General features: G+C 44.3%; 1 protein-coding gene across 1 annotated transcript; it reads right to left on the bottom strand.

Annotated features, from left to right (window-relative positions):
* Window positions 1-17157: 17157 nt before the first annotated feature.
* Window positions 17158-45751, bottom strand: LOC311237259 (apolipoprotein B-100-like; the record flags this gene model as incomplete). The annotated part of the gene is given in 26 exon segments (XM_084325065.1): window positions 17158-17217; window positions 21498-21722; window positions 21899-24846; window positions 25011-25138; window positions 25652-25767; window positions 25986-26164; window positions 26281-26480; window positions 26665-26732; window positions 26734-26921; window positions 27042-27163; window positions 27268-27450; window positions 27569-27774; window positions 27889-28059; window positions 28196-28399; window positions 28510-28686; window positions 31003-31138; window positions 31279-31490; window positions 32169-32315; window positions 32436-32550; window positions 32669-33113; window positions 33703-33788; window positions 34139-34263; window positions 39122-39449; window positions 42106-42245; window positions 42684-42796; window positions 45697-45751. Coding segments are annotated over 26 exon segments (7077 nt in total).
* Between the last annotated feature and the right edge of the window lie 26338 nt (window positions 45752-72089).

The following is a 72089-nucleotide window of genomic DNA, read 5'->3' as shown; positions in this document are numbered from 1 at the left end:
GTCTTTAATGATTCTCTTAGCCTTGCCCTTGCAACGCTTGTAGTAAATGTTCTGGAGGGTGGGGAGCCCCCCTCCAATTGTGCGTTCGGCTGAACGTGTCACTCTTTGTAGTCTGCTTTGGTCTTGTGCAGTGCTATTCCCAAACCAGGAGGTGATGTTGCCGGTCAAGATGCTCTCTATTGTACATGAGTAGAAGTTCTTAAGGATCTTCTGGCTGACTTGGAACTTCCTTAGGCGCCTGAGGAAGTAGAGGCGTTGTCGTGCCTTCTTCACAACACTGTTAATGTGTGTGGTCCATGTCAAGTCCTCGGATATGTAGGCTCCGAGGTACTTAAAGCTGTTGACTCTCTCAACCGGTGCCCCGTCGATGCTGAGGGGGCTGTAGTCCTTGACCCCCGACCTCCTGAAGTCCACAATCATCTCCTTTGTTTTGCATATGCAAGAGCAAGAGCAAGAGCATATGTATTGTATTGTATTTATTATGTGTATATCTTTTAATCTACATTTATTTTGATTTAAGTACTGGACAGTCATTATTGTTATTATGTCGGTCATAGTCCTGTGATTTATTGTGGATTTATACTGTTAATGTATTGTGTGTCTAGTTTTATGTTAAAAAAGGGAAAATAAAAAACATTTGTTAAAAAAAAGAAAAAAACATTTGGTCAACGACCGGCCCACTACTAGGCTGGGACAGCGGCCCATTGGTACTGACTGACACTGGGCTGGCCCAATCACGCTCCCACCCCCTTTACTTCTTATCCCGTTTTACTACTTTCTTACTTATTTCTTTTTGTGATTCTACATAATTGTTTACACTGCCTGTGTTGTTTTTTACCTGTACCCCCCCCCCCCTCCCCCCATGCTGCTATGATGCCTGAATTTCCCCAAGGGGATCAATAAAGGAATATCTTATCTTATCTTATATCTTACTAAGCACCCCCCCCGCCAGTCGTGCAGGTACATGACTGAGAGGGGGCTGTGGTACATGACTGAGAGGGGGCTGTGGTACATGACTGAGATGGGGCTGTGGTACATGACTGAGAGGGGGCTGTGGTACATGACTGAGATGGGGCTGTGGTACATGACTGAGATGGGGCTGTGGTACATGACTAAGAGGGGGCTGTGGTACATGACTGAGAGGGGGCTGTGGTACATGACTGAGAGGGGGCTGTGGTACATGACTGAGAGGGGGCTGTGGTACATGACTGAGAGGGGGCTGTGGTACATGACTGAGAGGGGGCTGTGGTACATGACTGAGAGGGGGCTGTGGTACATGACTGAGAGGGGGCTGTGGTACATTACTGAGAGGGGGCTGTGGTACATGACTGAGAGGGGGGCTGTGGTACATGACTGAGAGGGGGCTGGTACATGACAGAGGGGGCTGTGGTACATGACTGAGAGGGGGCTGGTATACATGACTGAGAGGGGGCTGGTACATGACTGAGAGGGGGCTGGTACATGACAGAGGGGGCTGTGGTACATGACTGAGAGGGGGCTGTGGTACATGACTGAGAGGGGGCTGGTACATGACTGAGATGGGGCTGTGGTACATGACTGAGATGGGGCTGTGGTACATGACTGAAAGGGGGCTGTGGTACATGACTGAGAGGGGGCTGTGGTACATGACTGAGAGGGGGCTGGTACATGACTGAGAGGGGGCTGGTATACATGACTGAGAGGGGGCTGGTACATGACTGAGAGGGGGCTGGTATACAGGACTGAGAGGGGGCTGTGGTACATGACTGAGAGGGGGCTGGTATACAGGACTGAGAGGGGACTGGTATACAGGACTGAGAGGGGGCTGGTATACATGACTGAGAGGAGGCTGGTACATGACTGAGAGGGGGCTGGTACATGACTGAGAGGGGGCTGGCTGGTACATGACTAGAGGAGGCTGGCTGGTACATGACTGAGAGGGGGCTGGTACATGACTGAGAGGGGGCTGGTACCATGTATTATAATAATAACTTTATAATAACTTTATTTGTATAGCACTTTTCATACAGAGGTTGCAGTTCAAAGTGCTTCACAACAGTAAAAAATTCAGTCATGAGCGAGCATAGCAAGGTATGGTAAATCACAGTGTTTCACATTAGGATCTAGCATCCTAATAGGCTCTCTATTTACAGTTTCATTCAGTAATACAAATAATAAAATAGTTTAAAATAATTAAGTAAAAAAATTGTCTAAAAATTATAAAATAGAACGGACATACAACAACAGTAAAAAATACAGGCATAAGCGAGCATAAAAAATTAAAAATGTAAATACAAAGAGATAGAGAGGTAGCAAGGTTAGGCAAATCACAGTTCTTCAGCAATACAAATAATAAAATAGAATAGATTAGATAGAGTAAAAAAGTGCGGTTTGATTCAGTTTAAAATAGGCTAAAGATAATAAGATAGAACGGACTTCAGGAGGTCGGGGGTCAAGGACTACAGCCCCCTCAGCATCGACGGGGCACCGGTTGAGAGAGTCAACAGCTTTAAGTACCTCGGAGCCTACATATCCGAGGACTTGACATGGACCACACACATTGACAGTGTTGTGAAGAAGGCACGACAACGCCTCTACTTCCTCAGGCGCCTAAGGAAGTTCCAAGTCAGTCAGAAGATCCTTAAGAACTTCTACTCATGTACAATAGAGAGCATCTTGACCGGCAACATCACCTCCTGGTTTGGGAATAGCACTGCACAAGACCGAAGCAGACTACAAAGAGTGACACGTTCAGCCGAACGCACAATTGGCCCTCCAGAACATTTACAACAAGCGTTGCAAGGGCAAGGCTAAGAGAATCATTAAAGACTCCAGTCACCCGAACAACTGCCTCTTTGAACTGCTGCGGTCAGGCAAGCGATACCGGAGTCTCAAGGCGAGCACAGAAAGACTCAGAAGAAGCTTCTATCCCCAGGCCATCAGGCTGCTAAACGAACAATGAAGGAACACTACACAACAACAACCACCATAGATCCTCCCCTACACAACAACAACCACCAAACGCACATAGCACACACATCCACACGCACACACTCACTTTAAACAAACACACTGTAGCACCCACTCCACACACTTTATAGCACACACCCACTTTAAACAAACACACTGTAGCACCCACTCCCCACACTTTATATTTATTGATGAAGGATTGCACTACAACTCGTACACCTTACTGTAAATTGTACCTAAATTGTACCTCATCCCATTTCTGCTTTGCACTATATAGTACTGTACATTAGTACACTGCATAGTATTGTATATTATATGGTAACTCAGAACATTGTACATATGTCTATACCGAACACTGTGACCTCATTTTCTTCTTCTAAACTACATGCTATACTATGTTATTTGATGTTATTTGATACTATCTTGTCTAGCACAGTCTCTGGAGCGTAACAGTAAGAAGCATTTTGTATGAAAGTATTCTGTACTTCTGTATGACAACTATTAAAGAAACTTGAAACTTGAAACTTGGACAGTAAAAAGTGTGATAAGATTGTTAACAACAGAGCAGTGTATCGCTCTTAGTACTTTGAGTTTCCATCGCTTTTTTTTTTTTTTTTTTTTTTTTTTTTACTTTTTCTCAAATTTTTCTATTTTTTCTCCCATCCCAATTTCGTATCATCCAATTCAACCCTCCCCTGTCACAAACGCTGTTTCTTGCCTCCCACAAGCCGGCTGCAATGTGGACTAAGTCATACATAGCACAAGTCCCCTCCGGTACTTGAGGTAACAGCAGTCGCATCTTTTCACCTGCACAGCGCGATCTCTCAGTGGCGAGGAGTAACGCGTGGGAGGCTCACGCTGCCCACGACACTTCCTGATTCTAGTGCGCAGGCGCACCAACGACCTGTAGGAGTCGCTGTCCACAACGCCCGATCCCCACCCATCAGTTTCCCACCCCCTAATACGGCCAATGTGTATTAGTACGGACGACCAGCTAAACTGAAAGCAATGTGGAGCGCTGGGCTCGAACAGGCGAGCCCAGCGTCTCCAGTATTCGTGGCGAGCGCCTTGCCCACTACGCCACGTAGCCGCCCGAGTTTCCATCGCTCTTAACATAATACATCAGATATGATGATGAAAATGGCCCAGTTAGGAGAATCAACCTTGGCTAGGCAGTGATGTTCACGATGTACCTAACTGGAATGTTAAACAACTTTGCATAGAACCGACATATGAATTTCATTGGAAGTGTATGAAAGTAGGTAGGGTAAGAATATAGCAGAAACCCAGAAACCCGGCGCCAGAACCCATTTAACGGGGGGGCATATGGTAATTTCGGGGGGGCATACATTCCCTAAATAAAATATAGGCTTCACAAATTTCCCGCAAACCAACACACATTTCAAAACAAACCCTTCCTGACATAGAGCGACACGAGCGAGCGAGCGAGAAAAAGTTATTAAAATGTATTTGTTTCAATCCTGACCTGCCGGCTGCCGCGAGCGACAGTGAACTGAGCAGCGATGTCGTTCACCCCTCAAATATTCGCTCACTGTGTCTCTAGTTGAGCGATTACGCGGCAGAGTCCCGCCCCTAAACACTTTTTATTGGTTGAGAATCGCAGGCTGCTTTGCCCCCGTGTGCTTCCAACCCAGGTAACACACACACAGACACACTCGGACATGCGCTGCGTCATATCAGGACAGTGTCGTGCGCGATTTCGTCTCCAATTCGCTCGCTCTTTCTTTCTCACGTCACAAACACACTCGCGTCTCGCGCACACACACACACAAATTAAACAGTATGAAATATAATAATTGCCCATGACGTTTGGAGGGGCACAGTGCGCCATCTGGGGGGGCATGGCCCGCGAATGCCCCCCCATGGCGCCGACACTGAGGTAGGGTAAGAATATAGCACGGTATGGTAAATTACAGTGTTTCACATTAGGATCTAGCATCCCAATAGGCTCTCTATTTACAGTTTGATTCAGTAATAAAAAATAGTCTAAAAATTATAAAATAGAACGGACATACAACAGGGTATTTAACATACAACAGAACAGTGTTTCACATTAGGATCTAGCATCCCAATAGGCTCTCCGTTTACAGTTTGATTCAGTAATACAAATAATAAAAATAGTTTTAAATGATTCAGTTTAAAAATAGTCATCAGTAAGAAGTAAAAAGTGTGATAACCGACACATGAATTTGATAGGCAGTGTATAAAAGTAGGCAGGGTAAGAATAGTGCAGGTAAGTACAATTTGTGTCAGGATAACCCTGAAGTTTCTATAATAATATTTCCCCTTGCCACTGGGTGGTAGCAGATATCTATCTTCAAATATTTGCCTGCATTACCCCACAGTGAAATGCCTGAGCAAAGAGATAGGTTTTAAGCTGTCTTTTAAAGATGTCTAGCGAGTTGGCTTCTCTGATGTTTTGGGGTAGTTTGTTCCACAGGTTTGGGGCATAGTTGATAAAGGCTGCATTACCGATCCTCTTTTGACTGTTTCTGGGCGCCTCTAGTAGTCCAGCAGCTGATGATCGCAGTGTTCTTGCTGGTGTGTAATTTATTAGAGTGTTGGCGATGTAGCTAGGTCCCTGTCCATTTAGAGCTTTGTATGTAAGTAGTCAAAGTCAATTCTAAATGTTACAGGAAGCCAGTGTAAAGCAGCTAAGACTGGACTAATATGCTCTCTCCTTTTGGTTCTAGTTAGCAGTCGGGCTGCAGAGTTTTGGATTAGCTGAAGCCTCTCTGTGGTTTTCTTAGGGAGACCTGTGAAAAGTGCATTACAGTAGTCTAACCGGCTAGATATGAATGCATGAATTCGCTTCTCAGCATCGTTCTGATTAATAAATGGTCGTACTTTTGCTATATTTCTGAGATGGAAGAACGATGTTTTCGTCACTTTGCTAATATGAGAATTGAAGTTCAGTTCTGAATCTATGATAACCCCGAGACTAGTGACCTCAGATTTTATCCAAGGTCACTAGTCCTCCCAGGTTCTTTATTAATGTTTCTTTTTTAGTTTTGGGGCCGATGATTAGAATTTCAGTTTTGTTCTCGTTTAGTTTCAGGAAGTTCTTACTCATCCATTTATTTATTGCCAGTAAGCAGTCTGTAATGGAGCTAATCGCTGTATCATTTGGTTCAGCAGATATGTACAGTTGTGTATCATCTGCATAGCTATGGAAATCTACATTATGTTCTCTGATGATATCACCCAGCGGTAACATGTAAAGGGAGAAGAGTAAAGGACCTAAGCAACTCCCTTGTGCAACTCCATAGTTGTTGTCTCATATATTAGACATGTGATCTCCTAGTTTAACATAGAATTTCCTCCCTCTGATGTATGTTTTAAACCAGCCTAGCACATGTTCTGAGAAACCGACATGGTTTTCAAGACGATCGATTAGAATATCGTGATCGATTGTATCAAATGCTGCACTGAGATCTAGCAGGATAAGGATGGAGATCTTATTCTCGTCAGAGTTTAGCCTGAGGTCACTGATTATTTTGGTGAGGGCAGTTTCAGTGCTATGATATTTTCTGAATCCCGACTGAAATTCTTCTAAGATGTTGTTTTCTTCAAGAAAGGAATTTATTTGAACTGAAACTATCTTTTCAAGTACTTTACTAATCAATGGTAGGTTGGATATTGGACGATAATTTGCCATTTCATTACTATCCAAGTTCGTTTTTTTAGTAATGGCTTTACAACTGCTGTTTTAAAGGCATCTGGGAAAATACCAGTTCTAAGGGAAGTGTTTATCTAGCACAGGGCTTAAACACTATTAAACACCCGTTTGAAGAAAGCTGTAGGTATAGGCTCAATGTCTGAGGTGGAGGAGTTACATTCTGAGACAGTTTTGCAGAGTACATCTAATGTGATGCATGTGAATCTTCTCATGGTTACATTGCGCGGTTTGCTGCAATCAGCTTTATTTCCATCATGAGTAATGCTGGCCCTGATAAAGGTTATTTTGTTGTTAAAGAATAGTGCAAGTTCTTCACACTTAACCGTTGATGACTGAGGGGGTGTAGGGGCAGTGTTGAGTAGTACATTAATAGTGGAAAAAAGGATTCTGGAGTTTCCAGCATTTTCTGTAATGATTTTAGAGAAGTAGTCTTTCCTTGCTAAGCGGATGGTTTTATTATAAGCAGTTAAAGCATCTTTGTATATATCACAGCATATGGTGGTTTTTGTTTTTCTCCATTTTCGCTCCGCTGCACGACATTTCCTTTTTTCTTTGTTGACCGTATTATAGTTCAACCAGGGCGAGGTTCTGTTTTTTTTCTTTTTCGTTTTTAGTGGGGCGACAGAATTTAATATAGATGACAGTGCATCATTGAGATTTTCTACCATTTCATTTAGAGAGCTGTCATGATTGTGTGGTTCATGTAGTCTGATAAGATCAATGAACTTTGATTCAGCCTTGTCGTTTAGGAGCCTCTTTTGAACTATGATTTCTTTTTTTGTTTTAGTAAGGGTTATTTGAGTATAAAAAAATATACAGTGATGGTCGGAGAGAGGTAATTCAGTTATTGAGATATTTTTTATGCTTAGTATTGTGCATCATTGTAGGTCAAACCATTAAAAAGTTAATTTCCACAGCAGCCATTTTGGATTTTGGTCCCTCACAAATTTCCCCCGCCTTTTTTAAAAATACACCCCGGCTAAATTTGTTTATTAACCCTCCTAGATGACAAATCCATTGAGAAACGAAGTGCCACAGATGACCCAACTACTAGGTCCATATCGTATCATCATAATATTATTTAAGAAATCATTAGGATAAGGGTTCCCTTGATAAAGATGCACGAAAAGGCTGTATAATATACAACACCTGTAGCTCAACTGCAAAAACTGCTTTTTTGATTTGATTAGATTTGTATTTAGAAATAAAAAACGCATCATAAAAACAAATTATCTTGACCAATTTGTATTCCTGAGGATATCACCTAAAAGCATTCATTAAAACACTTATTTCCAAGGTGGTCCTCGATGGAAGACATAAAAACACAGCACATATACTGTAGCCTACTCAACTGCACATTTTTGCTCAACTGCAAAAATGTATGCCTACTTATGTATTAGCCTACAGGGAAAAACACATTCACAACGGGCAGCAAAGTTTATTTTCAGCCAAGTATGGTAATAAGGTAACTATTAGGATATATATGGTATGGATTACTTACTCTTATAACGTATTACTATCTGTGGTAGCTCTAGTCTCCACCTACACAAATTGTTTTTGTGCCGTCCATTGATCATGCACCTTCACATGGTAGGCACATTAACTGTAGGTCAAACTCGACAAACAAACAAGCACACCATTGATTTAATTGCCATATAAATCACATACAAAGATCTAACTATTACTCCTCTCTGAACATGAATATAAAACAAGAAGGTGATCTATTAACTGTGTAAACATTATGCAATATTCATCATTGATATTTGAGTACTTGAAATCTGTATGAACTGAGTAGTTAGTATCAAATGAAATAAGATGGAACAGCTCCATGCATTCATTGAATAAACAACTATTTGCTCATTACCAGTATGGTATTGTTTAAATTGTACAGCTTTTTGCACATCTTTGTCAGGGAATTCCAACCATTCTGGACCTGAATGTACCAGTTAATTGTAATCATCTCTCTCTCCATCGTGAGCCTGCTATGATGCAGATGTTTTTACATCACCACCCAAAACAAGATTCAGCCAAGAGTGAGTGAGTACACTGGTCCACTTGCACTGGTACACTTGTCCATGGCACTTACTACCCAGCTTTGTAGTGGTTTGGGGGAATAGTACAGTAGGTACGCTGACTTAAGGGGACCGCAAGGATGGTGTACTGGTGGGTGGTGTCCGACCGATTATGGTGGGCCGGTCTGGGCCAAAAATGCCAGGGCCGATTTTTGATCCCAGTCCAGCCCCAGTGGCAGCCGGTGGGTACTTCGCCACTAGGGGCGCTATACCAAACATTTTGCAAACATGTACAGTACAGTACCACGCAACAGACTCATGGCAAGACGTGAGCGATTCGACTCACGCTCACGGCAATGAATCGGCTCTTATGAACGAGTCGCTCAGCTGTTACTACAACAACACACAACCAGTCAAATAAAGTATAGTCTAGACTCTAATTCACAACTTGAAATACAATATATAAATAGAAAAGTTAGAAACAAAACTCGCTCCGTCTCCAAACACAGGCAGATCTCTCCCTCTCTCCTTCTCTCTCTCACACACAGCGCGACGTGGAATCGATTCGTTACACAATCAGACCTATTATATACCAAGAATAACTTCAGTATGAGTACAGGGCTGTACACATATTTTGCATATTGTTAAACGAGCCAAGGCTAGCTATTAAACTATCGATATGAATCGAAAATCTGGGACCCTGATGTAAACAAGACAAACGTCTTTCTCTGGTCTGCATCCCCTTAACAATTGTGTGTATTGAGCCGTACTGTATTGTACCCATTCTGCAATCTGTTAATAAAGTTCTCATTCATTCATTCATTCAAACATAGACGATATTGAACAAGCCATAATCCACGTATTTTCAATCCGAGAGAGCTGCAGTAGTTAAATCAATGAGCCATCGACACAGTCAGTGTGGTAACGTTATTATTGCATCCAAGATTGATACACGGCTGCAGACCCGGCGCCATGGGCGGGCATTGGGGGGCCTGGCCCGCCCACTGAGTCAGCTGTGCCCACCCTGAGAAAAAAAAAAAAAAAAAAAAAAAACATTTTTTTTTCTCAGGGTGGGCACAGCTGACTCAGTGGGCGGGCCAGGCCCCCCAATGCCCGCCCATGGCGCCGGGTCTGCCACCAGTTAAGATATTCTGGAAAAACATTTTTTTTTTTTTTTTTTTTTTTTCCAATCAAAGTCGACTATCCAAATGCTTAGTCGGGGACTAAGCCAAGTCTGTGTATAGTGGGTGGGAGGGGTTTTCCCTGATGGCCTGGAGCTTAACAAGGCTCCTCCTCTCCGCCACCCTCGCTAGGGCGTCCAGCTACACCCTAACCACGCTACTGGCCTTCCTGACCATCTTATCCAGCCTGTCTGTGTCCCCTGCTCTCAGTCCGCTGCCCCAGCAGGTCTGTTATATATATCCGTTCAGTCTGTTTTTGTATAAGTGAATGTTCTTAAGATAGAGAAATTAGATTTTTCAATTGCCTCTCTGCTGTTTAGTTCAGCACCGTGGGCAGCGCCAAGCAAGCCACAGCGCCATTGTCCCAACTGAAACGTATAAAAGGGAACCTGTGTTGAAAAACCATTGTGCCCCCCCGAGAACATTTTATGCCCCCCCACTAATTTGTTTCTGCAGCCTGGTCTGCACGGCTGGCTAGGCAGTTGGTAGTCATAGTCTTGTGTTATAAAATAAATAAACAATCAGCAATGTCTCGCTTCATGAATGGCCAGCAGTAGCCTAACAGTACTGCTCCTAAAAAAAACTATTTACAAACGTTAACGTTAACCACAGAGAGAGAGAGAGAGAGAGAGAGAGAGAGAGAGAGAGAGAGATAGAGAGAGAGAGAGAGAGAGAGACTCACTGTTTAGTTGAAACGTCCAGGGCAGGAGAGCTTGATAAACGTGTATAATCCACTGATGATGTATTCCAGACCACTGTCCACTGTAGTCTGTCTCCAGACTGCATCCGCCATATAGCTTGTTAGCCAAGTGTTAGCTCGTTAGCACAACACAAGTACATTCCTTTGTCCATTTCCGCTCGAACAGACTGCAAACTACCTGGCGTTCTATCGCCATGCTCTAAGACAAACTCTAACCTTAACCAACTTTGAAAGAGTGCCTAAGCTTAACAGTCTAAAGAACTTGCAGTCACGGCACGCTCGTCTAAGACAAACAGCTGCCTGCATCATTCTCACAACAACACAACTATCTCCACCGACCAACCTAGGAATAACCTAGAATTGGAACATTAGAAATTGGATTCGGCCAATCAGAGATCGTCTCTGTGAAATTCTGCTACGGAAAAAAATACTGGCGTCGGCCAATCAGAGAGCGTCTCCGCGAAATGCGGCTACAGATATTCTTGACGCTACTGGCTAGACCGCTTCAAATCGCGCCCGGATTCCAACATAATAGTCATATTTCAACGCACAACGCGTTATGCACTGATTGGCTGTGACGGATACAGCGATCAAACTGTGACCCGCACTCAGAGCGCTATCGCGTATAGCCCGGGCCGAGAAATACGAAAAAATTATATAAAAAAAAAAAAAACGTGATGTCACTTCCTGCTCTGGAAAACGAGTGTTTTTTAATTGCGATAATAACGTTATATTGTGCATTGGAAATACAAACATACTTAAAATGAGTAAATATTATTCATTTTAAACATGTTTATATTATTTATAGGGCTATAAAACAAAAAACAAAAAGATACTTTTTCTTGTTCTACTCTCATATAACCAGGCAGGGCCTGAAGGGGGGGCGGCGCCCTTGCGCCCCTAGTGGCGAGCCGCCACTGTCCAGCCCTGGTTACTCCTCGCCACTGAGAGTCCACGCTGTCTGGTGAAAAGATGAGACAGGCTGCCTCCTCGTGTACCGGAGGGGACACGTGATGCAAGGCTTCTATCCTCACTACAGCCGACCAGTGGGAGGCATAGTCTAGCAACGTTCAAGACAGGGGAGGGGAGAATTGAAGGGGGGAATTGGCGATACAAAATTGGGATGGGAGAAAAATAGAAAATAAGGAGAAAAAGTGCATAAAAAAAAGAAGCTGTAGAGTCTGTCTTGTCCAGTGAAACACCTTCGTCCTGTAATAAAGTTGATGTCTTAGTACAGAAGCTGTAGAGTCTGTCTTGTCCAGTGAAACACCATCGTCCTGTAATAAAGTTGATGTCTTAGTACAGAAGCTGTAGAATCTGTCTTGTCCAGTGAAACACCATCGTCCTGTAATAAAGTTGATGTCTTAGTACATAAGCTGTAGAGTCTGTCTTGTCCAGTGAAACACCATCATCCTGTAATAAAGTTGATGTCTTAGTACAGAAGCTGTAGAGTCTGTCTTGTCCAGTGAAACACCATCGTCCTGTAATAAAGTTGATGTCTTAGTACAGAAGCTGTAGAGTCTCTGTCTTGTCCAGTGAAACACCATCGTCCTGTAATAAAGTTGATGTCTTAGTACAGAGGCTGTAAAGAGTGTCTTGTCCAGTGAAACACCATCGTCCTGTAATAAAGTTGATGTCTTAGTACAGAAGCTGTAGAGTCTATCTTGTCCAGTGAAACACCATCGTCCTGTAATAAAGTTGATGTCTTAGTACAGAAGCTGTAGAGTCTGTCTTGTCCAGTGAAACACCATCGTCCTGTAATAAAGTTGATGTCTTAGTACAGAAGCTGTAGAGTCTGTCTTGTCCAGTGAAACACCATTGTTAAGACAATGTCTACATTTATGTTTGTTTTATATTATATATTATTTATATTATATATATACAATGTGGGAAGGGTTCATTTTTCCTAATACATTCTAGGGGTATGATTTGTGACAAGATGGCCGCCAACCCTGAGCTGCTGTGATGAGAGTTGATTGCTGCAGGGGGTAATGAGCAGCAATGCAATTCAGGTGTGAATGCCTGGGAGCTTTTCCGATACACGAGCGAAAGAGACAAGATTTCCGGTGCTGAGACGGAAGTTTTGCGGAGATGGCCGCACGTCCTGGTGGGAGGGGGAGAGGAGGAGCGGCGACCAAGGAAGCGCCGGCAGGACAGAAACGTTTCGCGTGGACCGAAAGTGATGTGAAACAAATGCGGAGATGGGGTGGGAGTGCAGAGTCCCTTTGGGATGCGACGTGTGGAGAGGGAAGTGAGGTGACGGGGAATTCGGCCAAGAAAAGGAGAAGGATAGTGACAGTATGGGGTGTAGTGAGGGAGAGGAGAGCGGGGGAGAAGGGTGGACGACGGTGGAGAAGAAGAGTGGGGTAAGTGAGGGGAAGGGGAGTAAGAGGAAGAAAGAGAGGGGTGATAGCTTGAGTGGGTCAGAGGATGAGGGCAGAGGGAAGGATTTTGTAGAAGGGTTGAATGTAGTGGTGCGATTTGAGGGAGGAGGTGGAGTTGGGGACATAGGGCCGAGTGTGTTGTCTGACCTCATTGAACTGGAGTTAGGAAGGGTAAGGTACGCAAGGGTGTTGGACGATGGGAACTTGTTTATAGGATGTGTAAGTGTAGTGCAGGTAGAGAAGGCAAGGGAGCTAGAGAGCATTGGACAGGTGAATATCAGTAGAGTAGTGATAGTAGGGGGGAAAAGGGATGGTCGGTGCAAGGGGGTGATTAGTGGTATTCAAATTAGGGTTAGTGAAGAACAGCTGTTGGGAGGGTTGAGGAGGGATGATCGTAATGGGAAGGTTAAGAGTGTAGAAAGGATGAAGAGAGGGGCAGAGAAGGAGGTGACAGGGACGGTAGTCATTCAGTTTGAGGGTGAGGTTAGTCCGAAAGTGGTATTTTTAGGGTATATGGCATATAGGGTTAGGGAGTTTGTGCCGAAACCGTTGAGGTGTTACAGGTGCCAGGAGTTTGGACATGTAGCTAAGTTGTGTAGGAAGGGGCAGAGGTGTGGTAGATGTAGTGGGGAGCATAAGTATGGGGAGTGTGAACAGGGAGTGGAGCCGAGGTGTTGTAGTTGTGGTGGGAAGCATAGTGTAGCGTATTGGGGTTGTGAGGCGGTGAAACGAGAGGTAGTGGTCCAGCAGGTGAGAAGGGAAGGTAGGATTTCATATGCAGAGGCAGCTAGGAAGGTAGGACAGGGACAGCAGGACAAGGGAAAGGGGTTTAGAGAGGGGCAGTTGGCAGTGAGGATAGTGCAGGAGGATCAGGGACAGCAAGAGAGGGAACTGGGTTTTAGGAAAGGGCAGCTGACAGTAGAGGAGGTACAGGAGGGTGTGGAGGGAGAAGTTGGATATAGTGGCCTTTGTGGCAGGAGTAGTGAATACGACAGCGACGGTTAGCAGTAGGACAGAGAGGACTAGGTTGATAGTGCTAGCAGCAGTGGGACACTTGGGTATGGAGGGGTTGACGGTGGAGGATGTTATAAGGGAGTTAAAGAGGGTGGCTGATCTGGTAGAGTTAGAGAAGGGGGGTGTGAGTGAGCGGGTGGTTCAGAGCCAGGCCACGGGAGGTGAAGCATGTATCGTGGAGGGGGACTCAGTCAGGGGGAAGCAGCGTTAGCTGCACTTCAGGATGGAGAACGCAGAAGGGGCAGTATGGGAGGTGAAGGGGGCCAGAAGATGGCGGTATTGTACAGTTACGATCGTGTCAAACTAAAGGAAGTGGCGGTAATGCACCCTGTAGGATGTGCCAACTGCCAATAAATCAGACAAAGAAGAAGAAGAAGAAGGTGTGAATGCCATCTTGGGGTGGAATAGGCAGAGGAAAAAATTCTGTGCAGTGGAAGGACTAGTTTCCTTCAGTGGGAGAAGAATGCCCATTTAGAATTAGAAAAGAGGGAACCAAGTGAAAGAATCACTCCAGAGACGCCATTGGTATGTATGTTTGTAGTTGTGTAATTGTCAATTTAAATCACTATAAATTGTACATGTGGAGGGCTGGGTTGGTGGCAATTTTGTGGGAATCATTCCAATTAATGAATGTTTGGGTGTACTGTGTAACTAGATAGGAGGGGATGCCTTTTGGCAAGTTGTTTTGTTTACTTTGGGTTGGATCTGGTCCATTGTGATCAAGTAACAATTGTTTGGTTAAATGTAATTCAAACTAATTGATTTGGTCTGTAAAATAGCCAAAGAATGTATAAAATGTAATTTGGTTAAATTGAAATTCAAACTAATTGATTTGGTCTGTAAAATAGCCAAAGAATGTTTAAAATGTAGTTTGGTTAAATTGAAATTCAAACTAATTGATTTGGTCTGTAAAATAGCCAAATAATGTATAAAATATAATTTGGTTAAATTGAAATTCAAACTAATTGATTTGGTCTGTAAAATAGCCAAAGAATGTATAAAATGTAGTTTGGTTAAATTGAAATTCAAACTAAATTGTTTTGGTCTGTAAAATAGCCAAATGATGTATAAAATATAATTTGGTTAAATTGAAATTCAAACTAATTGATTTGGTCTGTAAAATAGCCAAAGAATATATAAATGTGTTTGGAGGGAAGAAATAATCATATACTGAAAATACTACAATTGAAGTGTATTTGATTATTTGGCATGCACTTGTTATTTGTGGAGTGGCTAATTTTTGTGTTTTTCTTTAAAGGTTTTCAACCTACTTCTGATGATGCAACAAATGATGATGTGTTGGACCAAAAAGTCATTAAAAACTGCAATATTGAAGTCGAGTAGTCCCAGCGTCCTCTGTTGAGGTTCAAGCCGTTTTCAAGTTTGGGCAGCACTGGTACCAAGGGGAAAGAAAAACCACATAACTTGACTTGGCGAGTTGCACTCCACTCTAAACCGGATGTGGCGCTCTGTGCATCGGGGAAAATGCTCCGGCAGAGATATCTTGTAACGTGGATCAAGATACACACTCGAGTGCATGGGATCGCTTTCGAGACGCAATAATCAATATGCTTTCTGCGTTTATTGCGTCATACAAATGGAAAATGGATCTAGCAGATCAACATCAAAGAATTGGAGAAAAAAAATCTCCAGACGCATCGGCCACAGGTAAGAGGAATCTAACGTTAATTCCAGCTCGATTGTCCATTTATTTCATTGCAATCTATCCGATCAACATGTCGTACTAAAGAAAGCCGTTAGTGACAATCAAGGAATCATAAACGACCCCCCCCCCTTTCCTTCACGCATGATGGAGCATAATGTATAGCGATCATATGCATTTTTTTAATATAGCGTGTATAGGAACGAAATGCCAATCGGATTATGTATAATACGCGTCGGGGCCTATAACTTGCATTCTAGGAATTACTGCTATACACTCTAAAAACATACTTATATTCACGATGGTACTAACACGACAATGTATGAATGGAAAAATATAACGTTCCCACATCGGGAACGATAGATACCCGATGTTGAATGGGCCATAGTAATGTCGATATAGCTATAATATTTTAAAAGTTATAGCGCTGCAAAGAAGGTGAGCGACTCCATAGGGTTATAGCACTGGCAGAGAGTGGTATAAGATGGGCATACTGTGTGGTGCAGAATGTGTTAACAGTTAAGTTTGTATCCTATTTCAAATATACAGTTTACTACTATTACTACTACGAATAGTAAGTAAGTTTAGTTCATTGATGTAGTGATATTTGATGTCAATATCTTATGTATCTGTGCACCTATTGTCTGATGCAAGCTGTAGCCAGGGCGTCTCTCAGTCTGTGTCGCTCTCTAGCTTGAGTGACCTGCTGACCTCGTGGCTGTCTCCTTCCACACACACCCATTAACACACACACAGGGCCCCCTGTACACCCTGAGTGGGTTATCGTCTGTGGCTCCCTCCTCACACACACACACACGCGCCTCACACACACACACACACACACATACACATGTCTCCCTCACACGCACACAAACTCACGTACACACACATAGTTCGCGCACTTACAAACACATACACACAGTTACACACCAACTGTTATGAGAACTGTCATGAATATCACGAACCATTAGATGGATGTTAACCAGATGGCCCCCTTAGAAAACATCCATTAACTTTTGCACTTAGACACACACACCACACAGACTAGCACACACACACCACACACACACATACATACACACACAAACATATACACACACACACCCCTCCCCTTCTCTCTCCGTCCAAGAGGGTATAAATGTCATGTAATGTGATGTATTCTTTCTTCTACTGGTGTGCGAGAGGATGAGCCCATGGGCTGCAGGAGGAGGGTGGCTGTTCTCTTCTCTGTGAAATAAAAGCTCTGTTTGAAATACTCTGTCGTTCTGTGAATCTTTGGTCGGTTGGTCCATCAACCATATCAATTCAAGAACTCACGAGGGACAGGTTATCGTCCATTCACCTTACCACACAGTGCTGTGGCAGTGGTTAGAGTCCACTGGTCTCTGGGTCACAGCGCTCTGCAGTGCTTAGAGTCCACTGGTCTCTGGGTCACAGCGCTCTGCAGTGCTTAGAGTCCACTGGTCTCTGGGTCACAGCGCTCTGCAGTGCTTAGAGTCCACTGGTCTCTGGGTCACAGCGCTCTGCAGTGGTTAGAGTCCACTGGTCTCTGGGTCACAGCGCTCTGCAGTGGTTAGAGTCCACTGGTCTCTGGGTCACAGCGCTCTTAGTGGCCTGTGTCCGTCAATAGAATAGAATAGAAATACTTTAACTCATTCCGGGCCAACAGCGCCCTCTGCTGATGGCCCTTCCGTCCCAACGCTATATCCAATGGAGAATAGGACTTATTTGCGAGTGCATAAAACATATCAAATATAATAGCAATAGATCTAAATAACAGTGATCGTCAATGAGTTGCTTCCAGTCAACATGTACGAAACAGATTGTTTTTTCATCGGTACATTTCCGTTTTATACCGTTTTGAATACGAGTATAGTTTTGGAGATTTCTAGTAATTCCAGAGAAAGACACGATAATAGCAATTTAGTGGAATACACAAAACACGTTGTAATTTTTCGGCTGATTCATGAATCGTTTTCAAATAAACGCTAGATTATTGATAGTATATGTCCTCATGTACTAAGAGAAGCGGGGTCTGAAAAATCGCTTCTCCGTACTTTGGTCGGTGCAAACCTCACACACACACACACGCTCCAATGGCGGTGATAGGAACATCTGATTACCCCAAGATTCGTAACATAAAGGCCTTACCTCACATCTGATGTCATGCAAAAAGATTAATCCAATTCCTGATTGCCATTCCAAATATCGATTGCGTCCATTGATCCAACGTTATAGTCCAAAACACAATGATCCACGATGCTCCCAGTGGGGGGACTCAATGCAATAGTATCCAGCTGCATGCCCGAGAAGTAAAACCTGGACCGGACTTATTTTTTTGATGCACAGTCCCATCCAATCCAATGATGTGCAATACCATCCGGGAGATGATAGGCGGCGGTATTTGCCCTTTTGTGAGCTCAGACCCAGATTTGATTCCCAACGATAACATCAGGTTGGATGGATGAAAATGAATAATAAAATAATAATAATAAATAACGATTAGTTTCAAGTTTCTTTAATAGTTGTCATACAGAAGTACAGAATACTTTCATACAAAATGCTTCTTACTGTTACGCTCCAGAGACTGTGCTAGACAAGATAGTATCAAATAACATAGTATAGCATGTAAATTAGAAGTAGAAAATGAGGTCACAGTGTTCAGTATAGACATATGTACAATGTTCGATGCAGTTTACAACAGATTACAACCCGACTATACTCGTGATTGGCACGGAAGCAATGGCGAGTTCACCAGACTATACTCATGGTTGGCCCGGAATGAGTTAATACTGAAGCATATTTCCCATGTAAACTAGTCTAGACATATACATTGGTAATCGCGATTGCAATGCGATCACTTGGAATTATTCTTTTTGGAATACCTTCTGGCTAAGGTAAGGTATATTCTATGTCTATTTTACCGAACCTGAAACATGTTTTTGTAACAATCACAGTTTTGTGTTTTACCGTACGTAAAACATGCTCGACAAACACGATCACAGCTTTGAGTTAAAACGACCCCCCCCCCCCCTTGATGATTTCGTGAAGACACATATGTACATGGTATATACCTTTTGATTTGGGAGTATTTGGGGCTTCAGGGGATCAACCAGAACGATTTGGGCTTATTGCATAATGTGTCATATCTCGCGATCTATGGAAAAATACTGGATTATTCCGGAAATGGGGCGATGTTTAGCGTATAACAAACTACAGTGTGTAGAAATGAGCTGATTAGTCAGTAATGGACTATGAACAATGCCTCTAAAATGAGCCATACTATTGTCTCCATAGCTATAATACAGAACACACAATGGGTCTACAAACATCACTAAAACGGTCATTAACACTTTGATTGCCCAACCAGAGTTTTCTCGGGTTTACCCCCCGCGGGTTGAAGGCCCATCACGAGAATATTATTTTTTTCTCTTTTTATTTTTTTATTAGCGATCTGAATTCATATTTCATCAACCGAGTCTACCGTTGGAAATTCAGCCACTCCAGGCGCTCAGATGTGAAAAAAGCGCCCCCTATCGTCTCCCAGATGGTAATTCACCCTTTTGGATTGAACTCAATGAAAATGAATGAGAAAAAAAATCCCTGACTCCACATTTTACTTCTCACTCACGCAGCCGGGGTCGATCAGCTCCACTAGTGAGCCTCAGAGCAGCGGGGATTATGTGTTTTTACAGTATACACAGTGAATCAATAAAAGGATATTTTTTCGAATGGCGATCAGGAATTGGAATAATCCATTTGGATACCATCTGATCTCAGGTAAGGAATCTATGTTACCAGTCTTAGGATAATCAGACTCGTTTTCACTGAGATATAAGCTTTTATGTGATTATGTGATATGGCTGATTGACTATACGAGCGGTCAGGAAATAGGAGAATCGATTTTCAGCTTGCGGCCAGAGCGTGCATGTGTACACATATACTATCGATAATCTAGCGTTTATTTGAAAACGATTCATAAATAGGCCGAAAAATTACAACGTTCTAGAATATTCCAGTAAAGGGCAATTATCATGGAATGTTCATTTTTCCATGAAAACCAGTGCTTTTCAAAATGCTAGAAAACGGAAATGAAGCGATAAAAAAACAATCTGCTACGACAATGTTGACTGGAAAATGAGTCTTTGATAAGCGACGGGCAGATAAAGGGAAATTCACCCGAACCTCCACTTATAATGTAAATTAGCACTGGGTTCTTTTAATTGACTGTCGGCGAGATGAGCAGAGATGAGACAGGAGTCAGATGGCTAAACTGCCAGGCGTTTAAGGCACACAGGAAGAATACATCACAATCCGGACCACCTGCATATACTCTCCGCTCAGGGAACAGACAATTGCAGAATGGCCACGATAATAGACAGACACAACCTTTTATACATTTGTAGTTGCACACACCTCTTCCTGGTTTGATGATTGATAGCTGTCGAGTTATAGTTGAGGACAAAGAGAATACGTGCGGAAAGAGAAGGTACGAGGGAGGGGGATTCCAGTACGTGTCTCTCCGTAGAGGTGGGGGCTAAAGATAATGGGCCTCTGGGGTCCCCCGCTCTGGGCGGTTGTGTGTCTGTGTGTATATGAGTGTATGTGTGTTTGTGTGTGTGTGTGTGCTTGTGTGTTAATGGGTGGCGGTGAGTAGGGCTACCTCAGCGGCATTGGTTAACTAGTTTACCGGTCTGACCCAGCACTTGGTCAAGGGTCACCGGGTCCTGAAGAGTTCAGGGCCTTACTTTTAGGCATCCATCTAATAGTTTGTGATTTTCATGACACCTCATGACACCTGGAGCCGAGAGTTTGAGGTCATAAATCTATGTGTGTGTATCTGTGTGTATGTATGTGTGTAAGTGTGTGGGAAAGGAGCCTAGAGCCACGGCCACGAGGTCAGCAGGTCACTCAAACCGCAGTGCAAGAGTGTGTGTGGAAAAGGGACTGGGGACAATGAGAGACACAGACACACAGGGTGCCTTCAGATTACCATTAAATCTATCACCTTACAAAAGGGTATGACAGGAGTTTGATGGTTTATTCTATCACAGATTAGACACATAATTTAAAACATAGATTAGGCGATATTAACGTTAACATTGAAGTGGTGCTGGGCATTCAAGGGGGTAAAAAGGAATTAAGCTTGTTAACGCTGGCACCATTTAGTAAAGATGGTGAAAACTGATGGCAGAAAAAAAATGTGTCTTCATTGATGCTTTCATCAATTGTATTTTAAATAGAATAAGACACAAAGGGACCACAGTAGGATGGCAGTCTACTGTGAAATAATAAACAAAATTATTAATTTTCAAAAACAGTTATGGAAACAAGCATTACAGATACACACTTGACTTTTGTTAGTACAAGATGTTTTTTTTGCATGATGAAAAACAATAATTTAGGCTCAATATGTGTAGTTAAACACAGACACAAATGTAATCGCTCCAAAAATACTAAATGATAGCATATTACTGTGTCGACCGGGGACGTTTTATGAGTATCAGCTCCTTTCTGTCATTCATTTCTATGCTACAGACGCGACAGGCGAGCTCCTTTTCCCAGCGCTGCGCCTCGCGTTTTAGCGCTCTTGGCGGCTGGCGTTTTTGTGGCGGAGCACTCCCAGCGCATAAAGTTGAAACTAGTTCAACTTTTGAAGAGGAGAGCTGCTTATCAAGGTAACTTTTTTCGACCGACCAATCAACATCGAGCAAGTGGCCGAGCCGCGGCAGTCGCGAGACTCAGGAATACGCTCTGAGCTTTTTTTTTTTGCTTTTCAAAGCGGTCTGTCTTGAAAAAAACGTCCCCGGTGGACACAAAGCCTTATACAGCTATTCAGTTGGATTTGCAATGAATGGAAAAGGAATGACAATGTCCATCTGTCTGTCACTCACTCTCACAAAATACTCAGCATCTTTGGTGACCTCCTTCAGGAACTTGTATGTCTTGGCAATGGGATCAGACACAATCTCCTGGAAGGATTCTGCTGACACGACATTAGGCACCCTCTCCTTCAGTCCCAGCATCATCTCATAAGGGAGCTCTGTATTCCAGGTTGCATGAATGCTCAGCACAGACATCCTCACGGCCAAGATATCAACGTTATTTGTAGGCTCGGACTATGTTAAAGAAGGAAAAAGGGAAAATATTCAGATAAATAAAGACCATACCGGAGTTTATGTTGACATGATCAGCTTAATTGAACTCACAAAAACAAATGATTAGTAATCAATTCATTTAAATCAATTAATTAAATATTCATTCATATATATGATATAACATATATGAGTCTTACCGGGTAGCAGCCATAGAGTCTTCCTTTCACTTGGACTGGGTGCTTAGTCTGTACTTGGAATCCAAGGAGTCCAGTGGATGGGGAGGACACAGAGACAATGAGTCCTTCCTGTGGGTTTACAAACATCTCCTGGTCGACCTCCATAGTCAGCATAGGCAGCTGGAATGGAAGGACAAGCTTGATGTTCCACTTGTTCTTGGTGTCAAACGTAAGCTCAGAGGGTGTGACCAAAGCAATGACAGAGTTGGAGAGAGTTCCCTCGATCCTTCCTACCAGTTCGGCAGTAGTCTTACCGGAAGCCTGAACTGAAAGGCCGTAGTCACCGTTCAAAGTCACCGTTCCCTGGTGGTCGATGCTGAACGCGGTGTGTACAGCTTTGATCTTCTCAGAGACGGACACACGATTCATCTTGGGCACAGCAATGTGAGCACTGGCGTCCAGAGTGTGTGCCAAGAGATCAACCGTAGATATGGCACGTGAGTTGAGGTTCACTGTGAACTCGGGTGTGAGAGGAGTAGTGGTGGTGTTCTGCAGCTCAGCAGTGGTCCTGAGAGTGTAGTCAGGTGAAACAATTCTGAACTCTCCGTGGAGTTTTCCGAAACAGGAAATCTGGCTTATTTCAGATAATTTCTCTTTCAGCTCCAAGGTGAATGTTTCATAATCAAAAGACCTAATTTTCTGGAACAATCCTTCAAAGTATACACCGATGTCATCAACCATTTGTGGGAAGTCAAAGGTATACAGCTCATTCACCAGATCCTTCACAGGGGCAATACGTTGGTTAAGCAGATCTGGGATGTCAATTGACTTCAGAGCGGCGATTGCAGCCTGAATCTTTTCCCTGACTTGGTAGTGCCTCATAATTTCAACTATTTCAATCTCATAGTTGGACCGAAGCTCTTCAATCTTGGAATGGATTACATTGAACTTGTCAGTAAAGTTAAAGCTCTTCATCCACCCCATGATACTGTCCACGACTGTTCTCAGCATGTTAACAATCTTAGCGTGGACCACAAATGGAGGGGGTAACATGGTGGTGATGTAACTTTCCATTGAGTTAAGAAAAAGTTCAAAGTAGTAGCCTCTGATGTCATACTTGAAATTAATATCCCTCAGCGTCTGAATGCTGTCTTCCATCAGCCTCATGATTACATCTTTCATTTCTTCAAGTGTGGGCAGATGCTCAACGAATGGAATCTGGAAGAAATCGCTATTCTTGTCATACTTCACAGATCCAGAGATGGAGTAGTCTTGGTTCTCACCAACGCTGTTCAACATATTGGTGGAGGCAGCTCCTATCACCTCTAGTCCCATTTTCTCTGCATTGTTGTAGGCATTCATTTCCTGATCGTAAGTGTGGTCGTTCAGCTTGGATGTCATCTTCAGTGTTACACTCTGCTCTTGTGGGGTCAACAGGCTGTTGAACTTGTTGTCAATATGGATCTTAACGGAGTCTCCATTTTCCAATTCATGAGTGGTTGAAGCCATGCATTCAAATGACTGTGTGAAAGCCAGGGGTTCTGCCTTCAGAAGGAACTTGCTGTACAGTTCACCACTCTGCTCTCCATACAGATGCACTGTTCCATTTGAGTTGAAAAGAGCATCGATATTTAGTGTGAAGGGCTCAGCAACCGTTGTGACAGTGCTGTCAAGACGAAGAGATGGCGAGTTGAAGTTAGCCACACTGTTGAACTTCATGTTCAGACCAGCAATCTCCATGTCTGTGGTATGAGCCATTTGAGTTCCCAGGAGTTTACCATTGGTGTTACACTTTGCTGTGAAGGTCATGTCAGCGAATGTGATTTCAAAGGCGTGCTTAAACTCCTCCCCAGAGAAGATCCCCACTGATGTTCCGGTCAGATCCATCTTGTAGGGCTCTGCATTATACTGGGCTTCATTCACAAAGTTGACATCCATGATCTTCAGGTCACTGTTCATGACAACTGCGGCAGTGAAATGTCCCAAATCAGCTGTGATGTCATGCTTGTAGTAGTTGTCATAAAGGACGTTGTCAGTCTTGGATCGGACGGCCAGGGATCGAAGAGTGAGAGTCAGGGAGTGTGTGCTGTCAGTCTTCAAATCATCATCGAAAGATCCAACCAGGTTGTTGGAGAAGGTCAAGCCATCTTCATTTAATATGAGGCTCACCCTGTTCCTGGTGTTGCTACCTAAGAGGTTGCCCTTGAACACACTGTTCAGATAGGCCTCAGATGTTGCAAGCTTCCCCTCAGCATTGACTTCAGCTGTGTTCTCCCCAATGGCTCCCTTAGTGGTGATGGCCATGGTAGATCCAGAGGCGTCAAACCCTCCATGGAAGACATTCTCAAAGGTCATTGGACTCCTCTGTGCAGTTGTGGTACATCTGGTACTAAGGCCATCCTCATTCAGGGTCAGTGTTGCTTTGTGAGAGGCACGGCTTTCAAATATGTTTAGGGAGGCATCAGCGTTAATCTCCACGCCAGAGGGGTTCACGGACCCAGACAGCAAACAGTAGGCACGGTTCTCAGTATCATCGTCCATGTTGGTGTTGGACTCAATCAGAAGCTGCTCATCAGCATACCCTGCCTTGATCTTGTTCAAAAACTCCAGGGTTGGAGATTTCAGCCTCAGTGTGGACTCGGTTCTTGCTTCTTTCTTTACTGGCTCAACAGCAAATGTATGCGAGAAGGAGGTGCTAACAGTTGCATGGCCAATGGTTACACTTCCCTCCATGTTTGTATCTCCAGTGAGCATGTCTGAGTCCAGGGAGCACTGGGAGGTGATGTCCATGGATGTTTGCACACCCAGAGGGCAGGTGGCCTGGAAATTACAGCTACCAGTTAACATGACTTTGTCTAAGATAGCAATGGTTTCCGTTAAACTAAAGCTTGTGTCCATGAGCTTGTGCTTCAGGTTTCCATTGATGCCAACCTTCAGAGTATCTGGTGTGTCACTAAACTCTGCAGTTCCTGTAAAACAAGATACACAAGGCAAATTAGTAAAATTATGAAACACTGCATATTATATTGTTTACATATTGACATTATATATTTATATTGATATAGTTAAACACCAGCATTATAGAGTCATTATATAATTCCTCTGATATAGGTAATGAGAAAGATAAATGTACCCTCAGATGTGAAGGAGAGGAGTTCGATAGGACTGTCAGCCATTACTTTGAACTTGGCTAGTTCGTAGCTAGGAGAGTCCTCAGTGTTGCTGCTGGCAGAGATCAGGCCTTGCCAGTTGTAATAGTTGCTGTTGAACTTGGCAGACACTTCAACCATTTCCAAATTTTGGTACATGTGTGGTACTGGACAACAATACTGGCATTTCAATGTGCTCTCACTAGTTGAAAGAAAGAAAGACAGACAGACAGACAGACAGACAGACAGACAGACAGACAGACAGACAGACAGACAGACAGACAGACAGACAGACAGACAGACAGACAGACAGACAGACAGACAGACAGACAGACAGACAGACAGACAGACAGACAGACAGACAGACAGACAGACAGACAGACAGACAGACAGACAGACAGACAGACAGACAGACAGACAGACAGACAGACAGACAGACAGACTTTATATGGCTGGATTCAATGAGTATTTCATTGTTCTTGGAAAGAATATGTGTATATTCTGTGATTAGATAGAAATACAGTTAAAGGTTTTTCATGATGAATGAACATTTCTTAGAATTTCTAATCTAAGAGGCACATGGGAAATGCATTGATGACACCAGGATGCATTGAGTTTTACTTACAATGCCATGAACAGTTCCTCAGGCATGGTGGGCATTGCCAGCTCAGCCATACTGTTTTTCAGAGTCTCAACATAAGGAACATCAGTGGTGATCTTGTCCATCCACATATTGCCAACCTGTTAAAAACAAATGATCATGATTGTGTCTCAGAAAGAGATATTCACCTGCCTATACAAAATAATAGCTAGCAAAAGTTAAATGCATGGAAATAATTTTGTGGAAGGAGTCATCTATATGTTCTTTTCCCCAATATTGATTAATTAATTATATTTAATATAATCTTTCACAGTGGATTTTCTGGCACTTTTAAACTGAAAGCCTTCATTTTTCTCACCTCAAGAGCCTTGTCAAAGACGTGACGTGGTTCCATGTCGCTTATGACCAGCTGCTGGTCCATAATGTCTTCTGTGAGCTGTGTCAGCCAGGCCTGAAGGCCTTCATTGTAAGGTACGAGGGCCTTCATATCAGCGTTCACGTTGGACATCAGCTGAATCTCAGCCTGCCTCTTCTCAACTGAAATAATGCATATCATTTTAGCAATCAACAACCATGAAACTCAATTTGAACAAATCCCTGAAGACATCGTCCTTCTAAATCCAGAAACAGTCGTATTTGATCAACCAGTGTACCGCCACATTTGAAGGTGAGAACAGAGGAGGTTTGCAGGAACATGATGTCACTCTTAACCTCCATGGTGAGTTGGCCATGACCGAGTCTGCTGGTGGCAGTAATGGCAGCATCGGTCTGGAGGGACGGGACCAGGAGCTGAACCTGCAGCATAATTCTACCAGATAGGCTATAGGCTATATCAGTCCAGAACAACCCAAAGCTGTGGAGCATGGAATCAGGCCATTATAGTCATACAATTCATTTATTTAAAAATGTCTGCCTGAAGATGGTCCATGTAGTGTGGACTTGTAATGTGTTTACATTCCTTCATATTTGTCATGCAATGTATATACACTTCAAAAAGATTTGATCAAAGATATTTCTTGCGTTATTGGGTCACTTACTTGGCACGGCCGATCAGAGACAGTTGGGGGATGTTCTTGTTGGAGATCTCCAGAGTGATGGATGTCCTGAGATGTCCTGAGATCTCCAGAGTATTCGTCCTCGACAAAGCTGTTTGCGATGCCAACCCTGATGCCGGCCTCCACGTCGTAGTCCGGGATCTGGATATCGGCGGTGATGACGTTCCTGTTCCAGTTATCCCAGTTCCTGTTGTACTTCATGGTGGCTGTGGCCGTGGCCTTGATGGTGGGCTGATCATCTAAAGCTAAAAAGAGAACGAGACGATGATGTGCGTGACATTAGTTGACGCAGTTTGATATACACGATCAATACGTTGACTATATACTGTATTACGTATATTGAACAAGGATGTCCGTACGTTCTGCTTTCAGGATCATCGTCCAAGAATCGACCGCCTCGTCGCTTTCACTGAGGCGTTTGTAAGCAATGGTGGCAGTGTACTCTGCGACCTCAGCGGTGGGCTCGATATCCACAGCGAACCTACAGGGTAAAGATCAAGTTAAGAATGTTAGTGCTTAATCGCTTAATAGTATTGCATTGATGATAATCATGTGAGCAAACTGAGTGTCCACATTAAAACGTACTTAGTCTCTCCACTGAGGGGGAAGTAAGGAGCGTTAACACCAGCAACAGAGTACCGGACTGTGCCCGTGGTGCAGTACTTGACTCCAGTGAAGAGAGGGTTGCAATTCACAACATTAGTCCTGCCCTCATCCTTTGGTGGGATCAGAGTGACCCCATCAGACGTGACAGTCAGCATTCGGTTGCTATTAAAAGAATAAACAAACAGCTTAATAACTTTTCTCTTTTCTCCATAACCTATTATGGAACATAATATTTATGTTGATATCAATATCTGTTTCCCCTCTTGTTATTTAAATGTACCTGATTCTGAAGAGCTGGGTTTTACCCTGTGGGGCAGGGAGGGTCAGCTTGACCTGGTCGGCCACCATGGTGATCTTGGCATTGAGAGCACTCTCGTGGTACAGGTTGGTATGCATCTCAACGGCAGAAGAGTAAAACTCTGGGACGTGGACTCCCATCTGGGTCACAAACTCCACTCCCACAGAGGGCATGAAGGACACTTCTTTCTACAAGCAAACAAATTGATATCGTGTTACACGTAAGCAGCCTCAGAATCAGGGCACGGGTTATTTTGACGGAACATTGTAAGACGGTTGACCATAAAGAGTAGGATATTATACCACGTCTGGTGAAATGCGGATTCCTCCCTTTGCTCCGGGAGCGAAGGTACCAGACAGAGCGAACTTGAGAGGGAAACCAGATGCAGTCGAGAGAGAGAACTTGTTGTCCATGAAGATGTAATGGGCGAAGATCTCATTTTCAGTGCTGGACATCAGTTGTTTCTTCATGGCCTGAAACAAATATATAGATAAATTGAAGGTTCTCTATCACCAGCAACTGTTGTGGTTGGAGAATCATGAAAAAGGGGTGGGGCTTGAGATAAATTCAGCAGCTGTTACTATTATGTGTGAGAATGATAAATAGTACCTGTGTTGGCATAGTCATCAGTAGAACCTCAGCGTACATTGCTGCGTTTTGAGCAATGAATTGGAAGTCGGTGCCCTTGATGTAACCGAGTGCAGCTCCCATCATCTTCAGGTAGGTCATGGCCTCTGGTGAGTCCTGAGTCTGCAGCTCCTTTGCCAGTTTGTTGAAATGATGGACAATTTCCCTTACGATGTTATCGCGCACCTTAATAAAGAGTGTCATTGGGGTAATATTAGCACTTTTTATTTAATATTTTATCAAACACTGAAAAACAGCATGTAGGAGAGAAACATAGATTCATGATGAGTAATTACCTTCCTCAGTCCCTCAGCTCCCTCGAGTGGAGACAATTTCTCAAGAACCGCATTGATCTTGCCTGGCATCTTATCTCCAGCCCAGTACATGGCCTTGGAGACGGTGTCTGGGAAGAATCCGTTCTTCCCAAACAGAAGCTCAATGGTTGTCTCAAAGCCCTTGCCTTCCATGCCAATCTACAGACCAACAAGACAAACAGATTTACAATCTACAGACCAACAAGACAAACAGATTTACAATCTACAGACCAACAAGACAAACAGATTTACAATCTACAGACAACAAGACAAACAGATTTACAATCTACAGACAACAAGACAAACAGATTTACAATCTACAGACAACAAGACAAACAGATTTACAATCTACAGACCAACAAGACAAACAGATTTACAATCTACAGACAACAAGACAAACATATTTACAATCTACAGACCAACAAGACAAACAGATTTATATATATATATATATGTGTGTGTGTGTGTGTGTGTGTGTGTGTGTGTGTGTGTGTGTGTGTGTGTGTGTGTGTGTGTGTGTGTGTGTGTGTGTGTGTGTGTGTGTGTGTGTGTGTGTGTGTGTGTGTGTGTGTGTGTGTGTGTGTGTGTGTGTGTGTGTGTGTGTGTGTGTGTGTGTGTGTGTGTGTGTGTGTGTGTGTGAGAGAGAGAGAGAGGGGGGTGAGAGAGATGAGGAAGGGGCAAGAGAGAAAGAGAGCTGGGAGAGTGTGTGTGAGAGAGAGAGGGGGGGTGTGTGATTACTCAGCCCTTGTGTGGGTGAATGTAACAAGTTCCTAACGTTTTCTTTCCCCTATTATTTCATGCACACTTTATTCATTGTTTTAAATTATTATTTTATTTTAAGTTATTTTGTGCATCATTCTGTTTTGAATTTGATGCAAATTTGCAATCCATGAGGGTCATCCTTTTGTGTTAAATGGCTGCATAAAGCAAGCATTTGTTGACTCTCATGTTGATAAGTAGTAAAAGTAAGTATTAAAACTTGGAACCTGAAAAATATCTGTTTAACACATTGGGGACGAACCACGGATAAATCTTGCTTAAAGAACCAACCACGGACATCTCCGTAGCAAGGTTTTTTTGGCTTTTATTCCATTTAATAACCTTTAATAAAGGTCGCCGAGCGGCACTGCAGAAGTACCCTACTCTTTGAATTCGAAAAAGTGCATTACCGGCCAGATCCGCTTAGGGGCGCTATCTCGATAATGCAGTGTTCCCTGTGGCAGAAGTTGTCTTGTTTTTTCTGGATTTCCAATGTAGTTTTCTACTAACCTGAAGCGATGCCTATCATAGATATATATAGAACACTAGATAGCTTAAGGCGGAGTCACCAGCGTCACTGAACCGCCGCCATCTTGCCCCAGTCAGCCTTGAGTGAGGGTGAGTGAGCTGCACAGACAAAAATATACTCGCTGAAATATTGACGGATTTACAAACGGTTTGGTTTATTACAAGCATTATTAACGTGGCTATGATTCAAGCGGTTTGTAAAAAAAATAAAATAAAAATGCCTTTAAGTAAAAAAAAGTAGACATTAATGTTATCAGTAGCTGAGCTGCCTCGAGCAAGATGGCCGCCCTACGACGACGTCGCTCTACATTGGCCGGCAGCGCGGGTAAGCTATCTAGTGTTCTATATAGATATCTATGATGCCTATAGCCTGTTGCACGGAATACGTTTTGGGACGCGGATTTCACTATGCAGTAAACAAATTTATAATCAGCCAATGGACATATCAATCTACCAGATGGCGATCGATAACTGGGAAATGCTCTGGGGGATCCAACCGGCCCACGGTAAGATCTTTTTCACGTAAATTACACGCTGATCAGGCATTGTTTTGATAGCCATCCACTCGATCAATGAATGTGGCTACTGAGGCTAACACGGTTATTGGTAATCAATCATCAGAAACGACGTCCCCCGCCCCTTCATGCATTCATGGTGGACCATCAATACCGATCATATGCAGTTTGAGTTTTAACTGTAACTTCTGTATATCCGAAATGCCACTGGATTTAACGTTAGTAGCTTAGCGGCCTGTCTCTCGCCTTCCAGGAAACATCCTAGCCGAAATCCCTTATAACGCTTATATTCAAGACGCTATAAAATGAGAACGTATTGATTAAAAAAAAAATTCTTTAAGCCATTTTGAAGGGACGGTTTATGGTCTCAATTGACAATGAGAATGGACAGATAGCAATACTATAAAGTATAGATTTAGCTCTACAAACAGCCACACGGACTGTGCAAGTCTATTATGATATGCTGGCCATCTACAGTGATTTTAGACGGATCCAAATGGCCCCGAAAGTGTTAAGGTAAATACATTTTATTTAAATTTTTTTAATGCGATTAATCACAAGTTAACTATGGACAATCATGCGATTAATCAGATTCAATATTGTAATCGATTGACAGCACTAATATATATATATGTATATGTATATTATGCATATAGGTCATAGTTTAATTTACCTCCCAGATATCCATATTGTAGCCAACGGCTTTCAAGGTAGTTTCCAGCAACACCTCCCTAGGCAACTGGCTAGAAGGATCAAAGATGACGTTGACGTCATTGCCCTGCAGGACTTTCAGGATCTTACTACCCAGCCTGAGAAGAAACACGTTAAATAAGTCAATGTCAGTTAGCTGGTTAAATAAATCAGCATCGTTGGTCCAATAGGCCTGAATAATATAAGGTGAGAGTTTCTATTCAGCGAATTGCATCTGACACTTCCAAGGGACTCTTACTTCTGGGTCTCAGGATCCTCGGAGTTGATGATGTTGTAGATGTGAGAGGTCACAAAGGCCTTGACCTGCGCATCCTGCTCCTGGGTGAGCACCTTCCTCACCAACTCCAGGTCACTGGCTTCAGGATGCCTCATCAAAATCAGGTAGGCTGCGATGCGCTTCTGCACCGCTTCCATGGCATACTGGCTGACTCCCTGGATGTTAGAGCGCACCTGTAGAGGCACACATGCAGACACTTATCCATTGATGTATTATGGGAGGGAGGAGGTTTGTCTAAAAACTATAACTTATTCCTACTGTCAGTGTTGGGAAAGTTCACTTTCTACATTAACTAGTTCAGTTCACAGTTCACACATTTTAAAATGAACTAGTTCAGTTCATAATAAAAAATGTTTAACTAAAGTTCATGGTTTAAAAAATGAACTAGTTTATAGTTCTTTTTTCAATATGTTGCTGCGAGCTATTATTTGTCAAAATTATTGCCACAACCCATGTAGAACCACAGACAGCAATCAGAATACTGGCATTTCCATCACACTGTGATTATTTATCAGTGTTTCCCCGACCATTGCCTTGAAGGGGCGGCCCGCGTAACGAGTCTCTCTCTCTGCACGCAACACGCACACACCGAAACCTTTCGGTGTGTTTGTGTGTGTGTGTGCGCCCGTGCGGCCATCCCAAATCTGGCACACTTTTGAACGAAGTTATACTGTGATAGAGCGCCGAGAATGAACGTGTTCACAATTACGCTCATCTAGCGGAAACACAGTACGTTCAGTAGACGTTCGCCCAAAATATGAACAAGTTCATGAACGATCGTTCATTGAATACGTTCAGGTACATCACTGCCTACTGTATTGACCTTCAAAAGGGTCTTGCTGGTCATTTACCTCCTCGGTTACAGACATGCGTCTGAAGGCCTGGATGGCAGCCAGCTGGACGGACAGCGCGGCGGCCGGCTGTCTCATGCACGTCAGAAGGGTGGTCTTTACACTGGGATCCGCAGCCTCCATAGCATCTCCTATGTTACCAACAACCTGCAAATTGGATGGAATAGGATAGGAACACAGAAAAACATGTCAGTAACTGGATATGTTCTTATAGCGTTTGATTATAAGGAGTGCATTTAGGGCTCGATTTCACAAATGGTTGCTTACCCTCAGAGCCAATAAGGTCAACTCTTTCTCCCCGGCGCAATCGGCGCCCAGAATAGAAGCCGTGAACTGGGACACGGCAGTGATCTCGGGGCTGACGCCCTCGGCCTGGTACAGCCTGGAAACCAAAGCACGGCGTTCACACGCAAATAAACACACTGTTCACCGTCACCGTAATGAGATGTGAGATGGATTTCTTTGACGCTCACAAGTGGAAATAGCTGGTTTCTACTGACCTCCTGACCACGTTGCTCAGGGCGTACATGATGGGCTTGCTCCTTTTCTCCCGAGCCATGTCCAGCATGTCTTTGGCCATAAGACGGGAGGGGTTGGGCAGGAGACTCAGAGCGTAGACGGCGGCGTCGAACGCAGAACTGTCGAAGGTACTGAGGATGTACAGCAGGGCACTGTTGCAGCCTGGGGTACCACACTGGGCCAGGGCTTGGAACGTCAGGGAGTTGGACATCTCCATCATCTCATTTGCATGAGGGCGAATGGTCTGGCTCTCCAGGCCACGAAGCTCAGACACGAGCCTCTGGAAGATGGCGGCACGCTGGTGACCCATAGAGTGTTCAGACAGGGTGTTCAGCTCCCTCATGGCGGCCATGACAGCCTCAGTGCTCTGGACCGGGGCCTTGTCCTCAACAGCCTCCATGGGCAGGAACTTTAGGTTGTCTTCATCTTTGCAGAATAATAATACAGGAACCAGTAAGACTTTGCTGCAAACTTTTACATGTATATATATTTTTTTATTATTATCTCCCCCCCCCCCCCCCCCTCCTTTTTCCGATTTTTCTCCCATCCCACTGTTAGTCGTTATGCCAATTCCCAACCCCCTTCCTGGTTGTTGCGCACTCCCCCCCTACTGTTGGTCCGGGAGGCCGGAGACTGTCCCATGCTTTCCTCCGACACATGTGCAGCCAGCCGGCAGCCAGCCTGGCCGCGCAGACTCTCACTGGCAGAGTGTAACGTGTAGAAGGTCACACTACCTCCCTCCAGATCCTTCCCTCGCTGTGCAGGCGCCCCGACCGAACTGTAGGAGTCGCTGTTTACAACAACCAGGACCCGCCCACCAGCTTTCCCACCCCTAACACTGCCAATTGTGTTAGTATGAGCGACCAGCCAAGCTGGTATCAACGCCGAGAGCTGGGCTCGAACCCAGCGTCTCCTGCGTTGGTGGCGAGTGCCTTGCCCACTACACCACCTAGCCGCCCACTTTTACATATTTTGACATATTCAAAGACCTAAACAAACAATAACAAATACTCACTGTGATCAAAGACCCTGTCCTTGATTTTGTTGGTATCCTGCAGAGTCAGAGTCTGTTTCACTTCAGTGGAAACTCCATGTTCATTTCTATTTTAAGAACAAATGACGACAAAATGTCAGCAAATAGCCATGATGTTGACACAAGGCAAAATTATTTATTTCATATTACAGAACATCTTAATTGATCTGAATTTTTGTGGAATACCATTTGTCAGAATTCTGAAACATACTATGAAATACTATGGCTATAATAGCTACGAAATGCATGTATCTCCATAACAATAACAAAAGGTTCTCTACCATGTCATTGGTAGATACATACAAAAAACAAGAAGATTCCAACAATTGAAAGAATCAGCCTATATGTTTGCACTGCTACCATTTTGTAGACTGGCAGGTTTGGACTGTACCATTGTTGTATCCCTGTAGGTACTTACTGGTGAGAGAAAGGCAAGAAGATGTGCTTCTCGGTGCAGGTTCCAGCCGTCATGTGCTTCTTCTGGTTGTCAAAGTTGTAATTGCAGGTCTGGGTGCTGCTAATCATCTTGGAGAGAGGGTAGTGCTGATGGGAAGGATGAAAAAATATCATGTTTTGTTATATCATGAAAGCGGGAAGGTAACAGAGTGCTGATACACCTGAAAGGTGCTTATATTGATCATGTAAATGGACATGATTTGACCCCCGCCTGACCCATCCAGCAATAGCATGTTAATCATAAATCACTTCTACACATTAATCACAAATCACTTCTAACACAACAGTATCTATCATTTTATAGTCTTAATCAGTAACCAATGAAAATAACAGTTGTAAAATCACAAACTGATATAGGCTATAACCCCCCCCCCCCCACACACACACACACACACACACACACACACACACACACACACACACACACACACACACACACACACACACACACACACACACACACACACACACACACACACCCCCCCCCCCCCCCCCCCCCCCGTTTCAAAAAGGAAGATCATATCCAATTGGTCCTTTAAAATAAATGTTACCATTTTCCCAGACCTGGGTTGTTAATATGTTTATAAATGGCATCAATCATATGCCTAATGCATTGTCTTACTCAATACATAATATATGCTTACAGTTGCCATAACATGTTTATCTTTCAGTGATTATTGTTTAATCAGCTATTTGCTGATATTTATGAGCAATGACATTGCGTGACTTACACAATGATCTTTAAACATTGAACAACACCACAGAGCATCTAAATGAAATCAAGCCAAATGAGATGCAGGCTAAAGTAAAAGCTGATGTAGACAATGTAGAAAAAGTAGCCAATTTAGATATGAATAGAAATGTGTAAACTCATTTCAGATATAAACAAAAAGAGACATTCATCTTCCCTCACTAGCAAATTGGACTCAACATATATGTTTAACTGAGAGAGTCAATTGTAAGGCCACAATAGACTAATGATCTGCAATTACAAGATTTGATTTGGGATGTCACTTTGCAAGCTGACTATGAGCAAAAATGCCTGTTATAGCTTGGACCCAGACTTTTGGGGTAGGTGGAGCCCTACGCGCCTGATGTACCTAGTTGTAACGTTTGGGTTTTTTGCTCTCTGGTAGGAGTAAAAGTCCTAGCGCCACCCTGGAGTATTTCACCCTTCCTCTCTTCTAATTTGTCCTGATTGCTAATTAACGCCTGCTGTGTGTAGTTGACACTCCTTCATATGCTCATTGCTCACCTGATGTCCTCTCTCTTTGTCAGTTCTTCTCTGTCCACAGGCGTGAGTACTACCTGATAGAATCCTTGGCCCTCATTTATCAACGTGGCGTACGCACAGATATGTGCGTAACCCGTGCGTACGATAATTTCTAAGCAAAGTGTGGGATTTATCAATTTGAACTTGTGCTTGACTTTGTGCGTATATTTAAGCACAGGTCGGACCATGCGTAGCTGGCGCTCGTTGGTAGAATATATTATTACAACAAGGAAATACGCTTCTGTGCATTAGTTTCAACACTGGCATGTTCTGTATGAACCGTAATTCATTATAGTTCATTGTAAAATAGCAACAGTAGTGTAATTATGGTCAAAACCCTATAAATAGCATTTGGAATAATATAGGTCTTTATCTCCGAATGAATGCAGCATGGTTTATATAGCGTTATCGTCGGAATATACGGGGTGTACTGACTGACTGCGCTCCGCGTAACTCAACTTGTTATTATTTTGCGCACAGACCGCAGAAACACGGGAACGTTTTGATTATATTTAAAAGGCTTTACGTTAAACGAAACAAGTGGAATTTCGAAGCTGTAAGCAGAATACAAGTCATATGAACACCCACGATATAGTGTTCTTCCCCTTCCTACTGTATAAGAAAGAATAAAAAACGCATTGCAATGAGACCAGGGTGTATGTGTATTACAAAACCCTTGCAATAATGTCTTAAATGAATGAAAAGCATACATGCTCTGGACACAGAGCATATATCGTGTGGGTGATATGACTTGTATTATGCTTACAGAATTCCACGTATTTAGTTTTACAATGTCAAAGCCTTTTAATATAAATCAAAACGTTCCCGTATTTCTGCAATCTATGCGCAAATGTAATAAGGAGTTGAGGTAGATACACACTCAGAACGTATTACATGCTGGTATGCTGATAGACTCAGAGTAAACTATTATATGAATATGATATGATATAAGGTATACACTGGTCCGTCGCATACACTGGTATGCGCAAGTTACTGTTGCATAATGTACACTGTAAAAAATTTATGTTTTTTCATGGGAAATTCACTGTATTATTTTACAGATTACTTTTGTTTTTCTACTTTTAAGTGTAAATGTCATAAAAATACAGTAAATTACCTTTTATCAAAATATTAACCATTAAATAAAGGTTGTAATCTGTAAATGTATTTGATTTTACTGTAATTTGACAGTAAGTATTTGGCAACCATTGATGCCAGACATTTACCGTTTTCTTGCAGCTTTTTTTTCTTACAGTGTAGGCTATGGCTGCTATTATATGTAATTCATATAGGCTACCTAATAGTATATGATTTTTAGAAGCATCTATTTTGTTGTTGGTATTATTAGGCTAATACCGACAACAACAGGGGGGGACCCTGATGTAAACAAGACAAACGTCTTTCTCTGGTCTGCATCCCCTTAACAATTGTGTGTATTGAGCCGTACTGTATTGTACCCATTCTGCAATCTGTTAAATAAAGTTTTCATTCATTCATTCATTCAAAATAGATGCCTCTAAAAATCATATTATAGCCAATCGAACACAACTAATAAAGGCATTCATATTACAGCACGGTTATAATGACACACACATGATGAATTGAAAATGGGGGACCCTGATGTAAACGAGACGAAAGTCTTTCTCTGGTCTGCATCCCCTTAATAATTTTATGTATTGAGCTGTACTGTAGGCTACTGTACCCATTCTGCAATCTGTTAATAAACTTTTCAATCAATCAATCAAACCACCAACGCCAAACAGTGGTCAACGGACGGTCTTTATTAGTATTTTGAGCTGTCCAGGCAGAATTGCAGCAATGGTCTTAGGGAGCCGTTGATATCTGACATCACCGTTTACAAGTCAGCCTTTTATTTATCCCATAACACGCGTTGTGTCTTCTTGGTTCGGCAGCGCCTCGGTGAACAATCTCCCGTGAAGTTTCTCAGAGTTCCGCTCGGGTCAGTCCATTATTTCACATCCCATGGGGGGTGTTTCATCACTTTCATGACCATATATGGATAATCATGCACGAGCATTGACGGTAGAACAAAGAGGTATTTATCAACACGGAGGAGCGTAGGACCTGTGTACACACGGTTGATAAATCCAGTTTTTTTTGTGCGTGCACACATTCTAAATTCTGTGCTTACGTATGAAAATAGAATACTTTCTAAGAAAAATTGATAAATGAGGGCCCTTGTTTTTCAATGTGTATATAATGTAAATATCTGGAGATGACAGCATCTGCTATTAGATCTCAGATGAGGAGGACAGTATTTAGTGGTGTGTGTTTTCAAGTTACTGGGAAGCCACAGGCTAATGGAGCCATGGGCTCCAAGGTCGTCTGCAAGCTGGTAATATCAACAACTGATATGCACTGGTGGGGGAGGTTTGGTCAGAGCTATGGGGAGAGTTCGACATCGATAGAAGAGGACGTTTAGTGTGTTAAAGGTGACCAGCCGTTGCACGTAGTGTCACATAGTAACGAGAAGAGGGGGCGGGGCCCTGTTGCTAGGGGGAGAATGTTATGAGATGCGAGTTCCTTCCGGGGTAAGTTAGATTAAGACACAACGCGGAGGCGAGCAGACGCGTTGATCAGAGACTTTGACGGAGGAGCAGGTGACGAGTGGATTAAATGATCAAAGGCTAGAAACACTTATCTTTCAGTACCTGAAGCATTTGTTATCGCTCATGTCGGGAGCATAATGGTGATACAAAGAGTGGTGTCGTGCTTTGTACATTTAGTATTCAATTTATGAATTAATGTATTATCGTGTGGATGTTTTCCCTACAAACATTTCTCAGTTCGAGTTTAGAACTACTTCCTCGTTTTTGGAGACTTACGTCTTCCCTTTGATTTGCCTGTTTCAAAGTATTTGCTTTATCGTGTTATGCTTCCAGTTCACAGTAAAGAAACTGTTTAATTGTGAAAGAACAACTATCGCATTCCGCCTCCTATGTTCAACTCTGCAATTGGGTCCAAGTCCAACACACCTACCCAATCGTAACACCTAGTTTAAGGATGCTGTTATGAATGGTGAATTACAGTTGAGTTACTGATTTATTTAGTTAGTATTGTTAGTTTAGTTTAGTTAGTATTTGTGGTTGGAGCCTTTGTGAGTTTTCTTTGGTGAGATTTTGAAGATGTTGAGAATGTGCTTAGGGCTTAGGTGTTTGTTATGTTTTTATAGTTTTCTTGTTACTGTAATGTACTGTAATGTTGTAGGTTGTGTGTTAGGACCCCATGAAGAATAGTCTTTCACCCATGGGTGTAGAGTTGTAGACTAATGGGGATCCATAAATAAACAAATAAACAAATGCACTTGTTGTTGTTAGAACACTGACATTGTGTAAACGCTTACCATGTCAGAGATGAGGGCCAGGGGGCTAGTGTGGTCCCTCTTACCATGCCAGAGATGAGGGACAGGGGGCTAGTGTGGTCCCTCTTACCATGCCAGAGATGAGGGCCAGGGGGCTAGTGTGGTCCCTCTTACCATGCCAGAGATGAGGGCCAGGGGGCTAGTGTGGTCCTTCTTACCATGCCAGAGATGAGGGCCAGGGGGCTAGTGTGGTCCCTCTTACCATGCCAGAGATGAGGGCCAGGGGGCTAGTGTGGTCCCTCTTACCATGCCAGAGATGAGGGCCAGGGGGCTAGTGTGGTCCCTCTTACCATGCCAGAGATGAGGGCCAGGGGGCTAGTGTGTTGCCTCTGAGCAATGAAGCGGTCACATCCAGACAGGTCTCTGGTAATGGTCACATCCGTGGCGATGTCCTCTGCGGCGTTGACGGTGTAGACGGAGTCGCAGACTCCGTGCACGGTGGCCTGCCAATGACGAGGGGGATAGAATGAGGATCGCTGGTTCCTCTCCTCCTCCAGGACGGGCACAACCAGGGCAGAGATTATGCCCCTCTTGATGTTCAGGATGTGGACGGGCTCGTCGGCCTCGGGGAAGAGCTTGACGTCTGTCCGTCCCTCAACTGTGACCTTCAGGGAGTTCCTGAACAAGGAGGGTTAGGGTTAGGGTTCCTGAACAAGGAGGGTTAGGGTTAGGATTCCTGAACAAGGAGGGTTAGGGTTAGGGTTCCTGAACAAGGAGGGTTAGGGTTAGGGTTCCTGAACAAGGAGGGTTAGGGTTAGGGTTCCTGAACAAGGAGGGTTAGGGTTAGGGTTCCTGAACAAGGAGGGTTAGGGTTAGGGTTCCTGAACAAGGAGGGCAGATCGATCGGCAAAATGAAACGAGGATAAACTATGAACTCGGATCGATGATAACAGGAACACCAATAATCACCCGTAGTATATACATTTTGGTTCAAAATAGTATACATATCTTTTTATTTCCCTAAGAAAATACAATATTTTCGTATACCTTGCATCAATCTGATATTAATACAGTATATCTATACTATAGAATTTCAACCATCGCATTTTATATGATCCTAAAAAGGTGGGTTAACTGAGTTTAGGTGGGTTTAACCCTCTACATCCCTGCTTATATGCCTCAAGTGTTAGAATCATCGAGCAGTACCAGAGATCCCAGAATACCAGGAGCATCGAGCAGTACCAGAGATACCAGAATACCAGGATCATCGAGCAGTACCTGAGATCCCAGCATACCAGGATCATCGAGCAGTACCAGAGATCCCAGAATACCAGGATCATCGAGCAGTACCAGAGATCCCAGAATACCAGGATCATCGAGCAGTACCAGAGATCCCAGAATACCAGGAGCATCGAGCAGTACCAGAGATCCCAGAATACCAGGATCATCGAGCAGTACCAGAGATCCCAGCATACCAGGATCATCGAGCAGTACCAGAGATACCAGAATACCAGGATCATCGAGCAGTACCAGAGATCCCAGCATACCAGGATCATCGAGCAGTACCAGAGATCCCAGAATACCAGGATCATCGAGCAGTACCAGAGATCCCAGAATACCAGGATCATCGAGCAGTACCAGAGATCCCAGCATACCAGGATCATCGAGCAGTACCTGAGATCCCAGAATACCAGGATCATCGAGCAGTACCAGAGATCCCAGCATACCAGGATCATCGAGCAGTACCAGAGATACCAGAATACCAGGATCATCGAGCAGTACCAGAGATCCCAGCATACCAGGATCATCGAGCAGTACCAGAGATCCCAGAATACCAGGATCATCGAGCAGTACCAGAGATCCCAGAATACCAGGATCATCGAGCAGTACCAGAGATCCCAGCATACCAGGATCATCGAGCAGTACCTGAGATCCCAGAATACCAGGATCATCGAGCAGTACCAGAGATCCCAGCATACCAGGATCATCGAGCAGTACCTGAGATCCCAGAATACCAGGATCATCGAGCAGTACCAGAGATCCCAGAATATTTGTTGGGAGGGGTAGTAGTAGTAGTAGTAGTATTCAGTCATCTCACACAATACAATAGGCACAATCATCTCAGACTGTCAACGGTCTTTGATTTTACAGTGACTGAAAAGGTACAGGCTGAGCAATAATGCTGATACATCTTCTTCTTGGCCCCTTAACTCCAAGCAATGCTTATACATGCCTGACCAATATTCCTATCAAATAAAGCCTCCAAAACAGAAACAAAAGAATAACAAAATAAGAATTATTCACATTTGTAAGCTTAAAAAATAGCTATACAAACAGTTTTTTTTGAAAACCAAAAATGAATTACTCATTCATACTATTCATACTCATCAGCATTGTTCCACACGTTCCCCAACAATAGAAATACATCTCCTTTTAATCCCTTTCTTAGCTTTTTGAACAGTAAATTTACAAATGTCTTTCAAATCACATTTTCTTTCATGTATTGAAAAAAAGACGTTGCACACAGTCCGAGAGTAACTTTGCTTTAGCTCTGCACATTATTTGCATTATTTTATAATAAACCAAATAATAAAATGTCATAATGAGACTTTATAAACAGTGGATTTGTGTGGTCATAGTAACCAGCCTTATAAATGCTTCGAATGGCCCACTTTTGCAGTAAGATTATTGGTTTTAGTTTAGTCTTTTTAAATGTCGACCCCCATACTTCCACACAGTATGATATGTAAGGAAGTATAAGTGAGTAGTAAATTATGTACAAGGCCTTATAGTTTCATATCCTTACATGTATACAGGATTGCTACTGCCTTTTTTGAAAATGTCCTTGAATATAGTTAATATGTTCTTTCCATGTTCATTTTCAATAACTACTCCTAGAAATGTTATCTCAAACTCTTTAAATTTTAACACCACAGATTTTTTACATGATATCCCCATCAATTTTGTTTCGATGACCAAAAACCATAAATGTAGTTTTCTTAATATTGAGAGACAATTTTAAAAAAAAGTTGAGAATTTACAGCTCACTTTCAATATTAAACAGAAGTTCCTTTAAATTACTTCTTGAGCAATATACATTTGTATGGTCTGCAAAAATAAAGAATTTGAACAGTTCAGTAACATTGCAAATATAATTAATATAAAGTATAAAAAGCTTTGGACCTATCACCGATCCCTGGGGTATTCCACAGGTGACCTTCCTAAATCATGACACAGTGTCATTAATTTGCACACATTGCTGTCTGTTTTCCAAGTAGCTCTTCAGCCAAGAGTTAGCTCTACCTTGTGACATAGCTACTGTAAGATGACTTACTTTGCCATGGCAGCCTCGAAGGCTCCAGCATCCACGGCACCAAACACTGGGGCACCCGCCTCTATGTTGACCACCTTGCTCAGAGAGCACTCGCTTGTTCGCACGATGAAGCTGCAGGTTTGGGGCACATCGATTTCAACCTGTACAACAAAGAAAAAGTACATTCCTGTTTCCCCTTGCACTTTTGTTATACTTTTGCGCTATTAGCTCGAGTGTTTATATTGATATATATATACGTTTTATGTTGTGTTTTGGAACTATGTGTACTGCTAACCTTCTCGGACAGGTCTCTCTTTTTCTTTTGTGAAGAATATTTTATGGATGTTTTTAGGTGTGTATGTGTGTAATCCATGGTATGTTAATGTGGTCTTTCTTGAAAAAGAGATCTTGAATCTCACTAACCAGGATAAAACAAAAGTTCAATGATAAAAAGGAATGGTATTAGATCTGTCACTTTTCTCTAAGGTGACATGGTAGGGGTGCTTCTGTATTGTCACAGTGAAAGGGTTAACCGGCTGTCGTGTGGCAGTGAAAGGGTTAAGGTGACATGGTAGGGGTGCTGGTGGCACGAGGCTCACCTTGCAGGACACTTTGGGACCATTCTTGACATCGGTTGCCCCGGCCACTCCGCTCAAGGTTTGGGCTTCATACTGATACACATACCTCCTGAAGTTCTGGAACCTTTCGCCCACTGAAGAGGGTTGAGTTAAGAGTTAGACATTAGAAGGCTGGGAAATAGGATACATCTTTTTTTAATAATAAAGTTTGATATCCATAAAGGCTCTCTCTTCGCTTGAGAAAAGAAACTGTGGACTTGGGTATATAGTAGGGATGCTCGATATTGGCTTTTTTACCGATACCGATATTCCGTTATTGTCCAACTCTTAATTTCCGATACCGATATAAACCGATACCGATATATGCAGGGTTTCCCCCCAAAAAAACGAAATAATTTCAGGTAACTAATAATTTCACTGGATGCATTCAAAAGGCTTTCTAAATGTAAGCATTATCTGTGCAAAATATGATCGTTAAAAAAGTTAAAATTAACATTACATATATCTTGTTGTTGAATTAAACCAACATGCATACTTTTGACAATAAATAAAATAAGAATTGGTTCTTACTTGCTTGCCTGGGTAAATAAAGGTTAAATAAATGTAAAAAATATATATTGTTATTGTTATCGTTTTATTTTTTATTTTTACCGATACCGATATTTTCCGATATCACATTTTACTGCCAATATCGGCCGATAATATCGGACATCCACAGCCATCGACACGCAGGACACCGTTGACTAAAAGATGACCTGATACTGACTGGAGATCTAATCAGTGAGGGAGCAAAGTCAGACTGGGCAATATATTTCATTTGAAGGACGCATTCGTTAAAGGAACATGCCGACATTATGGCAAATGCGCTTACAGTCTTCTGCAGAGTCACACGACAAGATGGATACCAATTTCTTCTCTGTGCGTTCAGTGGAAAGCTATCCGGCTGAACTTCCATTCATTTGTGCTAAGCTAGCCTAGCTTGCAGCCGGGGAGCTTTCTACTGAGTGCACAGAGAGGAAATTGATATTTCCCATAATGTTAGTATGTTCCTTTTATTTAATTTTTTTCACTTTTTCTCCTTATTTTCCTATTTTTCTCCCATCCCAATTTCGTATTGCCAATTCTCCACTCCCCTGTCTTGAATGTTGCTCGACTATGCCTCCCACTGGTCTGTCGTAGGGAGGATAGAAGCCTTGCATCACGTGTCCCCTCCGATACGCGAGGATGCAGCCTGTCGCATCTTTTCACCAGACAGCGCGGACTCTCAGTGGCGAGGAGTAACGCGTGGGAGGCTCACGCTGCCCCCGATACTTCCTGTCTCTGCTGTGCAGGCGTCACCCAACCGACCTGTAGGAGTCGCTGTCCACAACGTCCAATCCCCACCCACCGGCTTTCCCACCCTCTAACACTGCCAATTGTGTTAGTATGAACGACCAGCCAAGCCGGAAGCAACGCAGAGAGCTGGGCTCGAACCCAGCATCTCCTGCATTAGTGGCGAGCGCCTTGCCCACTGCGCCACTTAGCCACCCATACCCATGATCGTTGTTAGATCTATGTTAGTATGTTCCTTTAAGTTCAGTTTAAAAGTAAAATTTGGGGAAAATCCTGAAAATCTCAATCACTTTTCCTATGCCTACCTGTATTTTAAGGACATGAAATCAGTCCCTATTCATTGTTCCTTTTTGCAATATCAGTATTTCTCATGAAAAGCATAAACGACCTTTAGAAAAGATAATAATCACAAGAAGAACTATAAATATGTAACTTACAGAAACATGTTGGAGATTGTCCATCAGCATTGCCAACTGCTTGCTCTGTAAATGATGAGAAAAGTAGATTTTAAAACACCACAATTTGAATATCTTTACTTTACTTTATCTTTACTTACTTAACCTATATGAAATTCTATTTAAATTGCGGTTATTGCGCTGTATGGCTGAGCTCAGATAAGCTGTTGTTAATTTTACCATCAGCAGTATGATCATCTCAGCAGTAAAATACTAAATTGCTTCACTGTTTTTCTATAGACAATTTCTAGAAAATGTAATTTAAAAACATGTATTTTTATTTTGTACGCAGGTTTTAACAATCTGTGTAATTAATACAACTTCCAAAAGTTCTATCAGACAATGACTGCATCCCCACTGAGGACACACTTTAGACATGTTGGTTACATTTGTATGGTCTGTGTGGAGAAAACTCGGTAACCATCATCATTTTAAAGGGACAAGCCAACATTATGGGAAATGCACTTACCATCTTCTCCAGAGTCAGACAAGAAGATAGATACCAATGTCCTCTCTGTGCGTTCAGTAGAAAGCTAGCCTAGCTTAGCACAAATTAATGGAAGCGGACACGGATCAGCTAGACTAGCTGTTGGCCAAAAACACCCCTCCCGGAGTTTTAAGCTAGTCCGGCTGATCCGTATCTACTTCCATTCATTTGTGCTAAGCTAGGCTAGCTTGCAGCTGGATAGCTTTCTACTGAACGCACAGAGAGGACAGTATCTATCTTCTTGTCTGACTCTGGAGAAGCGCATTTCCCACAATTCCTTTAAAGATACCCGACCAATAGTATTTTCTCTAACCACTTCAAATCAGCTAATGAATCAAATCAAATGTATTTGTATCGCCCGCGATCACATGGAATAGCCCCCATGGGCTGTACAAGTCAAGAAGAAACATCACAATAGATCCAGAACAAAAACCACCATAAAATCCAAAAAGTGACACTCCCAGACGTTCCCCAATGAAGATAAGGAACGACTCACTAAAAACCTAGCAATAGGGGGGGAAAAAAGCACCACAGGCGGCGTGGAGGAGAGACACCTCAGATGGGCTGTTCAAAGGGGGGATCCCCCAACTGGATATCCGTGATAATATAGTGTTGCAATGGATGATAGATGGATGGAGAATAGAACAGGCAAATAATTGGTATGAATGTACATGTAATGTAAAATAAATAGAGCTAAGAACAACAACAACAACAAAATTATGAATAGGAATAAACAAACAAACAACACATCAGTACTCACGAGCCAAGGCATAGGTGCCCAGCATCAGCAGAAGGCAGAGCTTGGTTCCCCCCATGATGGGTTTGAATAAGCTCCGGAAGTCTGTGGATAGGAGTCCTTGTGTTAGCGAAGACTGTTGTCGAGGCTTTTATACTTCTCACATCTTACTGCACGAGTACAATGGAAGATGCTAATGTGTTGATTTCCAGTCTAAGCAGTCCTTGTGGCAGGCCAAAGGTGAAAGTCCAAAGGTGAAGCGTTTCACAAACCCTTGCAAAGACGTGTCTCTGTCAGCACTGGACGTGATGAGCCTCTCTGATTGCATTCGATTATCTGTTGTTTTCCTACATGGATCATTTTGGGGTTTTGTTTTTGAGAGCTGTGAGGAAGATTTCGTTTAAATGGAGTTCTTGTGGCTTAGTTCTGACTCCAAAGTGAAATGATGTGCGCTTTTTAACATAACAATCTCATGGGTGATTTTATCTAAGTGATGTATACTCATATTATATAGGGAATATACTAAGTAATATATTTTGATCAACTATCTTTGACTGCTTGCTTGCTGTAATACCACTGAGGCATAATTTGAACAAATATATACATACAATTTATATTCAACTTTTTTTGTTTTATTTTTACAGACAATGCACATCAATGTACATTTCTGCACAGTAAATGTGCCAGTGTTAGTATATTTGTAAACATTTTTAACTCTTTCACTTTCACTTTAAAATTTGTAACGGTTAACCTTCTGTAGAGTGGTAGTGAAAGGTTAACCTTCTGTAGTGTGGTAGTGAAAGGTTAACCTTCTGTAGTGTGGTAGTGAAAGGGTTAACCTTCTGTTGTGTGGTAGTGAAAGGTTAACCTTCTGTAGTGTGGTAGTGAAAGGTTAACCTTCTGTAGTGTGGTAGTGAAAGGTTAACCTTCTGTAGTGTGGTAGTGAAAGGTTAACCTTCTGTAGTGTGGTAGTGAAAGCGTTAACAGTCTGTAGTGTGGTAGTGAAAGGGTTAACCTTCTGTAGTGTGGTAGTGAAAGGTTAACCTTCTGTAGTGTGGTAGTGAAATGTTAACCTTCTGTAGTGTGGTAGTGAAAGGTTAACCTGCTGTAGTGTGGTAGTGAAAGGTTAACCGTCTGTAGTGTGGTAGTGAAATGTTAACCTTATGTAGTGTGGTAGTGAAAGGTTAACCTGTAGTGTGGTAGTGAAAGGGTTAACCTTCTGTAGTGTGGTAGTGAAAGGGTTAACCGTCTGTAGTGCGGTAGTGAAAGGTTAACCTTATGTAGTGTGGTAGTGAAAGGGTTAACCTTCTCTAGTGTGGTAGTGAAAGGTTAACCTTCTGTAGTGTGGTAGTGAAAGGGTTAACCTTCTGTAGTGTGGTAGTGAAAGGTTAACCTTCTGTAGTGTGGTAGTGAAAGGTTAACCTTCTGTAGTGTGGTAGTGAAAGGGTTAGTGCATATGGCTCGCTGATAACAAACTATCATTACACATGGGCAAAACAGAGTCCATTCTCTTCGGTTCAAATAACAAACTCAGCAAGACCGACGGCTTCTCAGTTACAGTGGGTGACAATATTGTCACAAGGAAAGATGAAATTACCTACCTGGGTTCCATCCTAGAGGCTAATCTCTCCTGTGACAAAATGGCATCCAATGTAATAAAAAAAGTCAACCAACAAACTCGATTCTTGTACCGGATCACCTCTCTGGTAAACAAGAATACTCTGAAGACTCTGACAGGAGCACTCATTCAAGGGTACTACGACTATGCTTGCACCTCATGGTACCAAAGCACCTCAAAGGCGCTAAAAACAAAATTACAAACATCTCAAAACAAACTGGTCAGACTACTGCTTGACCTCACCCCTGCCCACTTTGACAACCTAGGATGGCTTAGAGTAGACGACAGAGTACAGCAACTTGCAATGGGCCTGGTCTACAAGATACACTACACGACCAAGGTACCCATGTACATGTCAAAATACTTCCCAACGGTCAGTGAATACCACGATCACAACACCAGAGGGAGCTCCACAAATCATGTTAAACCCAGATTCGGCTCAAACAAGGGACTAAACACGTTTCGCAATTATGCCACATCAATGTGGAACGCCCTACCCAAAACTGTAAAGGAATGTGAATCACTACCCACTTTCAAAACCACTCTCAAGGGACACCTACGGGAGACTGCAATTCGAAACTGGCCCCTGTAAATGTCCTAACCCAACCCCGTCCAATGTACAGTAATTTACCTAGTATGGTTGTCAATATTCCAATGTACAATTTTGCTTGTTTGTACAGTGTGCCCCCCCCCCAATGTACAGTTTTGCTCGTTTATACAGTGTTTCTCCCCCCCCCCCAACCACCTCTAATGTAAATTACCCAGTATGGTTGTCAATATCCCAATGTACCCAACCCCCCCCCCACACAACCCCACCCAACCTCCTCCAATGTACAGTTTCTACGTCAAATGTATATACTCCCTTTTCTTGACTCTTTCTGTATCACAAACCGTACTGTATTTGCAAATCTGGTATGTCATAAATGTATAGATGTAGCAGTACTGTCTATCTCTGTTAAGGAAGGACAGGACACTCTCACTGAGAAACATTGCTTTATACTGAAAACTAGGGTAAGCCATTTTAAGTTTATTAGTGAATCTTAAAAGTGAGGAACCAGCTGACTTGATTAAAGGGGCGTGTTTAAAACGGCCATTTTGTTTAGTTAAGTGCCCCCATTAAGGGACTGTTTCCTGTTTACTAGTAGCATCTGATTTGCTGAGTGAGCCATTAAGAGCCTGCCCTGTTTAAAAGCAGAGGTCCACACTGTGTTGAAGTCACTCTGTACTGGGCTCTGTTAAGGAAGGACAGGACACTCTCACTGAGAAACATTGCTTTATACTGAAAACTAGGGTAAGCCATTTTAAGTTTATTAGTGAATCTTAAAAGTGAGGAACCAGCTGACTTGATTAAAGGGGCGTGTTTAAAACGGCCATTTTGTTTAGTTAAGTGCCCCCATTAAGGGACTGTTTCCTGTTTACTAGTAGCATCTGATTTGCTGAGTGAGCCATTAAGAGCCTGCCCTGTTTAAAAGCAGAGGTCCACACTGTGTTGAAGTCACTCTGTACTGGGCTCTGTTAAGGAAGGACAGGACACTCTCACTGAGAAACATTGCTTTATACTGAAAACTAGGGTAAGCCATTTTAAGTTTATTAGTGAATCTTAAAAGTGAGGAACCAGCTGACTTGATTAAAGGGGCGTGTTTAAAACGGCCATTTTGTTTAGTTAAGTGCCCCCATTAAGGGACTGTTTCCTGTTTACTAGTAGCATCTGATTTGCTGAGTGAGCCATTAAGAGCCTGCCCTGTTTAAAAGCAGAGGTCCACACTGTGTTGAAGTCACTCTGTACTGGGCTCTGTTAAGGAAGGACAGGACACTCTCACTGAGAAACATTGCTTTATACTGAAAACTAGGGTAAGCCATTTTAAGTTTATTAGTGAATCTTAAAAGTGAGGAACCAGCTGACTTGATTAAAGGGGCGTGTTTAAAACGGCCATTTTGTTTAGTTAAGTGCCCCCATTAAGGGACTGTTTCCTGTTTACTAGTAGCATCTGATTTGCTGAGTGAGCCATTAAGAGCCTGCCCTGTTTAAAAGCAGAGGGCCACACTGTGTTGAAGTCACTCTGTACTGGGCTCTGTTAAGGAAGGACAGGACACTCTCACTGAGAAACATTGCTTTATACTGAAAACTAGGGTAAGCCATTTTAAGTTTATTAGTGAATCTTAAAAGTGAGGAACCAGCTGACTTGATTAAAGGGGCGTGTTTAAAACGGCCATTTTGTTTAGTTAAGTGCCCCCATTAAGGGACTGTTTCCTGTTTACTAGTAGCATCTGATTTGCTGAGTGAGCCATTAAGAGCCTGCCCTGTTTAAAAGCAGAGGTCCACACTGTGTTGAAGTCACTCTGTACTGGGCTCTGTTAAGGAAGGACAGGACACTCTCACTGAGAAACATTGCTTTATACTGAAAACTAGGGTAAGCCATTTTAAGTTTATTAGTGAATCTTAAAAGTGAGGAACCAGCTGACTTGATTAAAGGGGCGTGTTTAAAACGGCCATTTTGTTTAGTTAAGTGCCCCCATTAAGGGACTGTTTCCTGTTTACTAGTAGCATCTGATTTGCTGAGTGAGCCATTAAGAGCCTGCCCTGTTTAAAAGCAGAGGGCCACACTGTGTTGAAGTCACTCTGTACTGGGCTCTGTTAAGGAAGGACAGGACACTCTCACTGAGAAACATTGCTTTATACTGAAAACTAGGGTAAGCCATTTTAAGTTTATTAGTGAATCTTAAAAGTGAGGAACCAGCTGACTTGATTAAAGGGGCGTGTTTAAAACGGCCATTTTGTTTAGTTAAGTGCCCCCATTAAGGGACTGTTTCCTGTTTACTAGTAGCATCTGATTTGCTGAGTGAGCCATTAAGAGCCTGCCCTGTTTAAAAGCAGAGGTCCACACTGTGTTGAAGTCACTCTGTACTGGGCTCTGTTAAGGAAGGACAGGACACTCTCACTGAGAAACATTGCTTTATACTGAAAACTAGGGTAAGCCATTTTAAGTTTATTAGTGAATCTTAAAAGTGAGGAACCAGCTGACTTGATTAAAGGGGCGTGTTTAAAACGGCCATTTTGTTTAGTTAAGTGCCCCCATTAAGGGACTGTTTCCTGTTTACTAGTAGCATCTGATTTGCTGAGTGAGCCATTAAGAGCCTGCCCTGTTTAAAAGCAGAGGTCCACACTGTGTTGAAGTCACTCTGTACTGGGCTCTGTTAAGGAAGGACAGGACACTCTCACTGAGAAACATTGCTTTATACTGAAAACTAGGGTAAGCCATTTTAAGTTTATTAGTGAATCTTAAAAGTGAGGAACCAGCTGACTTGATTAAAGGGGCGTGTTTAAAACGGCCATTTTGTTTAGTTAAGTGCCCCCATTAAGGGACTGTTTCCTGTTTACTAGTAGCATCTGATTTGCTGAGTGAGCCATTAAGAGCCTGCCCTGTTTAAAAGCAGAGGGCCACACTGTGTTGAAGTCACTCTGTACTGGGCTCTGTTAAGGAAGGACAGGACACTCTCACTGAGAAACATTGCTTTATACTGAAAACTAGGGTAAGCCATTTTAAGTTTATTAGTGAATCTTAAAAGTGAGGAACCAGCTGACTTGATTAAAGGGGCGTGTTTAAAACGGCCATTTTGTTTAGTTAAGTGCCCCCATTAAGGGACTGTTTCCTGTTTACTAGTAGCATCTGATTTGCTGAGTGAGCCATTAAGAGCCTGCCCTGTTTAAAAGCAGAGGTCCACACTGTGTTGAAGTCACTCTGTACTGGGCTCTGTTAAGGAAGGACAGGACACTCTCACTGAGAAACATTGCTTTATACTGAAAACTAGGGTAAGCCATTTTAAGTTTATTAGTGAATCTTAAAAGTGAGGAACCAGCTGACTTGATTAAAGGGGCGTGTTTAAAACGGCCATTTTGTTTAGTTAAGTGCCCCCATTAAGGGACTGTTTCCTGTTTACTAGTAGCATCTGATTTGCTGAGTGAGCCATTAAGAGCCTGCCCTGTTTAAAAGCAGAGGGCCACACTGTGTTGAAGTCACTCTGTACTGGGCTCTGTTAAGGAAGGACAGGACACTCTCACTGAGAAACATTGCTTTATACTGAAAACTAGGGTAAGCCATTTTAAGTTTATTAGTGAATCTTAAAAGTGAGGAACCAGCTGACTTGATTAAAGGGGCGTGTTTAAAACGGCCATTTTGTTTAGTTAAGTGCCCCCATTAAGGGACTGTTTCCTGTTTACTAGTAGCATCTGATTTGCTGAGTGAGCCATTAAGAGCCTGCCCTGTTTAAAAGCAGAGGTCCACACTGTGTTGAAGTCACTCTGTACTGGGCTCTGTTAAGGAAGGACAGGACACTCTCACTGAGAAACATTGCTTTATACTGAAAACTAGGGTAAGCCATTTTAAGTTTATTAGTGAATCTTAAAAGTGAGGAACCAGCTGACTTGATTAAAGGGGCGTGTTTAAAACTGCCATTTTGTTTAGTTAAGTGCCCCCATTAAGGGACTGTTTCCTGTTTACTAGTAGCATCTGATTTGCTGAGTGAGCCATTAAGAGCCTGCCCTGTTTAAAAGCAGAGGGCCACACTGTGTTGAAGTCACTCTGTACTGGGCTCTGTTAAGGAAGGACAGGACACTCTCACTGAGAAACATTGCTTTATACTGAAAACTAGGGTAAGCCATTTTAAGTTTATTAGTGAATCTTAAAAGTGAGGAACCAGCTGACTTGATTAAAGGGGCGTGTTTAAAACGGCCATTTTGTTTAGTTAAGTGCCCCCATTAAGGGACTGTTTCCTGTTTACTAGTAGCATCTGATTTGCTGAGTGAGCCATTAAGAGCCTGCCCTGTTTAAAAGCAGAGGGCCACACTGTGTTGAAGTCACTCTGTACTGGGCTCTGTTAAGGAAGGACAGGACACTCTCACTGAGAAACATTGCTTTATACTGAAAACTAGGGTAAGCCATTTTAAGTTTATTAGTGAATCTTAAAAGTGAGGAACCAGCTGACTTGATTAAAGGGGCGTGTTTAAAACGGCCATTTTGTTTAGTTAAGTGCCCCCATTAAGGGACTGTTTCCTGTTTACTAGTAGCATCTGATTTGCTGAGTGAGCCATTAAGAGCCTGCCCTGTTTAAAAGCAGAGGTCCACACTGTGTTGAAGTCACTCTGTACTGGGCTCTGTTAAGGAAGGACAGGACACTCTCACTGAGAAACATTGCTTTATACTGAAAACTAGGGTAAGCCATTTTAAGTTTATTAGTGAATCTTAAAAGTGAGGAACCAGCTGACTTGATTAAAGGGGCGTGTTTAAAACGGCCATTTTGTTTAGTTAAGTGCCCCCATTAAGGGACTGTTTCCTGTTTACTAGTAGCATCTGATTTGCTGAGTGAGCCATTAAGAGCCTGCCCTGTTTAAAAGCAGAGGGCCACACTGTGTTGAAGTCACTCTGTACTGGGCTCTGTTAAGGAAGGACAGGACACTCTCACTGAGAAACATTGCTTTATACTGAAAACTAGGGTAAGCCATTTTAAGTTTATTAGTGAATCTTAAAAGTGAGGAACCAGCTGACTTGATTAAAGGGGCGTGTTTAAAACGGCCATTTTGTTTAGTTAAGTGCCCCCATTAAGGGACTGTTTCCTGTTTACTAGTAGCATCTGATTTGCTGAGTGAGCCATTAAGAGCCTGCCCTGTTTAAAAGCAGAGGTCCACACTGTGTTGAAGTCACTCTGTACTGGGCTCTGTTAAGGAAGGACAGGACACTCTCACTGAGAAACATTGCTTTATACTGAAAACTAGGGTAAGCCATTTTAAGTTTATTAGTGAATCTTAAAAGTGAGGAACCAGCTGACTTGATTAAAGGGGCGTGTTTAAAACGGCCATTTTGTTTAGTTAAGTGCCCCCATTAAGGGACTGTTTCCTGTTTACTAGTAGCATCTGATTTGCTGAGTGAGCCATTAAGAGCCTGCCCTGTTTAAAAGCAGAGGGCCACACTGTGTTGAAGTCACTCTGTACTGGGCTCTGTTAAGGAAGGACAGGACACTCTCACTGAGAAACATTGCTTTATACTGAAAACTAGGGTAAGCCATTTTAAGTTTATTAGTGAATCTTAAAAGTGAGGAACCAGCTGACTTGATTAAAGGGGCGTGTTTAAAACGGCCATTTTGTTTAGTTAAGTGCCCCCATTAAGGGACTGTTTCCTGTTTACTAGTAGCATCTGATTTGCTGAGTGAGCCATTAAGAGCCTGCCCTGTTTAAAAGCAGAGGTCCACACTGTGTTGAAGTCACTCTGTACTGGGCTCTGTTAAGGAAGGACAGGACACTCTCACTGAGAAACATTGCTTTATACTGAAAACTAGGGTAAGCCATTTTAAGTTTATTAGTGAATCTTAAAAGTGAGGAACCAGCTGACTTGATTAAAGGGGCGTGTTTAAAACGGCCATTTTGTTTAGTTAAGTGCCCCCATTAAGGGACTGTTTCCTGTTTACTAGTAGCATCTGATTTGCTGAGTGAGCCATTAAGAGCCTGCCCTGTTTAAAAGCAGAGGGCCACACTGTGTTGAAGTCACTCTGTACTGGGCTCTGTTAAGGAAGGACAGGACACTCTCACTGAGAAACATTGCTTTATACTGAAAACTAGGGTAAGCCATTTTAAGTTTATTAGTGAATCTTAAAAGTGAGGAACCAGCTGACTTGATTAAAGGGGCGTGTTTAAAACGGCCATTTTGTTTAGTTAAGTGCCCCCATTAAGGGACTGTTTCCTGTTTACTAGTAGCATCTGATTTGCTGAGTGAGCCATTAAGAGCCTGCCCTGTTTAAAAGCAGAGGGCCACACTGTGTTGAAGTCACTCTGTACTGGGCTCTGTTAAGGAAGGACAGGACACTCTCACTGAGAAACATTGCTTTATACTGAAAACTAGGGTAAGCCATTTTAAGTTTATTAGTGAATCTTAAAAGTGAGGAACCAGCTGACTTGATTAAAGGGGCGTGTTTAAAACGGCCATTTTGTTTAGTTAAGTGCCCCCATTAAGGGACTGTTTCCTGTTTACTAGTAGCATCTGATTTGCTGAGTGAGCCATTAAGAGCCTGCCCTGTTTAAAAGCAGAGGTCCACACTGTGTTGAAGTCACTCTGTACTGGGCTCTGTTAAGGAAGGACAGGACACTCTCACTGAGAAACATTGCTTTATACTGAAAACTAGGGTAAGCCATTTTAAGTTTATTAGTGAATCTTAAAAGTGAGGAACCAGCTGACTTGATTAAAGGGGCGTGTTTAAAACGGCCATTTTGTTTAGTTAAGTGCCCCCATTAAGGGACTGTTTCCTGTTTACTAGTAGCATCTGATTTGCTGAGTGAGCCATTAAGAGCCTGCCCTGTTTAAAAGCAGAGGGCCACACTGTGTTGAAGTCACTCTGTACTGGGCTCTGTTAAGGAAGGACAGGACACTCTCACTGAGAAACATTGCTTTATACTGAAAACTAGGGTAAGCCATTTTAAGTTTATTAGTGAATCTTAAAAGTGAGGAACCAGCTGACTTGATTAAAGGGGCGTGTTTAAAACGGCCATTTTGTTTAGTTAAGTGCCCCCATTAAGGGACTGTTTCCTGTTTACTAGTAGCATCTGATTTGCTGAGTGAGCCATTAAGAGCCTGCCCTGTTTAAAAGCAGAGGGCCACACTGTGTTGAAGTCACTCTGTACTGGGCTCTGTTAAGGAAGGACAGGACACTCTCACTGAGAAACATTGCTTTATACTGAAAACTAGGGTAAGCCATTTTAAGTTTATTAGTGAATCTTAAAAGTGAGGAACCAGCTGACTTGATTAAAGGGGCGTGTTTAAAACGGCCATTTTGTTTAGTTAAGTGCCCCCATTAAGGGACTGTTTCCTGTTTACTAGTAGCATCTGATTTGCTGAGTGAGCCATTAAGAGCCTGCCCTGTTTAAAAGCAGAGGGCCACACTGTGTTGAAGTCACTCTGTACTGGGCTCTGTTAAGGAAGGACAGGACACTCTCACTGAGAAACATTGCTTTATACTGAAAACTAGGGTAAGCCATTTTAAGTTTATTAGTGAATCTTAAAAGTGAGGAACCAGCTGACTTGATTAAAGGGGCGTGTTTAAAACGGCCATTTTGTTTTGTTAAGTGCCCCCATTAAGGGCCAGGTGTTAAGACAGCACTAATTAGTGATAGTGATTTAAAGGCTTGCTGGTGTAGCGTCAGCGAAGCGTCGAGAAACGAAGAGGGACAAAGAGGAGGAGTTATCCTGGAGTTCACCGCCGAGGGATCCACCGATCCACCCAGTGCTAAGTACACCATAATCCTATATTTCCCTCCCACACTGCTACTTCTCTACTTCCTCCCTGCCACTCTCGACAATACAATGTGTCTCATACCTATATCCACAATCTGCTCCTCCAGAACTGACTCTACCCATCCACGCCAGTTTGCTAGCAACCCGGCTAATCTCTCCTACCCTCCTACAGCCACTAATACACCTGTCACAGTACGGGGAGGCTTATGGAATTGTCAATCAGCAGTCAAGAAAGCTGACTTCATTACTGCCTACGCCCATAGTCTAAATCTGCAGCTCCTGGCTCTAACTGAGACCTGGATAACTCCCAATAACTCATCAACACCTGCAGCATTATCTACAAACTATAACTTCACTCACACACCTCGACCTTCCAGACGGGGTGGAGGCACTGCCCTCATGACATCTCCTTCATGGGCTACAAACGTAACACCACTCCCAGAACTGTCACTCTCCTCTCTCGAATATCATGCAGTATCTGTCTCTAATCCTTTCAATCTCACCATTGTTACACTCTACCGCCCTCCAGGTACACTCGATCACTTCACAGATGAGCTGGACATGCTTCTTAGCTCCTTACCGGAAGATGGTACCCCTCTCCTTCTACTGGGCGACTTCAACCTGCCTGACTCATCTCAGTCAGTCATAGTAGTCTCCCTCCTACAATCGTTTGACCTGACTCCCACTGCCATGCCTCCCACCCACAAAGCAGGCAACTCCTTGGATCTCATATTTTCCCGTAACTCCAGCATCATTAACACCACGGTAACTCCCCTACATGTATCTGACCATTCCTTCATATCCTTCTCACTAACTCTCATGCTTAACCGAAAGGTCTTCACCCCAACTCAAACAGTCTCACTCAGACGCAACCTGCCCTCCCTATCCCCCTCCACCCTCTCCTCTGACATACTATCCGCTCTACCTTTGAGTGACACCTTCTCTGCTCTCTCCACAGAGATGGCAACCTCCACCCTCCTTTCAGCCCTTGCAACCTCCTTCGACAAGCTCTGTCCCCTCGTTGAGAAACCTGCCCGCCGCTCCCCACCCAGTCCATGGCTGACAGATCCAGTGAGAGAACAAAGACAGGTCCTGAGAGCAGCTGAAAGGAAGTATAGAAAGTCACGCCTCACTGCTGACATCGACACATATCACAACCTCTTGTTAACATTCTCCAAAACCATCACTAATGCCAAAGCTTCTTTCTTCCACCATAGGATCGAGGCCTCTGCCAAGAATCTTCGCAAACTGCATGCTACCATGTCCTCCCTCCTCACTCCCCCCCCACCCCCCCCTCCCTCATCTTTCTCTGCCGAAGACTTTGCGATCTTCTTTGAGGAAAAAGTGGAGAACATCCGCAGCTCCTTCTCCCAACCCCCACCCATTCCAAATGCTGAATCGAGAACCTCATCCTTCACTCTGTCATCTTTCTCTCCCATTACAGAAGCAGAGACCCTGACACTGGTAACGTCAAACCGTCCGACTACTTGCCAGCTGGACCAGCTACCCTCCCCACTCCTCCAGACCATAGCACCAGACATCCTCCCATTCCTAACTGCAACCATCAACTCCTCACTCAACTCGGGGGTGGTCCCCACCTCCCTAAAACAAGCCAGAGTCACGCCGCTCATAAAAAAACCAACCCTGAACCCTACTGTCATAGGCAACTACCGTCCTGTCTCTCTTCTCTCCTTCCTTTCTAAAACACTTGAACGTGCTGTATCCAACCAACTTACTACTTATCTCTTACAGAATGACCTCCTAGACCCTAATCAGTCAGGCTTCAGGACTGGTCACTCCACAGAGACAGCCCTCATTGCGGTCACAGAGGCACTTCACTTAGCAAAAGCGAAAGGCCTCTCCTCTGTCCTGATTCTCCTAGATCTATCTGCAGCCTTCGACACAGTCAACCACCAGATCCTCCTTGCGGCCCTCGCAGGAATGGGAGTGGCTGGCTCTGCGCTGACATGGCTGTCATCATACCTCAATGACCGCTCCTACCAAGTGTCATGGAGAGGGACCCTGTCGGCCACCCGCCCCCTGCGGACGGGTGTCCCCCAGGGCTCGGTTTTAGGACCCCTTCTCTTCTCCCTCTACACTAAATCACTGGGTAACATTATCACGTCTCATGGCTTCTCCTACCATTGTTATGCCGACGATACTCAACTCTTCCTCTCCTTCCCTCCCTCAGATATCCACGTCTCTGTGCGGATCTCGGCCTGTCTGTCCGACATCTCAGCCTGGATGACGTCCAACCACCTCAAACTGAACCTAAGCAAAACAGAATTGCTCCACCTGCCGGCCAAATCCTCCCCCCTAACCGACCTTTCAATCACAGTCGAGAATGCAGCTGTGACTGCGTCCCCGACCGCCAAGAACCTTGGTGTTGTCCTCGACGACCAATTGAACTTCTCTGCTCACATCGCAGCGACGACCAGAACCTGCCGATTCCTCCTGAGCAATGTCAGAAGGATACGCCCCTTCCTGACAAAAGAAGCCACCCAACTCCTCGTCCAATCAACAGTCATCTCCCGCCTCGACTACTGCAATGCACTGCTCGCTGGCCTCCCGGCCACTGCCACTAAGCCTCTTCAACTCATTCAGAACGCAGCGGCCCGCCTGATCTCAAACCTACCGAAGTCGGCCCATGTCACCCCACTTCTTAGGGACCTGCACTGGCTCCCCATTGCTGCACGAATCCGCTTCAAGGCCCTCGACCTAGCATACCGTGCGGCAAAGGGAACCGCTCCCGCCTACCTCCGGTCAATGGTCTCTAACTACACACCCTCAAGACCCCTACGCTCTGCATCTTCTGGCCGCCTCAGACCTACTCCTATCCAAGCTCCGGGAGGGTCATCAAAGAGAAGTCGCCTATTCTCAGTCCTTGCCCCACAATGGTGGAATGAACTACCCACCCCAGTTAGGACAGCCGAATCACGTCCAATCTTTCGCCGTCGACTAAAGACGCACTTCTTCAACCATTATCTGAATTAAAAAAAAAAAAAAAAAAAAAAAAAAAAAAAAAAATCTAACCCTAACTAACCGTACTGTCATGCACTTGTCCTAATAAACTAACCTACACTGTAGCACTCAACACTTTGATGAACATTGTTGCTCAGCTGATAGAGTTGTGCCCTTCCTGATGGCTTGTCGTACAGAACTTGTAAGTCGCTTTGGATAAAAGCGTCAGCTAAATGACTAAATGTAAATGTAAATGTATCTGTATGTCATATATGTCCTGATGAATTGAAAATGGGGGACCCTGATGTAAACAAGACGAAAGTCTTTCTCTGGTCTGCATCCCCTTAACAATTGTGTGTATTGAGCTGTACTGTATTGTACCCATTCTGCAATCTGTTAATAAAGTTTTCAATCAATCAATCAATCAATCAATCAATCAATCAATCAATCAATCAATCTGTAGTGTGGTAGAGAAAGGTTAACCTTCTGTAGTGTGGTAGTGAAAGGTTAACCTTCTGTAGTGTGGTAGTGAAAGGGTTAACTGTCTGTAGTGTGGTAGTGAAAGGTTAACCTTATGTAGTGTGGTAGTGAAAGGTTAACCTGCAGTGTGGTAGTGAAAGGGTTAACCTTCTCTAGTGTGGTAGTGAAAGGTTAACATTCTGTAGTGTGGTAGTGAAAGGTTAACCTTCTGTAGTGTGGTAGTGAAAGGTTAACCTTCTGTAGTGTGGTAGTGAAAGGTTAACCCTCTGTAGTGTGGTAGAGAAAGGGTTAACCTTCTGTAGTGTGGTAGAGAAAGGGTTAACCTTCTGTAGTGTGGTAGTGAAAGGGTTAACCGTCTGTAGTGCGGTAGTGAAAGGTTAACCTTATGTAGTGTGGTAGTGAAAGGGTTAACCTTCTCTAGTGTGGTAGTGAAAGGTTAACCTTCTGTAGTGTGGTAGTGAAAGGGTTAACCTTCTGTAGTGTGGTAGTGAAAGGTTAACCTTCTGTAGTTGGTAGTGAAAGGTTAACCTTCTGTAGTGTGGTAGTGAAAGGGTTAACCTTCTGTAGTGTGGTAGTGAAAGGTTAACCTTCTGTAGTGTGGTAGTGAAAGGTTATCCTTCTGTAGTGTGGTAGTGAAAGGGTTAACCTTCTGTAGTGTGGCAGAGAAAGGGTTAACCTTCTGTAGTGTGGTAGTGAAAGGGTTAAAAGGAATAACATTGACACAGGTCTGACTTATAGCTCAAGTTATCTTTAAAAAAATTTATCTATCTTGTATTATTTGTCTACTGTATTTGTCATTCAGTAGTAGACTAATCATCACACATGGTGCTGCGTCATCCAATTTCTTGTGTCTAGACTGTTTTCTTTATGAAATCTGGAACTCATTACTGAGAGAAAACAATACCCATTTCAGAAATGGATATAAGTATAGTCAAGTTAGACCGCGCTCACAAGTTCTCACACTGGGTGCTGTAATCCCATAAAGTTTAGTATATCAAAAAGCAGGGTAGGCGGACCGCGTGAATATTAAAGGCGACAGCCATATTAGACACATTGCCATAATTTAAGATATAGTTTATGCATTCGCAAATATGAGAGCTCTGTCATTGAAGTGGGTGGTGGCAGCATTACTAACAGTAGTGATTTTTATTGTTTTGTCATGACCAAACATAATCCCAACATAGGAGGTGTACTCTATGTCAAATGTCGGTCATGTGGTGGAAGAGTTTAGTACAGTCACACAACAGAACACCGCTGTAGTACAGTCACACAACAGAACACCGCTGGTTCGACCAGCGCTTCTGCCGCGTCTCTCTTGCCGCAAGGGCGTGTGCTAGTGGATTGATTGATTGGCCGTGTGGCCAATCAGAGAAACGCTGAACGAAAAGCTGAACACAAGTTGGTTGCCTTTAATATTCACGCTTCCGGACCATTCCAATTTTAGAAGATGCGGAGTGGTTTGTTTACATCGCCTGCAGTGAGGCTGCCACCCAGTGGAGACTTGTGGTAATGACAGGAACATTCCTGAAGACACTGGAACTCCCAGAGGCAGAATATAAAAGCTGAGACAGTCCCACGGCCACTGCTGAGACACAACGCAACACAAGCAACACTGAACACACTCCAGCCTTCCATCACAACAAGATGACTCAGCAGTCAGTGAAGATGCTGTGCTACCGTGGATTCCAGCCTTCTCTCAGCCCCTTCATGGACTTCTATTGGCCTGTGAGCAGTCTCTGGCCAGAGGTCTCACCTCTTCCCTGCCAGCGGGAGAGACTGCAGAGAAACATGCAGACGCTCCACAGCAGTCTGGAGCTTTTGGACAAACTTCAACAGAAGATCTTGGAGGAGGTGGAGCGTGTCTCCTACAAGCTGGAGAAAGAGGGAGAGAGCTTTGCCCTGACCCTGGACACTAAAGACTTCTCCCCAGAGGAGCTGTCTGTCAAGCAGGTGGGCAGGAAGCTGAGAGTCAGTGGGAAGACAGAGAAGAAGCAGGGGGAGGGGAAAAGCTCCTACTCTTACAGACGGCAGGAGTTCAGACAGGAGTTTGATCTGCCTGAAGGGGTGGATCCTGAGACCGTCACCTGCTCCCTGGCTCAGGACGGGAGGCTCCACATCCAGGCAGCAAAGCCTCCATCTGCTGAGGAGGCTGAGAGAGAGGTTGCCATCAGATGTTGCCTGGAGAAGAAGACACCAACACCACAGTTCCTCAGCACACAGACAGAGGGAAGCACCACACAGACGGACTCTGGCAACAAACAGGACACTGATGGACTCGTAATGTTTTATGTCTCTGACCAAATTTGTACAAATCTGTATTTCATAACTTCTACTGTATCCAAACAATGACATAATTTTGGTTTTATATGATTGCATTCTATGAATAAACATTCTGGAAATTGACCATGTGCTTCCCTTTGTTTGACTCATGTCTCACTAATAAATCAAAATAGCTTCAGCTTATAGGACTCCAACATCCTAGACTTGTAACACTGTAAGCCTTGGGGTTTCTTTTAAACATTGAAGCATGACTGGTACTATTACAAGTAAAAGAGTCAGATGATGGGCTGACCTTAGGGGAGGTCACAGCACAACACACCTGGGGCTGATGGCCTCTCATGCACATGTCATTGCAACACACGTCATTGCATGATGACAGGGGCTCTGGAGGTAGAGCAGGCGTCTGGCAATCCAGAGGTTCCAGGTTCGATTCCCGCTCCTCCCGGGCAGCGTGTCGATGTGTCCTTGAGCATGGGTGATGATGGGTGTACAAATGTATGATTTCAGGAACAGTGGTTGATCTAATTCAGCTCAAAGTTGCAAGATGAGCCATTTCCTAGATCAGGATGCTGAGAGAAAACTTCTGAATAAAATATTAAAAGAACACATCAACATTTTGGGATATACACTTATTTGCCATCTTCCCCAGAGTCAGACAAGGAGATTGATATCAGTTACATCTCTGTGTGTCTAGTAGCCCAAGAGGGGTAAAGGTGCATGCTAGCCTAGCTTAGCACAATGACTGGAAGCAGTAGGGAGCAGCTAGCCTAGCTCAATACAAAGTGAAGAAATACAACTTCCAACAACTAAATTTTTTTTTAATCAGATCATAACGGCCCAAATATGCGTCGGCCCACCGGGAAAATGCCCGGTCTGCCAGATGACCAGTCCAGGCCTGCGCAGTGCTATAATGAATATTGAATATTGTAGCAGCCAATGGGATCATGGACTCTGATGATACTGACAGGCATGCAGTGGCAGGTAACATACTGTACCAAGAATACACTGTTCACTATGTGTGTGAGGTACATTTGGCAATAAGGTCCTGGATCGTGCTACATTATATTCTGTAGGGGTGGGGGGGGGGGGGGGGGGGGATTTGATACGGTGATATTTTGCATGCCGATATTATATCGATACACTGATGGCAAGTATCAATCCCATTGTGCTGCAATAAGAATTATTGGAGTGAGGTGAACAGACTAACAACCTTACTGTATCATATTAGATAAAACAAATTTTTGTTGAATTTGCAGTTGAAAAAAGGTAAAACATCGTGATATTACAGTATTTTATTTTTTATTTATCCTTTATTTATCCAGGAATGTCCCATTGAGATACAAGATCTCTTCTTCCAGGGAGTCCTGACCAACATGGCACACAACAAGTTTCAACATAAAACAGGGCATTAAACAAAAAACATACAATTAAAATATAAATACAGAAGGTCATGTGTGCAGTGGCAAGGAGCATAATCAGATCAGCAATACCATCAGGTAAAACAGTTACATGTTTCATAAAGGGCTAATCATAGCATACCTTTAAAAGCATTCACAGTAGGAAGTGCCTCTAGACAAAGCTTTACTTGCAGCGTATTCCATAAAAAGGGAGCATAGTGGGAGAATGCAGCTTTACCAAGCTCTGACTGCATCAAAGGAACATTTAAAAGCATCCCATTTGCTGCTCGTCAGCTTTTTAAGTATCATGACTCTAGTATTGTGATCGTGGAGTTGAATGTTATTGTTGCACAATGTCTATTTAGTTTGGAAGGCTAAGGAAGTGGGAGACAGAGTAGGCAGAAACACAGACACAGCGTTCTGACAGGACTCCATGCCAGCCCAGCAGGGCTGTACTTATGGTTCCAGAGATAGGAGGTTTTAACCACTACACCCTAATATACATTATACAGTATACTTTATATTATTAGTGTTCTTGAAGCTACTAGGGACAAACTATGCATTTGACATTAGACATGGTCTGTGTGTACCAGTGGCGGCTGCTGACCAAATTTCTTGGTGAAGCACAAATTATTATATTATATATTAAATTATATTTTTAAAACATCCCCAAGGCTGCAACACCCCCATTCCTCCCAGGTGTCAGGCTCCTCATTCGCTTCCATTCATTTTGGGGACCATGTTTAAATATCATACTTCTGAAGTATAAACAAACTATACTGCTGTGACGATTTCAATAAAACAGACCATTCTGAGTCAATGGTACATGCTTGTACAACTGTACAAGCAAAACTGTACATTGGAATATCTAACATGTATTTACCACCTTCCTCTGCACGAGGCCACAGATGGGTTTTATGTAACACAAGGACAATTACGTGGGTAATTCGAAAGTAAACGCACGCATTTCAGCCACACACACGTCACTGACACACTGGACGCAGCGGCCCAATATTTATATATTTTAAATCCACTCACCATTTGATGTACTTCTTTACGAGGAAGTGTCCCTGCCATCAGATCACTTGTAAATTAAATCGATCCTTCTATATTTTATTTAATTTAAAATTTTTATCTCTTTCTCCTATTTTTCTCTGATTTTCTCCCCTGTCCCAATTAGTCGTTGTGCCAATTCCCCCCCCCCCCCCCCCCCTACCTGGTTGTTGTACTCATGTTCTACCACGAGTCGGTACAAGGGTGTCCTGATGTCGAACGCACGCTTCCTCCGAGACGTGCGCCGTCAAGCCAGTGACGCTTTTTTCACTTGGCAGCGAGGACTTTCATTGGTGAAGTGTAACACGTGGGAGGGCACGCTATCTCCACCAAGTCCTGCCCCGCTTAGCAAGCACCGAGACCTGACCTGTAGGCGTCGCTGTCCACAACGCCAGATTCCCACCCGCCAGCTTCCCCACCCCCTAATACTGCCAATTGTATTAGTATGAACGGCCAGCCAAGCTGGTAGCAACGCAGAGAGCTGGGCTCGAACCCAGCGTCTCCTGCATTGGTGACGAGCGCAATCTCCGCTACGCCACCTGACCGCCCTCATCCTTCGATATTTTCTGACGAAACGTTCAATGACCTCGTCTGCTTGCAAACAGTTGCAAATCAGGCAATGCAACAAACAGCAGTCTTTTGTGATCTAATCGATCCTTCATTTGCGTGAGGATGCTGTCGAAATCCACTAAACATTGTTCTGTTGATGCGTGAGCGTGACACACGTTCCATTTTCGGGACTCCGACTCCGACAGGTGGTCACTCAGACAGTCACCCAAGCGATTGCCAAAGCAGTGCACTCATCAAAGCTGTGGGCTCACCTATCCCATCTTCCTCTTCTTCTTCTTCCTCTGGGTGAACGTTTCAATGACTTAGCTATTAGCTCACGCTACAACAAGTTAGCTTACAGAGTCCAAGACGGCACGTTCACGTCAATTACACTACTTCAACTGAGATACAAATATATATATATATCATCAAACGATGCACAATAAGTTCATGAACAATTGAATACAGATCTTATTCTCTATGTCAGTCTCTTTCAAGGCAAATTGCACACAGTCAGTCTCAGTGGTGAGATGATGACAGAAAAATCTAGAACATTAGATGGCTATTGACGCCACAGTCAATAGGGTCTAGCTGCAGTTCCGTAGCATTAGCTGGCACCATTCTCTGATTGGATTTCAAGGCTGTCAACACAATGTGGTACGACGTGAACGCCAATCAATCAAGTGCGCTCCGTCTCACCACCCCGGCTTTTAAAAACTAAAATAGCCTATTTTGATTGGATAATTATATTCTTAAGCCCAACCTGTGCAACAATTTTTGCAGTAAGTGATTGACAGCTGGCCATTACTGCAGTCAGGTCAGAGAGCTCAGAGCTGTCACTTGGACATTTTTGAAGAAAAAAGAAATTCACTGGCATTTTTTTTGTTCAAATTCACTGGCATTGTTCACACAGGAAAACATTTCTAATAAAATAATAATAATAATAATAATAAATAAATAAAATAATAATAAGAAAATAAATATATATATGTGTATGTATATTAATAATAATATTTCACTGATTCTTGAAAGTCGGGACAAAACACTTTTAAAATATAATATTTTGAGAATACACACTATATTGATTAGAGTTGTATATTCATGTAGAGAAAGGTCTGAGCTATTTAACCATGTAAAGGTGCGGGCTCTACATGTACATAGAAAAACATTTTCAACAAATTCACATGTTTCCCTTTGAAACTTGATTTGTGTCCGTCAGACACACAAAAAAGTATATAATTCTAATTATTCCAGTCCAACAAGAATCTAAAGTTCTGAAGTATGTTGTAATAGTGTTTAGTTACTCTGGTATGCAATAAAATATAATATATAAACCTCAGGTGTAATTTCACACTATTCTGAAAATCAACCTGTCTGCTGAGCTGCTTAAGGCCTTAAGAGCATCTATTGAGAGCATTAACACACTCCACCACAGCATGGTACGCAAACTGCACAGAACATGAAAGAAAATCCCTCCAGAGAGTCATAAACACCTACCAAAAAATCATCTGCGTCCCCCTGCCCCCTCCCCCCTGCCCCCTCCCCCTGCCCACACTGGAGGACATCTTCAGAACACGCTGCCTCCGCAGAGCTAGCAGCATCCTGGAGGATGAAACGCACCGTCACCACCTCTTACCACCAGGGGAGATACAGGGCCTTCAAAGCCCCCCCCCTCTCACCACCTCTTCTCCCTGTTGCCACCAGGGGGCGATACAGGGCCTTCAAAGTCCCCCCCCCCTCTCACCACCTCTTCTCCCTGTTACCACCAGGGGGCGATACAGGGCCTTCAAAGCCCCCCCCCCTCTCACCACCTCTTCTCCCTGTTACCATCTGGGAAGAGATACATGGCCTTCAAAGCCCCCCCCCCCCCTCTCACCACCTCTTCTCCCTGTTACCACCAGGGGGCGATACAGGGCCTTCAAAGCCCCCCCCCCCTCACCACCTCTTCTCCTCTTACCATCTGGGAGGCGATACAGGGCCTTCAAAGCCCCCCCCCCCCCTCTCACCCCCTCCTGGCAGCAGAACAGCTTCTTCCAGAGAGCCATCACTGAACTGAACAATCACCCCCCCCCCCATTGCCACCACATCTACATCTTCCTCACTATAATATATACCGTGCTCCTAGCCCCCACCCAGCCCCTGTGCTCCTAGCCCCCCACCCAGCCCCCGTGCTCCTAGCCCCCCACCCAGCCCCGTGCTCCTCGCCCCCCACCCAGCCCCTGTGCTCCTAGCCCCCCACCCAGCCCCTGTGCTCCTAGCCCCCCACCCAGCCCCCGTGCTCCTAGCCCCCACCCAGCCCCGTGCTCCTAGCCCCCCACCCAGCCCCTGTGCTCCTAGCCCCCCACCCAGCCCCTGTGCTCCTAGCCCCCCACCCAGCCCCGTGCTCCTCGCCCCCCACAAAACCCCCGTGCTCCTCGCCCCCCACCCAGCCCCGTGCTCCTAGCCCCCCACCCAGCCCCCGTGCTCCTAGCCCCCCACCCAGCCCCGTGCTCCTAGCCCCCCACCCAGCCCCGTGCTCCTAGCCCCCCACCCAGCCCCGTGCTCCTAGCCCCCCACCCAGCCCCGTGCTCCTCGCCCCCCACAAAGCCCCCGTGCTCCTAGCCCCCCACCCAGCCCCGTGCTCCTCGCCCCCCACCCAGCCCCGTGCTCCTAGCCCCCCACCCAGCCCCGTGCTCCTCGCCCCCCACAAAGCCCCCGTGCTCCTAGCCCCCACCCAGCCCCCGTGCTCCTCGCCCCCCACCCAGCCCCCGTGCTCCTAGCCCCCCACCCAGCCCGTGCTCCTCGCCCCCCACCCAGCCCCGTGCTCCTAGCCCCCCACCCAGCCCCCGTGCTCCTAGCCCCCCACCCAGCCCCGTGCTCCTAGCCCCCACCCAGCCCCCGTGCTCCTAGCCCCCCACCCAGCCCCCGTGCTCCTAGCCCCCCACCCAGCCCCGTGCTCCTCGCCCCCCACCCAGCCCCCGTGCTCCTCGCCCCCCACCTCCTAGCCCCCCACCCAGTCCCCATGCTCCTCGCCCCCCACCCAGCCCCCGTGCTCCTCGCTTCCCACCTCCTAGCCCCCCACCCAGTCCCCATGCTCCTAGCCCCCCACCCAGCCCCCGTGCTCCTAGCCCCCCACCCAGCCCCCGTGCTCCTAGCCCCCCCCCCCCCGGGGCCGCTCCCACCACCAGCTCCGGTCTTGCCATCGCCCGTTCCTCAGCCTCCGTGCCCCTCTTCTGCCTCCAGTCTGCTGCCCGCCTGTAGCCTCCACACCAGTCACACCAGCACTGGCCTGCCTGCTCTGAGAGGGGAAGACCACCACCCCTCCACCTCTTCCTCTTCAACAGCCATAAAGGATGCTATTTATTTATTTGTTTGGTTTCGCTTAACAGTTATTTGGGAGACAGCATTCTCAGTTAGCAAAATAGTATTAATTTCCATATGGATAAATAATCATGTTTTATTGTCATGTAGTGATGTTAATCGTCTTTTCTTAACTATTTCTCAGAGCCTGCAGTCCCACCGCAGTCCAGCCGCCGAGGGTCCCAGCCAACTCCCTCTCCCTCCCACCGTACGCTTTTCAAACATGCTGTAACTGTGGGGGACACTATCATTTTAAATATGTCGTGCATTTTGTCATTTTAAATGTATATATGCTAAATCAAATGTACTTATCTCTCTTCAGAGCCGTGCCCACTGCACCCTGGCTGCCCCGCTCTCTCACCATGGTATGTGTGGTGATATTTTGTGTAAAATAAGCTATTAATGTCACTTAATTATTTTATGGACGGCTTCAGTTATCCGTTTTATGAATCCAAATTACACAGATATGTTACAAATAAGGTAACAGGGAACTACGCCCAATTTCAGAATTCATACATGTTATTCCTCTGGTCTATGACTGTACACAAATATTAGTGCAAATGAACAACTCTCTCTGAAAAAAAATACTTAAGTGATCCACAAAATTCCATGGCCGAAAGGAACAGAAAGAAGAACATTCTTATTGTACCTGCCCCTACACACATACAGTACACTGATAGACTGTTCATAGCGCAATATTTTCCAAACCAAACAAAATGTATCATATTCAAATCATAATCAACACAATTAAATTAACATAAATAAATACATTTTGTGTATCTATCAGTTAAATTGCATATTTATTGAGGTTCAATAATTTATACACACACATTTATAGTACACATTTCTATTATATCATGTATTATTCTATATTATACACTATTATACTATATAATTGTATTATTTTATTTATTATACTATAATTATATAAATATATAACAACCCTCCTTATATTATATATTATAAAATATATTCTTGATGACAGAGTACCCAGGGAGTTCAGAACTGAGACCACAACTATAGAATAAAGCTCATCTGTATATTAAAAATAAAACAAATGTTCTGTGGGTCTCCCTTCATTGTCAATGGAGCAGTTCCAGACTTTATACTTGATGACATCACAAGTTTGATTCCTACATCTCTGGGCCCCGTTCCCCGTACCTGGCTAACTGAGTTAGCCGGATAATTTTCAGCATAGCTTGACTTAAGCCAGACCTTTCCATTCCCCGACGCTCGATTGTCTAAATCACTATGACAACAGATCAAAAAGTTTGAACCTGGTCGAGGGCAGGGTTAAGTTCAGTTATATATCGTATTTGCTTTTGCGTCCCGCTCTGAGCCTTATGAGATACCCCTTATCTCCTATGATACCTATTGTATCTCCAACGAAAACAACTACATGCACCCCACCTGTATGGGGCCCCGCCCCTATGGTGGCACCGCCCATATAACCGTGACTCTGGTCACCAAAACACCCTTCCTCTATTTTCGTCCCAGCGTACTGGCTGCGTGCACCATACGTTAACTAGCAGGATGAAAAAGATCAGAGTCATAATGTTGAAAGCTTACCGGAGGTTGCTGGCCCCTGGCATCTTTGACGCATGTTTTCGGCGACACGATGGGCCTATGTTGATGTTCCTCGTCTAATGACAGCAGATCGAGGTTCAGCTGTACAAGATTGGCTGTCGGGCCAGCTTGTACTCAGGTAGGCCCTGTGTCTTCAGGCATGGGTATTAGTGTTAGTAATGCTGGTTTGTTTTGTTACACAACCATGTTGTGTGTTGGCGCCGGGGGCAGGATGGTTTGGTGAACGTTCACTGCAGGGAACGGTTTCCAAGCTGTCTTGGGCGTGCTACTAAACATCTAATGCTATGCTACATGCTATCGCTAATGCCACATGCTATTGCTACTGCTAACTGCTACGCTGTTCTAATGTCTCCGCCGTGAGATGTTGTCACTTCTCCCTTGCCCGGTTCATCAATGAAGGTCAGTCGGTAGCTGTTGTGGTTTTTTTTGCTGAGTCCTATTTACCTTTTTTCGGGTAAATGGGTTGACAACAGGGTAGGCCGTGGCTAGGTATCCTAGCCAGGTATGTTACCTTGTGTTCCGGCGGGGTCTATGGAACGGTGTCCCCATCTGGGGCGATGCGTGAGCTCGGCGGTGTAGCAGTAGAGCTATATTACTGCAGGATGGGACTTAACGGCGGGTTATGGCTCAGCTGGCTAGTTCCTATCCACATTGGCGTCGGGTAGTGGGGCTATGGGTCCAGCCGACATGGTAAACATGTTGCGTGTCTGTGCGCAGGCGTTGTCGATCTGGGTCCCACATCGCCTCACGCTAGGCTGTAGTGGTATAGGGGCAGGGCCGCCTGGGAGAAATGTGAGGCCCTGGGCGAATTTAAACGCGAGGCCCCCCACCCCCTGAGGCGGCCCTGTGTAGTGGGCTATTGTTTCGTTCTGTCACTCTGCTATGAGAAGGTCTGTCTTGCTACAGTTTTCTCTCCTCTCAACCATTCATACTGACGGTCAATCGGTATACTGGGGGAGTAGTGCGGGGGGGGCTTTGTTTACCTTTTTTGGTAAATGGGCTAAGCTAGGGCTGGTGTGCTGTTGTGAATATTTTGAATGAAGGCGGGACTAGTTCGCTCTGGTCCGCCTCCCCTTAACGTTGTGTGTATGGGTTTGCTCATTCTACAGTATTTTGTGGTTTAGTTCTTTTATTCATTTAACCCTTTCATGGTGGACACCACAGTGGAGGTTGCTGTTTGTGTTAACATCAGTCCTTTGTTTTTGACATATTGAAACAGTGCCCCGCCCGGCCGACGCCATGGGTGGGTCGGCCTGGCGAGTGGCTGGTGGGCTGTTAAAGCTTGTACCGCCACGGTATGGAATTGGCAACGATTAGAACTGTGTTCGAATTGCTGTTTTTTTCTATTAAAAAAATTGTGTCTGGTGGCGGGGCCTTGAGGGCCAGCCGACGTCGACACATCGCGCGAGGTTGTTGACGTTATTAGCTTTGACCCAGCCGCAAGCTATAACCGCTCAGGGTTCCCCTCTCCGCAGGGGATTTTGGTCTTCTGCTGGAGCGCGGGCGGTATTGTCCTAGGCCCTACACCGCCTCACACCGCGCAGCCAGAAGAGGAGAGAGCACGGCCTCGTCAGCGGCGATGACGAGGCCCTCGCAAGCTATAACCGCTCAGGGTTCCCCTCTCCGCAGGGGATTTTGGTCTTCTGCTGGAGCGCGGGCGGTATTGTCCTAGGCCCTACACCGCCTCACACCGCGCAGCCAGAAGAGGAGAGAGCACGGCCTCGTCAGCGGCGATGACGAGGCCCTCGCAAGCTATAACCGCTCAGGGTTCCCCTCTCCGCAGGGGATTTTGGTCTTCTGCTGGAGCGCGGGCGGTATTGTCCTAGGCCCTACACCGCCTCACACCGCGCAGCCAGAAGAGGAGAGAGCACGGCCTCGTCAGCGGCGATGACGAGGCCCTCGACAGGCGGCCATGTTTTCCCCCGCCGGAGGTATCCTGGGCGTTGATTCGACAGGTGTCCACAAGGCCGACAGCCTTGGCGGCCGAGGGATCGGCCATGTAGGATGGGTTCGGCTTGAACAAACAAGCCGTCACCGTCCTGCCGCGAGCAGCCCGCTCTCCGATCACTCCCTTCCCCAACACCAGCGGAAAAAGTGGGCTCTGATTGTTTCCTTTGGCTGCGGGCCGTGTGCCTTCGTTGATGCGCGGGCGGCCCCCCTTTCGCTTCTCATGGGGACAGGGGCTGACACCCAGTTGATGGCTGAGCCTGGGTCTGTCCGTGAGAATGTTGTGCTGTCAAGCGGCTCCCACACCTTGAACTGTGTTGGTTGAGCCTGGTGTTACGTCTGTCAACTTAAGTGTTGTCAGCAGGGGGGCTCGAAACCTTTTGAGGCACACAGTGCGGGCTTCCCCGGCCTCGCCTTCGCCAGGCCAGGTATCATGTTGGTGCTCCCACTCCTGAAATATTGGCAAGTGGTCGCAGCTCACATGATTTGGGGTGGTAGTAATATCACTGCAGGGCTACGGTGTGTAGGAACCCATGGGGGCCTTACACCTTGCATGTCCGGCTGCAGAACAACTCCTCAGCATGTTCTGGAGGGGTGTTCAGTGGGGGGGCTTTTTTCATCGGAAGCCCCCCGTATCAGACCGGCCCTTTCTGTCGGGGTTCCCCCTTGGGTGCGATTGCCTCGTGGGTGGTGTCAGGGTCAGATGTTCCGACACGGAACGCGCTGCTCGCACGGTTCCAGGGTTGGCTACACACAGCGGGGGGACCGGGCCAACTATCTACAGTTCCTGGCGGACCTGCGCCACATGACGGCGGGTGCGTTGGGAGTGTTGTCACATATGACTACGGCAGTACCATATGTCGAGGTGGATGGAGAGAACGCTGAGGCGGGGACTTGTGTTTACACAACCCCACCCGTTTTCAGGTTTGG

Source organism: Notolepis coatsorum (genome assembly GCF_963971535.1).
Source record: "Notolepis coatsorum genome assembly, chromosome: 11".
Classification (NCBI taxonomy): Eukaryota; Metazoa; Chordata; class Actinopteri; order Aulopiformes; family Paralepididae; genus Notolepis; species Notolepis coatsorum.
This window is presented reverse-complemented; position numbering and strand designations above follow the sequence as displayed.